Raw genomic sequence first — 71,310 nt, forward strand, 5'->3', positions numbered from 1 at the left:
ATCACTTTTATACCCATGCTCCAAGTAGCATCCTATTTCTATCCTCCTGCTCCAAGCACCAACCAGCAGTGCTACTTTATCATGGTTCCAACCCAATACTGAATGTTGTGTTCACCATTACATTTGTAACCCAAGAAAGAACAAGCTAGCTACTGTTAAGCACTTACCAAATTCCAGATGTGCCTGGTTGTTTGCCACTGCATGAATTAACCCTATTGTTCCACAGGCATTTCCAATGGTTTGCTTTATGAAGTAGACATCAGGAGAGACGTCCTGTCCCTGGGCCTTAATTTTCTCTTCCTCTTCAAGCTTGAATGCCTCATACTGGACAGAGGTATGAGAAAAAGAGAAAAGTTTGTGCAAAATGGGAATCGGATATATGGGCATGAAACGGTATTACTGAATTATTTATTTTGTGTATTTTTATGACTTTGAAGTTAAAACATGCATATTTTGGAGACATCATTATGATTTGTGGACAGAAATACTTGCTACACCAAGTCTAAAAGGTCCAGCAGTTGTAAGGAGAAATAAAAGTACCTTCTCTGTTAAAGGGAAGAGGAGTAGCACCGCACACACTGGTCTTGGTACCATGCTGAGGAGTTCTGGATCCAATCCATACACATCCCCAAATTGCCAGGTAGGTTTCATACCCAAACAATGGAGGAACTATGCAAAAGCTTAGAGTCAAACCTTATGTATGCAGACACATATAGCTATCTTAACAATAGTTGGCTAACTTGGTGAACTCAAAATGAAGTGACATATTGTGGGTTATCCCAAGTCCCTGATTATCCTAAGAAAAAGGCCAAGAACCCACACCACTGGGCCTTGAAATTTAAAATTAAAAAATTCTCAGAAACTGTGAATGCAATGTCATCAACTTGTAAATCATTTTAACTCTTCTCTCCACACAAAATTCCCCTATTAGCAGCAGAACAATGGGCTACATGGAGTTAGTAGGCAAGTGTGAATGGTGTAGGAAAGCACCATTTGGGCTGAACAGCCAGGTGATGTGTGACCTACTAGACTGCATTAACTGTCATGGAGACAGCAGGCCCGACATTTTACACAATAACAAAAATCACTGGCAGAAACAAGTTCTATTTCTAACTTTTTTCAGCATCTCAGCCTAAAGGAGCACACGGCAGGGTGGCCTACTGGTTAATGAAATCTTTCCCTAACCGGAGGGTCATGGTTTTGATCCCCATACCTATCTTTGAGCAAGATACTTAACTCCTACCAGCACTAGCTGGTATAAGCGACCCTGCACCACTGCCTTGAGGGATGAAAAAAGTAGATCCCAAAAAACACCTTGCCCTCTTTCCTGCAAAGACCATGAATTCTTGTTGTTAAGCACAGGACTATGGTTTCTCCATTCAAAATCAGTGCTGAGAAATTCCTTTTTCACTAAGAAAAATCATTTTCTAATTAGCTAAGTCAGTGTGTTAAGGCAGACTTTTGGCAGCGGTGCTAGCATCTGCTAGTTATCCCACACAGGTAACACATTAAGGCAAGTGTGTCCTCACCAGCGTAGCAGCTTACAAATCTCTACTCTATGTAGCTTGCTGTAATGTCCCAATTTCCCCATAGGCATCATTAAAGTTTCACCTTATCTTTATACCTGCACAATAGCTAATCATAACTTCCATTTAGCTAGCTGTCAACGTCAGCAGTTAATGCAGTTTTTCCCTTTCCTTCTCCAACATGGTCTTTACCTCAAGTGCTAGAAGCAAAAAAGAAAGGAACCAAATGTCCCACCTTCGCCCCACATCTTAAATCTCAGGCAAAGATCCCAATCTCTTTTACATTGTAAACATGGGAATCAAGCATACACAGGCTGCTCTTGGTAACCCTGAATTCTGTGAGAAGGCTGCTCCTGCCTAACCACTCCAGGGCAGCCCCTACATCAAGGCGGCCTACATCTCCAACAAATGTTAACTACGATGTGTGCTGCAGCAAGGCTGGGTATTGAACGAGAGTTAAATCAAGTAACCTTAAGCTTTCTTTAACACCTTAAGTTTCCTTTGTCTATGCGAATGGTTTGACACTTTCTGCAGCCTTCACTGCAGGGAATAAGCCACAGTGTCAGGCAAATGGACAAGAAATAAAGCAATGGACATCTGCATGAAATGCTACTGACTGGTGTGCTTACAAAAAACTATGCAGCTCATATGGGTGTGGGTTAGAAGAATAAGGCAAGAGAACGTACAAAAACATATTCTACTAAAAACACTGGTTCATAATGATATTAAATTATAATAATAAAGAAATAATAACTTATTAGGTCATAGTGCTTATTGCCTATTTCTGGTTTGCCATCTTTAGGGGAGTTTATCAATTTTACATCACATTGTTTCATGAAATGAATTCCTTGATGTTGCAATCGATGCAAACATTATCTCTGTGATGCTAGGTAGGCCTTATGCCTCTGGACGTCGCTTGGCCACAGAACAGTTCAGCAGAGTTCAACAAACTGGCCCGTCTGGTGTTAAGTGCAATAAGAGGGAAATACTCACTTTTGACATGACCTGAAAAGGAAAAACAAACAAATAAGAACGTTAATCAACTTCCTTTTAGGTTAGCAAACTAACGTAGCCACACCGGCTTCAGCTTTTGTTCTCTTTTGCTAGCTACCAGTTAGCTCTCACGCTTGTGGGTGAATGATTTGGATAAAAGAATATACCTTGATAAAATAATAACTATACATACTTCTGGATTCGCCTCCAGAGGCAACCAGCGTGGGCCTTCCATTTTCAGCTAACGTAAACAGTTATTTTCCTTTCAACCAAGTGCTGAAACTGATTTTTGCAAATCTGTTTGACAGCTGGCACGCGCTTCCGGGTCTGTAAGTGAACTTGACGTTCAAGTAATACAAGGGGGTTAGTGCTTGTTTATAAACATAAATACACCACTTCCAGTTATTCACTCCATGAACAGACATTAACTGGCGTATATTTAATTTAAAGATATATTATTATTATACTCTAAATTGTTGTTCTTTGGCTATTTGTCCGAAAAATGATTGATTTGTGAATGTACTGCACACACCACCAGCCCTACAATGGACCATTCCAGGGCATGGGCGTGTTTCAGACGTAGACAGCCAGCAGTTGCCCCTTACCTTTAACTTTGCACCAGCTGTAAATAAGCAAACTCAATTTTGCTTTGACATTCATATGGCATCCGTTTCTAGTAATTATTTTAAAACCAGTTAATAAAATCTGCCTCAAACTGAAGGTAATTGTGTTGTTATGCCCTGACGTGTGGAAGCCGGAGGGGGGCGCTGTTGTCCTTCATTTCAGCTTTTGGTGGAGGGAGGGCGGCTGTTCAGTTCACCATAGCACTTGATGAGCAAGAAGATGCCAGCAGTAGAGGAATCATATGGTGGGTTTTAACTTAAATCACAGCATCACAGGACAGTGTTTTCAACAGGTTGTAGTTAGAAGAGGAAACGTCTGCTAAAGACATGCTTGGCTGTTGACAACAACATTGTACATTCAGGCTGTTTTGCGGTAACTTACTTGTTAGCGTCAGCTAACACAGAGCTTCCCTAGTTAGCCAGCCAGCTCTCATCTCATAGACCTTTGCTAGGGTTAGCTGGCTATGTTTAGCTAACGCCGTTAACTGACCAAGCACACCTAGGTTTTTAGGTAGCAGGTCTTGGTGACTGTGGTCATTAGTAATGTCAGACGTAACATTACTAGTCATTACCCCCACACCTGCCCCGACTAGAAGAGACTAGGAGTTGGTAAACGTTAATTAAAATAACTAACCTTAGCTATACTTTTGCATTTCAGGCGTTAACAAAATTGTGGACAACATCGGAAGGCTTTCTCCTGATCTGTTCACCGAAACAGTGAGAATATTTATCTTATCCCTAAATTGATTTTTATCCCCATCGAAGCCAAACACAGAAATTGTATTTCTACTGCAGTGTGCCTACAGAAGCCCTAAGTCTAGTTTACCCTTTGAAGAAAGACGAATATATTTTAATACAGCCAACACTAGCCTTATAGCGTTAGTCAAACATACTTGCAGGTTTAAGGATTGCATAAATTTCAGAATTTTAGAGAAGTTTTAGTTTTATTGCCTTTGCACATTAGTGTAAATTCCTTCACAAGGAAAGGAAACCAGAACCACTTATTTGGCCAGGTTTGGACAATGTTTCGACCCTTTCTGAAGAACTAGTTAAGAAGTAGTGGCTGCAAAATGTGAAAAATGCCCCTGACACCACAGTGAGGTACCAAACTTTTAAAAAGTTGGCTGGCATAGAATCAATAGTTGCCTAGCAACTGTCTTGGAGCAAGATTATTGCGCTCACACAACATGCCCATGAAAACTGTAATTACCAAACTCTTTCCATTTATGTCTCTTGTGAAAACCTTAACAATAATGCTCCTGAGCTGTCTGCTTAAAATATTGGCAATACAGCCATTGCACCTGCATCTTTGAAGATTTGCTGCTTGATCAAGCGGTTGTGGGGCAAACCCCTAACAAAGGAACAACAATGGGATGTTGAATACAATGTAAAGGTTGTTATTCTAGGGCTATAAGTAGCCATGCCCTGCATAAATTGCACTGGGTGGTGTGTTGTTGCCCTAGAGGTTATAGTTATGATAACTAATCTTATAATCTCCACAGTGTCAGCACATTCTGACTTATCTTCAAGGGCAGACCAGGGGAGTAGATTCAGCTGATTTGTCTGATGTGAGTCAATATTTCCTTACAATTTTTCACTCTCAGCAACCCATCTTCACAAGTTCCTCTTTCACAACTTGTTTTCTTGTTCTGGGCAGAGGTTTCAGAGAGATGGAGTCAGACTTGACGACGAAGCTCTGCAAAACATTATCAGATTTCTCTTGTTAACATTCAGGTATCTTCCCTCTTATTTTTGTCTCTGAATGTGGGTTGTTACAATTCTGTATTGGGTGGGTGTCCCTTCTCCCTGTTAGCCCCCGTTCCCTCTTTCTGATATTGATCAAGGCCCAATGTGTTAATAAGTTTGCCCAGTTTGATGCAATTGCATGTTCATCCAAAATGCACTATATACTAGATAGGACCACATAAAGCTGAGGAACTTGGCTTAGCCTGACTATGGCATGGGCTCCAATGGCTCAGTGTAATAGAGCATGGCTTTTATCCAGCTGTCATGGGCCTAGTAAAAGGCTAAATCACACATGAATAAGCACATAGTCATACTGTAGGGTGTGATACTGAAAATTTGTATCGCCATGTGTCAGGTCAGCTACGAAGAGCAACCTCTCTGGAGATGACCTGGTGTCGAGGCTGGAAGAGGGCAGCGGCAAGTGGCCCAAAGCCTCCCTGCAGGTGGTGCAGAGGCTGTGGACTGAACAGGGCGCACTAGTCCATGCCCAGCAAGAGGCTCAAGACATGCTCAGCATTGGCCAGGTATGTTATTTTTGAGAACCCAAGTCAGATGCAGTAAGGCAGTCTCATCCATTGTCAAATGAGAATGTTTCTGACAACATGATCACAGAATTTGTGCATCTCCTTAATGAGATGAGAAGAGTGACAAGTGATCTGTGTTGATGAGACTTAACCCTTGTTGCTGTATCTCTCTAGTTGGTGGACATGCAGTGGAAACTTGGCATGGCAGTGAGCTCTGACACCTGCCGGTCTCTCAACTCTCCCTATGTGTCTCTGCTGCTGAAGATCGCTGAGCCGTCTGGACAGATCCGTCAGAGGTCTTTCGAGATGACTGTTCCACAGTTCCAGGTTTGTATGTGAAAGGGCATGTCATGTGAGTGCAGTGCTTAGTATGCACTTATAATACATTGGCTTTATTACCACATTAGGGCTGCAACTAATGATTATTTTCATTGTCGATTAATCTGTCGATTATTTTCTCGATTAATAGATTAGCTGTTTGGTCTATAAAATTTCAGAAAATAGTGAAAAATGTCGATCAGTGTTTCCCAAAGCCCAAGATGACGTCCTCAAATGTCTTGTTTTGTCCACAACCCAAAGATATTCAGTTTACTGTCATAGAGGAGTAAAGAAACCAGAAAATATTCACATTTAAGAAGCTGGAATCAGAGAATTTTGACTTATTTTTCTTAAAAAATTACTCAAACCGGTTAATCTATTATCAAAATAGTTGGCGATTAATTTAATAGTTGACAACTAATCGATTAATCGTTGCAGCTCTATACCACATCACAGTAAGCTATCAATTATGAATAAGCATCATTTTGAGATGATTTTTTTTGTTTTCTGCAGAACTTTCACAAGCAGTTCAAGGAGATGGCAGCTGTTTTGGAGACTGTATGATGGCACAGATCTGCATGTCCCGCTGTGTTGTCATAAGAAAGCATCCCAGTTTACATGGAACCAATGGAAGAATAGCTTGACACAGGTGTTTGCCACATCAGATGCCACATGTTGTGTCCAACGCCGTGGATGGAGATTACTGTAAATGTCAATTGCTTCTCAGTGACAAGGCTCTACAGTGCCATTTTTTTCCATGGAGCGCATGAGCTCCTAAAGTATTAAATTTAGGAGTTTGAACTGTGAAAATAGTTCAAAGTGCCCATCCCTGCTTTGAATGTAAAGATGTAAATGTGCCTCTTCTTCCTTTTCAATTATCCAGGTAGGATGAGTTTAATTTTAGGGTTATATGCAACTACACTGGTAGCACTGTAGAACCCTGATTCACTGTAGAGGAGGGCTGTCTGACGTTGATATGGTTTATATTGATTGTGACATAGTTGGCATTGAAACGTCCATTTGCATCTGACCTGGTACCTTTTGACTATATAAAATGAAAATACATTACCAAGCTTAATAAAACTGTTGCTTATGTTACGTCGGAACACAAGATTTTTGTCGTGGTTAGGGGTTTGTGACTAGCTTTGTGACAACATACTGTATACTACATGTTATATTGTCAGTCGCTGGCTAAAAAAGCTTTTCTGCTTTGCAGTAGTTTAATTTATTTATAGTTTGAATAGCTTATGAAGTATTATCCAAATCAACTGTTTACATTAACTGCTTTGTTTTAATATTTGTTTTAGTCTTGACAATGCAGGCTGTTACTGTTGCTGTGTGTGTTTTTCCAAGTCACACTGGTATGCCTATAATCCTAAACTGGCCTTTACTTTTTTCAACTTTTGTCCATCCTTACTTGGATATCACTTAACAATAATGTAATAAATATTTAACAAGAAATTAATTCAAACTTCACTGTGTGGTTATTTCATTCCACTTCACAGCTCAGGGAACAAATTAGAATAAAGCAATTATACATTCAATTGAATGAAACTTATTAAGTAGTGTAATTGTTTTTCCATCTACCAACTCTGAAAAGTGAGAATCTGGAGATAAATTATTCTGACTTATGCATGTCTAATTGTATAGTGTAGCACAGTTTTTCCCCCAGTGGGGTCCAGGGACCTCCAGGGGTCCTTGAGGGGGGCCCAGGGGGAGTCCTGCAAGATGAGAAATAGTTTAATTTCACTATAATTCACTTGGAATTATCCCAGTTAGAGGTTGTATAAGAATGATTATTCTAATCATAGGATTCACTCACTATTTTATCCCCATGTACAGTGTAGACAGTTAAAAAAAATCCAAAATCAACACCCCAAAAAAAAATCCATATGGGTTCCTTGGGACAAAATCTTATCAAAAGAGGGTCTGTGGCCTATTGTGTATCTATTTGGGGATCTATGCCATGAAAACATTTGATAACCCCTGGTCTACTCATTTATAGTATATACTGTATGTACATATTTGTATAATTATTTTTATTATTATAGTATACTATTATAGTCTGCACCAGTGGGGTTGGTGTTGGCAGGCTGCTGCTCCAAGGCCACTGCCTCCATGATGAGGGTACATCTAGTGCTGCTACTATTTATAGGACAGAGGGAGTGCTTGAAACCATGGCATTTGGTTGGTAGTAAGGGAACTCCTCTAGTGCATAATGTATATCTGTGATTACATCTGTCCAAGGGTTTCATGTCATCCAGCAACTATTTGCTTGAGTACACGCACGCAGACAAGGATTTAAAACACATTCCTCAGTTTGTGAAGCGTAACTCTTATTATGCATCTCAATATTGCATCTTTTTCCACTGTGATTCCAACATTTTTGTACCTGGCCAAGTGTCTGCCTCACCTTTGGGTCCATCATAGAGCCGACACACACTTTCCATACTGACTTGCCAACAATTGTGCACCGTGGGAGGGGCGGAGCCTCGCCCCTGTCACGTTTAAGCAAGCGGCCCGACCCGTCCCACTCCTCCTGCACATGCGATGGGTGGATGGGCGGGTTGCCGACGCGCACGGCCGCTCCGCCTCCAAGGCGTTGTGGATGGAAGGATCACAGACGGGAGCCTGCACCAAAGCGATAAACAAGCATCAATTTATGCCTTTTAGAGGCAGTTGACAAAGAAAAATGCGAGGGAGCGAGGGTTACATGCAACAGGACTTTTAGGGCTACAACTAATTAATGCGTGGCCCAGTTTTGCGCTCAGGAGAAAAGCAAAACGCGTCCAAGAAGTCTGATTTCTGGGCGACTACTGTTTACACTGGAGGCTTCCAACGCCACGTTTTAGCAAGCAAGGTTGGAAACTACAGCACAGGGTTGTTTAGCGTTTGGCCCACTGCTCATGCAATTAGTGAATGAGCAGAGCAGGGGGAAAGCTACAATTGCATGACTATATAAGTCAATTTAGTTGACATCCTTGCAGGAAAAATATCTATCCGACAGGCTTTGGGTGGTTTCTGGACAACAAGGACTCGTTGCATTGGTGGACACGAGGAGCACATGTTGGTGTGTGCATACTAATAATCGCCTTCGTTGTGTCAACTTTTACTGGGAACATGGACATGCAAACTGTTGCAAACTAGCCTCAACTTGGAAGCAGAAACAGCCTTTAGATTTGCGCTCGCCTTTCGCTTAAGAGAATGATAAATCGGTGTCATTTCTGAAAGAAGTCTTCAGCTCACTGGAAAGCCAGTCTGAGTCTCACGTTGCTGTCATCGAGCTTCAGGACAGCGAGCTTCAGCGGGTCGACATGGAGGGCCAGGATGAGAAGGAGAGCAGCCCCCCGAAGTCGGACAAAAGATTCAGCCTGTGGTACATCGGGTGGTCGTCGCTGGACAGGCGGACCACCCTGCCCATGCTGCCGTGGCTGGTGGCCGAGATCCGGAGGAAGAGCGAGAAGAGCGACTGCGGTCCCGGGGCGCAGGCGAGAGAAGTTCAGCTGGTCCTGATCCCCCCAGTCGTCCGATGCGTCCCGTCCAACAACAGCAGCTCGTCGGTCTTCATATTCGAGCACAAAGCGCAGCTCATCTCTCGGTTCATTCACAACAGCAATGACCTCACCTATTTTGCCTATCTGCTGCGGGGTCAGCCTGACAACCCCGAGTCTGAGATGTCTTGTCATGTCTTCAAGGCCTGCGACCCCAACCAGGTAGGTCTACCCAAGACTGACAAAAAAAAACTAAAAAACTTTTGCACAACAATAACACCAGGAACAGGACAAGAACAGATCACATACCATTGAAAATGTGCAGAACATTTGACTGAGAAAATGCAACCAACATGCATCTGAATTATTTTCATGAGGGTATCAATAGTCAGTTTGATCTTACCCTAATGAAAAATCAATATAATATTGTATAATATTGCTATAGAGACTTCCAGTGCAGTGAGATTGTAATACCCTTATCATACTGAATGTTATTTTGAAATCATTGTAATACTGTAACATTCCCTTTATATTCCTACAGGGGCTTATCCTTTTGCTGTGATATTTGTTTAGTATCCTTCTGAAATGTATTATCGACTCATAGCTCTTTTTAAAGGCAAATATAGGCCAAAGTAAATGTCCTGCAAAGCCTGGACTGAATGTTCCTTGAGATAACTACTGTGTCATTTCATTTCAAATGCACACTGTAGATTAGGGAATGGGCAAAACATGTTTGCTTTTGGTATTAAGTATTTAGGCCACCGGTTGGTGTGGATAATGCAGCGGGCAACCTGGATTTTTGGCAAAGTTAATCCATCTCAGTGCTTTCCTTGTAGGGGATCAAACGTCTCTGTCCGTCTGTGTTGTGACAGGAACTCAATGGGCACAATATTGAATCAGCACATTTACATGCTCTGATCAGCACACCGCTCTTGAGTAACAAACCGAAAATCTGGTAAACAGTTGAAATTCAGGAAGGTGGGAGTAAGTGTCAGAAAATCAGTTTGCAATCATTCTTTTTTTTTTGCAGAAATGTTCCTGATGACAGATATCTAGGGCACGGTACTCAAGAGCTCACCCCAGTGGCATTGGTGTGTGTTTGTGTCTGTGTGTGAGTGAGGATTTAAGGGAGTAAATGAGAATGTGTGCTTAATCCATGTTTGGGGTTAGGCCTTTGTGCAGTTTTTTTGTTTATACATGAATCACGTGGTCTGGGGTTGTGCCAAGATCATTGCTCAGACAGCATAAGGCAAATCGAAGTAAAGGCCTTAATAACAAGCTGAAGTCTGACACTTGTCCCTTTTACTCTTGTCTCCCTAGTGAACCAGGAACCCTGCACAAATATTGCTCACAAGCAGACATACAGTCATGCTCACGTTTTTCAAGGATCTTAAGTGTGCCTGTATCGGCTGTATCACGTTTCCTGTGGTATGTGCAAGACCAGAGCAGGCTGTTTGTCTGCTGGTGAAAGCTGAGAGTGGCAGAGGCAGCAAGTCGGAGGCAGATGCACTTTCGAGGCGTTTGGCCCCTCTAGTACTGGGGCATGAATGCATACAGCAGTTGGAGAGGCAGCTTGCCTTGCATAGTACCTCGCTCTGGATCGTTACGCAAGAAAAACTGGTTTGGTAGCCAGCAGCTAGCAACATGTGCAAGGTGGACCATGTGGAATGCACTCTTCGTCCAATCAGAACTGCGTTGCCTTGCGGGCCACCCTGTCACTGTAACTGATCTGATTATTAACCAACTTGTTTCCTGTTTATAGCGTGGGCATTCTGTCTTTTTTTTTTATTGTGCGACTGTGGCTGTCTTTTTTCCCAGCTGAGTTTGAACACATGATGAGTTATTGCTTTATTTTTAGGCAGAGGGACAGTAGGAGAGAGACATGTTCTCACATCTATTCTTAGCTTTTAGGAGTGACAGCGGTACATTGTGAAAGCCTGAAGACAGACTTCTTGCATCTGTCAGTAAGATGTGAAAGGTTAAGATGAGTTGGCTGTCATGGTGTCTTGTAGAAGAGAGGGGCTTAGTTGACACAAGGTCGATTCATGGAAAGCTATTAAATTATGTAACCATGGGAATCAGTCAAGTCCAACATGAATAATGGCTGACAAAGAATAGCATATGCATGAAAGAGGCATGCCTCACGGCGCATTTTCTTTTGTTTGATAGGTTGGCTAGTAAAAACATAGTTTTACTTCCTCAACTTGAAATGCAAGTTCAGTCCTAATGAACTGTTTCATCTAGAAACTTGTTGATCTAGCTCAAATTAGTAATGCACCTGGTGCAGCCATTCGCACATTTAAGGCCCGCTAAATCAACTCTGATAGAACCATAGAACTCTAGATTGATGATTGATTGGTGCATCCATGAAAACAAGCTAAGGCTATAGTGGCATAACTGCAAAACAAACCATGAATTAAACCGACATGTCATCCAAGCACGCTGAACAAACAGACTGCCATTTGGAGTTTAGTTGTAACCTTTTGCCTGGCTCAGAGTCTGGGATACTCATTTACCTCCTCAGTGAGACTGGCATAGCAGCGGGCGCAAATAGAGCAGTGACTCAACCCTGTTGTGCCATCATCGAATCAGCGATAGACGGTCTGAGGCTGCACGGTGTAAACAGTAGGCTCATGTTGTGCTCTGACTTGGAACAAGGCCACTGTGGAATCTCTCACTCCCCTAAGACCACTGGGTGACCCTTCGCTGTCCAATGGGTCCTCTTGTAGGACCCGGTGACAACGGTACGCGAGCCAAGTCAGGTCAAGGCAAGAGTGACCGGACCCCTGGAGATAACAGTGCTATTTCAGAATGCCAGATATGGGAAGGGGGGGGGGGTCTCTACAGCAGGTTTCCTTTACAAAAGCCCAAGTGACCCATGACCTATTAAAGGGGAATACCACGCAGTTTAAATCTGCGCTAGGCAACTTTGCATGTTGGCGGGTTGCAAGAGGTAACCATTTGGAAACGGTTTGAATTTCAGTACCCAGAAAGCATAATGTGACGTCGGTAAACTGCACACAGTATGCTCTTGTTTACCAATCCAGCTAGTCTGTGATCACTTTATTCCAAAGGATATCAAAAGGATGAGAGAGGCAAAAGATCTAACGTTGGTGAGTTCAGCTTTCTCTGGACGGAGCACTTGTCACAGCTGCTTAGGAAACAGATTTGTGCTTGAGTTTCAAATCATCACTTCTGTGGGTGGAAGTGTTTTCCTGCCAGTGACCATAACCAACACCAGAATTTCACTGGGCTGAAAGGGTGAATCCATGGCGTCTCAGTTAGGGGGGGAGGGAAGCTCTTCTCTGTTGCAGCCCTACTTTGTGCTGATAGGAAGGCTGTATTCATAAAAATCTTAACTAGTACAGCTTTAAGATTTCACCTGAGACAGCCCAATCACTTTTTGTTAACATGATCAAGTTTCTTGCAAAGCGAGAAACCAGAGAACCAAGATTCTGTTCTGTGATGTCATGTGACATTTTGATGAAATGCGCGCCCTGGAGCTGCTCCACTGACAGTGATTGGGCGACTGACTTTGTGGGCTCATGCACTAATCTAACTGTTAACTTTTACATCCAAACAAGGTTCAGCATTTGTTATAGTATACAACGATATATAGTATCGCCACATATTCAAAAATATACCTTTATCTCCAGAAATCATTGTGTGCACTGTCACAGTCACCTGTTTCCATCTTTTGCATTTCGTTCTCTGTCCTTGGCTATATAATACAATTTTTAAGTGGAAATTCAGTGGTCTTCCTCTGACATTGTATTTTCATAACAAATAATAGAGACACGTAGCCTGTTGAGTAGGTGGAGAATCGTGGGAGGGGAAGGAAGATGTGGGTGTTGGGTGAATTGTTTGATGTCAGAAGTACAAAAGGTGTACAATAGGCAACAGTAAAAAAAAATAAAAACAACAGAGGGAGAAACGCTTCACCAAACAGGCAGTTCAGTTTACTCACCTTCCTGGCACATGGAGATTTTTCAGTGCGATATGAGCGCCCTCCCCCTGTCAAGGTGACATGGGAGCCTGTGTCTTGCTTTGTTTTGAGTTGGAACATGACTTTTGTCAGCTGGCTGTGGCTGGTGTGTCCTCGGGCAGATGGAAAAGCACTGGGAGGACGTCATCGCTGTATTGAGGCGCAGGTGGAAGCACACGAGAACAACAAGGTGCCTTTTTTATACAATCTTTGGGTCTCTGTGCCTCCACAGAGCACTTGGGCCTGGCTGTTCCTAATTAGGCGACATGGAGGTCAGGCAAAAATAGACATCAGGTCTACCAAAGCCGCAGTGTTTTTCCTAGTGATGTCCTACCACAGTAGAGCCTCATTATCATCATTATTCTGATTGGGTATTCTGATTCAACTGTAACTGGCTTTGTATTCTTTGCTTTACTGTGAGTAGCTTAGTCACAATATCTACATTTAGTCCCTTTAACATAATAATTAGGGAATCTTGGATGGCATTCTGTTCTCTGACACAAATAATTTCCTATGCCTCAGCCAATGTTTCCATCCTTATCTTGTATTGAAGCAGTGATAACATCTGTCTCTCAAAGGGAGTCTAATTGGGTCTAATCACAGATGCTATGGGCAAACCTAGTGTGTTGAACTTCCGTTGTTTCCCTGTGGTTTGGCATTATGGTGCTGATAAGGGTAAAAGAACTATGTGTGCCAACCGCTATGTTTAATCAGATATTAAGCCTATTGTAGGGGAGGTTGGCATGGCATGAGACATGAGCTGACTCACTGAAAGTGCTCAGGACTCTACCAGCTCAGAGGGGACAATCCTCATGTTTGTTTTCTCCTAAGCTCTAAAGCTGCGCTTGGCTGTTAGTGTTTATTCAGACAGGCTCAGTATCACAGCCAGAGTTGCTGATATTGTCTGAGAGAGGCAGACAATGATGGGTGAAGGTTAGGAATAAAAACAGCTTGAGGAACAATCGGTGTGGGAGGATTAATTTGAATAGTTTTCTACTGAAACCGCATGTCTGTCATCTCAGCTCCCTCGCTACAGACCACTGTGCCTGTCTCATCCAAGGAAGGAGCGACTTCACTGGCTCTGTATTGGGTTGACTACAAATAATTAATCAGATCAAACGGTGCTGTGGCGTCATCTTACTCATGTATAATCCAGCAGGTCTTTTAAATGTTAAGACGACACTATGTGTCATGTTTTCATCAATGAGTCAAGTGGTGCAAGACATAACAGCCAGCTCAAGGCCGGACAGCACTGCTGTGATTCCCAGACAGGATCCTCTCTCACCTGTCAGGCCCTCTGAGTTACCTTGACATCACTAGTGTCCGTGGTGCCTGTGTTTAGAAGCACAACGTTTTGTTTGTGTAATGTTAAACGAGTAAAATGTATTGATATATTTGATTGCCATTGGGACCGTTACATTGTGGGATGGGCCAGGGACATAGAATGATGTCTTTACCGGAAGCCAGTATATTTAGGCACCTGCTCCGTTAGCCCATGTTTGTAATGCATTTATGTCACTAAGGGAACCCTAAAATGTAGTCTTTGGCCGTTTTGTATATTTTTTTTAACCCATGGTAACACGTTTTGCCTTTTTGATGATACTATTTCATATGTGCCTTTGCAGAGTTTAGTTTTGGCAGCTTACAGTTTGCTGTCATCTCAAAAGATTTAGCCTAGTGGAAATCTTCAAGGATTCTTGGGAAATAAGCCTGTTGACGGTTAGAAACTCAGCCACACCCGTGCTCTTACTTCTACAAGTCAGAGTTTTGTTTGAGTGAAGAGATGGCCGTGTATGTATGACCCCCACCCCCCAATATCTCAAAGGAGCCCTCTGTCTCCAGCCATGCTCGGTTCAACCCTGGAGGAGGCAGGCGCTTGGAAAGTGTGACCTTAAAATGGCTCATGTAGCCACAGCAACAACATGGCAGGGTCAGGCAAAATATTTGATTCTGTGTCTCATAGATGAATTGGCCTCTGTGAGTAGCAGGGATATGATTTTTCAGGATAGCAGTTTTTCCTCCTTGCACATCTCCCATTCATTCCTAATGAATTACCCTGCTTGCCTACCTTTCCCCTTCTGTTTTCTTTTTGCTGTTGCCCTGATCACATCACTGGACTAGGACTGATGTATTTTGTTACATAACATCCCCTCTAAACTAAAAGCATATTTGCTCAACAGGCCATACGTAAATCTTATCAGATATGATAGGAGATGTGTGTGTGCAGAATGTGGAGCCACTGTTTGTTTTGGCATTTATTGTTGCCTTAAACAAGGTGTTTGCCTGACCTTGGCTCTGACCCTGGTTCTAGGCACTCTTGCTTTTTAGGGAGCTAGTATTCAGTGGCCATCAGTCTTGTTGTGTCTACCAAACTAATGTTGGCATGCTATATTGATTCTGTGGCCTCAGACATCAGACTTTTCTCCTTTCACCACAGTTGGATAGTCCAATGTTGATACTCAACTATCAGGTGTCAAAAAATAGATGTTCATGAGTATCAACATTAGGGCTGGGTATCGGTACTCGATACCTTTAAGGTATCGACCGAAATAACCCAGTACCAAGCAGTATCGAAACTTCTCCAGTCAAACGATACCTACATTCGATACTTTTTGTACACAGATCTAGACTATAAAACTAAAAAATGACTATTTGGATGGTTTTGCGCGCAGCCAATCACCGCAAGCGTTCTTCAACTTAATGTGACGTGTGATTGGCCGACTACCGCAGCAGCTACAGCCCATACAGTCTGTGGTGATGAAGTCGAGCGGTGTGTGTGTGTGTGTGACGGAGTCGGCAGTTCAGCGTGCCGAGATGCCACCAAAACGTAAAAAAAAAGGTATCGAATGAAGTACTCTATTGGTATCGGTATCACTTTAAGGGTCCTGGTATTGGTACTGGTATCGTAATTTTTTAAACGATACCCAGCCCTAATCAACATTGGAGTATGCAAATGACATGTGACCAAAATGTCTTAAGAGGATTCACATTCCCCAGTATTGCTAAAGAATATACTTGGGAAGACTTGTATTCTCTGTCTTGACTTGTGCAGCTTAGTTTCCTCCGTTGACGTGAGTTATACAACACTTTTCCCCATGTTTTCTGGCATGGATGGCACTGGCTGCTCCGCCAGCAAGTGTGCGTAACACAGTGGAGCAGAAACAGGCTAGTTGACCTTCAAGTCTCTCATTTCTTCCAGCCTTCTGTTTTGTCTTCGGTCTTATAGAGCCTGGGCGTTTCCTGGCTCCTCGCCTAGTTCTGTCACCATTGTGGTGTTTTGTCTGTCTGTTGTTGACTGGTCTTTGTTAGTGTAAATCTTGGGTTGTTTTGTTCGCCTTGAACTATTTAAAGTTACGACGTGCAGTCAGCCCATCTTAAGTGTTAAGCAAAAGAAGTTCTCAGGGTTTGATGATGTAGTGCTTTTTAAGCTTTCTATCTACAGTACATTTAAATCCAGACCATCTGGCTTGGATTGATGCCACTTTTTTATAGGTAAGGGGTCAACCACTGCAAGTTGTGATGGTTATTTTATTTAGGCTATTTATTTAATTTACTTTCAGAGTTGTCCTCCGTTTTGGATTCCTATTAGTGTTCTCAGATTATTATTGTTATTTTCAAGGTCTCATTTTCAAGGGTGACCTGCAGTCAGGTTTCCGAAACTGAAAACAACTGATATAAAACTATCATTCCGGGTAATGCAGAAGCTCTGTTACTGTGTTATTTCATAATCTTTCCTTACAAATGTATTGATATTGATGTTGTACTGTTCTCATTTATGCCTCACCTCGCATTGTACGATAGAGAAAACCTCCTCCTGCACATGCTTCCAGTTTGTTTCCATTTCTCTTTGTTATAGTCTTCCTTGTTAATGTGTCTTCCTCTTAATCATTTCTGTTTCTCCCTCCTCTGCTCCTGTCAGGTTCCTGAGGTGATCAGCGGTATTCGCCAAGTGTCCAAGTCGGCCCTGAAGGAAGACGCCAAGCCCAAGCAGGAGACCGACGAGGCCTTCTACAACTCTCAGAAGTTTGAAGTGCTTTACTGTGGCAAGGTAGAAATGAATGTGCATGTCTTACATGTGGAATGTTTGCATGTGACACGGCCATTGAATCATTGTCATTGAATCAAAAAAAAATCCAGGTGACAGTTGCGCACAAGAAGGCACCGTCTACCCTCATCGACGATTGCATCGATAAGTTTCGCCAGCATGAGGTGGAGCGCAAACGCCTGCGATTGCTCAACGGCCAACGCGGCTCCACAGAGAGCGCCCCCGTGGAGTTCATCGTGGGGGGAGAAGGAGACCCCCTCTCCTCTATCCTGAATGAGAGCCTGGAGGATCCCGACAGCCCTGGACTGGAGGATATGATCAATGGTGGAGGTAAGAGCCTCATGCAGGAAGAGGTTTAAGCTAACTTGTTTTATTGATTTGACTTTAAAGGAAAAATCCAACCTTAGACACTTTAACACTGTTAAAAAAGCAGCTATTGGTGATGTACCTTGCATTTCTTGGCCCATCACTGAAGTAGAAGGTAGAAGTAGACAAGGCAGGTTGAGGTTTTTGGTGGAAGAGCATACAAGGGTGGATTTTCCCCTTTTTTAAGAAGCATCCTCTTGATAGATATAGAGGCTCTGCAGTTACAGCAGAAACTCTTCCTACCAACCATGGCTGGTGCTGTCTTGGACCTTATTGGAGATCAGATGTATTAACAAGAAGATTTTAAAAGTTAGCTGACCAGATGCTATGGTTAGCTTGCTAACAAGCTGACATTATCTAAACAGAAAATGGGTCATATGTATCACTGCAAACATTATCAGTATCCAGGCAAAAACAACACATAAATTTACCATGTCTATTTGATACTGTTGAGGTGGCCAAGTGGTAAATTCAGAAATGCAATCCGCTCTTCTCAGCTGTTGTTGCCCAAGAGCTGCGGACTTCCAATATGGCTGCTGGAGGGCATGTTTCATTATCTGAGAGCCCCGCTTCCCTCTCTGGAACAGAGCTTAGAGACAAGATCCTCAGAAATAGATTGCCTCTTTTAGTGCATTTTTGTCCCCCATGATGAATTCGGGGGGAAGACTATAGATGAGTCTCTTTCATTTGTTTGTTCATACATTGCATGCAATATCTTAGACACCACTGATTGGATTTTGATGAAACTTTGGGGAATGATGCATCTCACCACTGCATTGTATCATTTTCAGAATTACACTAATTGGCCCAAAGGGGGGTGCTACATTGGTCATTTTTTTGGCCATGTGTCCCACACAATATCTCAGACACCACTGATTAGAGTGATGCATATCATCGCTGCACTCATTGTTGCATTTTCAAAATTTCACTGATTTGGCCCAAGGAGGGCGCCACAATTACAGGTCATATTTGTTACTGATTGGCTACACGGAGGACTGCGTCTGACCGTCATTCTTGGGACGACTCGTTTACTGTTGCCTTGTCTTTGTTCTATAACAACTTAGTGTATCCCTGCTGTATCTGGTCCAGGTATGGGCCTGTCCAGCAGTTCCAGTCAGGGCAGCCTTAGGGGAGCGTTCCCTGAGTGCATCCTGGAGGACTCTGGTTTCGAGGAACAGCAGGAGTTTCGTACGCGCTGCAACAGCCTGGCGGGGAGTCTGCAGAGGAAGCCCAGGGAGGGCGTCATGATGGGCTCCATGCGCCGCAGACACTCCAGCGCACCCAACCACGTCCAGCCTTCTGACGCAGACAAGAACCGCACCATGCTCTTCCAGGTACAGAAAATGAGTGCGGCGCTCAGCTGATAACACACCTCACACCGTTCATGATGCCAATAAGTACAGTTCAGTAGTGTCCAGGTACCTTATGAAATGTCACGAGATGTAATCATGGGCTTTACTTTTGTTGATGTCTTGGTTTCAGACTTAGCCTAGCTCCTCAGAGGTTTCTCCTCTTGCAGTCAAGAAACAAAACCCAGCAGTGTGGAGAGAGTTCCCATACAGCCGTGGAGCTTTAGCATAACAGCATGCCCTCTCACTGGAACATGTGGCTGAACATGCACTCACATGCTTAGCCAGCACCAAGGGATCCATTATATTTGAGTTTCAGTAATTTGCAGTCAACTGTTGGGAGTAAATATTGTATGCGATCATGGTATTGATGGAAAAAAATCTAATGTGTAGGTGTTAAATTGCACTCTTACTTTATAACCTTTGGATTTCATCCAAATTGTAGTAGAGGCTTGGTTTATGAGCAGAACTGTTAATCCCCCTTGTCAATGAGATGGATTGACCAAATTTTTTCACTTACCGGTAGCAAGTAATAATGAGGCTAAGTACTCAAAGCCTTCTGTTACACAAGAAAAACCAAATGCTTGCTTGTTTCAGCACTGTTTGTCATTCAATCCCTCTCTGCATTTAGCCTAGCCTCCGAGGTGCTTACTAGTGCAAATCATTTTAATGGGCAAGCGGCTGGCAGTTACAAACTACAAGCTAGCGAGGCCCCGTGTTACTGCCTCGAATAAAGAGGCTGTAACTCTCCCGAGCAGAATTTGTGACTGCAGCACTACTCCTGTGAAGATGTAAGGCCGCTTTGTTATGATTAGCATGCAGGCGGTGGAGTTAGCCAGCTGCCATTCCTCACACACCGTGCCCATTTCCTCATGAAGCTAATTTAGGAAACTAGAGCACAGCGCTCAATATGATACCCTCCATAGCAGTCAATTATGGGAAAAATCATTTGTGCAGACTATTGACCTTGGTATTGTGTGTGTGCATGTGTGTGTGTGTCTTTCATTGAGTGGGTCTCTGAGAACAGCCATAATCCTTGTCATGAGATACTACATCATAAGACATTGTGAACCTCTTTACCTGTAAAGTTACAATATTATCTATGTATAATTATCTATTACCTGTGTATAAAAGTTAGATTCCTTATTATCCTGTGTGTGTGTGTGTGTGTGTGTGTGTGTGTGTGCGCATCTGTACGTGTTTGTGTTTCACAGGTGGGACGTTTTGAGGTAAATCTCATAAGTCCGGACAGTAAAACAGTGGTGCTGGAGAAGAACTTCAAAGATATCTCATCCTGCTCTCAGGTTAGTTTGTTTTTACCTGGCTGTGGTTACACTAACACCCCCCCCCCTCTCCCCTCCCCTCCCTCCCCTAGTCAGAGGACAAGCTCTACCACCAAATACTTTTTCTTTGCATATATTCTTCGCTTGATCGCTAATGCATTACTGCTCTTCCTTACTATAAAGCCGGCCTCTAATCTTGTATCCTTGATTTGATGGCAAATTACATCTTTGTCAGTGACATTGAAATGTATTATCCTTGCCAGATGCAATCCCATTCCTTTGAGCAGCCATCCCCCCATAAATATAATGCACTAGTGTGAGCGCAGCGGCCATTTCACAAATTAAATGACATATTTTTGGCATCAGGGAAAATGTCAAGAGCTATTATGGCATCAGTGACATATGTTATCCTTCAGCAGTTGCAATTTCATCATCGCTATTGTGGGACTGAACTCAAAGACCTGAAAGTGTCCTTCCCCTCTGCGGTTTATGCTAGTTGCTTATTTGTGGGGGGTTTTTGTCTGGACTTTGATGCAGGGTATAAAGCAGACAGACCATTTTGGATTCATCTGTCGAGAACCTGCGGAGTCTGGTCCCAGTCAGTATGTCTGCTATGTCTTCCAGTGTGCCAGTGAGTCCCTGGTGAGTCACACAGAGCATCCGAAACAAAACCACTTCAGGCACTTTCAGCCTCAATCCCTTGATTTTAGTTACTAGAAACTTCTCCCCGCTGTCTGTCTATGTCTGTGTTGGTGTGTGTGTGCCAGGTGGATGAGGTGATGCTGACCCTGAAGCAGGCCTTCAGCACCGCAGCAGCCTTGCAGAGCAACAAAACCCAGATCCAGCTCTGCGAAGCCTGCCCCATGCATGACCTGCACAAGCTGTGTGAGCGGATTGAGGGTATGCATCGCAAACTCAGCCACACATCCAGTGCTTTCTCTGGCTTGACTCATGAATATATTGATGCAGGCTATATTTCTCTCTGGGAGTCAAAGCAAGATTCTTGTTTCCTCGTGTGTTTCCAGGTCTCTATCCACCCAGAGCGAAGCTAGCCATCCAAAAATATCTCTCCCGGCTGACTGACAATGAGCAGGCTGAGATTTTCGAGCGGGTTCAGGTGAGGATCGACGCTGCTTGGAGAAAAGCCGCTTTCTTCACTGGCAAAATGAGTGACGCATTAACATTTATTGGTGATGGTTTACCAGAAACAGTTGATTTGGGCAGATACCACAGCTGCTGTAGGGTCATGATTTTCCTGGAGCTCTGAAGTATGTCTGTGTGTGTGTGTGTGTGTGTCTGTGTCTGTGTCTGTGTCTGCAGAGGATGAAGCCTGGATCAGACCAAGAGGAGAATGAGCTGGTGATTCTCCATCTGAGACAGCTGTGTGGAACCAAACAGAAGTCCCACCTCCACATTGGAGAAGGCCCTCAGGTAATTACACTGTAGGCCTGGAAGAACTTCCTATAACTCTTCTATGTCACAAGGGCTGAGATGAACCTCTTACACGTCCAGAGCTGCAGAGTCGCTGTAGAGTTTTAGCACTGCTCTCCCCAGAGATCACTTCACAGTCAAACAGTGTGGCCCGTATGTCTTCAGGGTTCCCACGGGCCATGATGATCCTTGGAAGATTTGTGTAATATAAAATAAGGCTTTAAAAGTTTTTGACAATGAATGGATAGCTTTGAAAGTACTTGATTTTTTTTATTAAATGATGTGTAAATGATGAGTTGATGTCTAATGTTGACCAGTGTCATGTCGTACCCCAAAAGTGCCGATTTTGAGTCCTCGAATTTCACCAAACAAGACTCATTGAAAAGTGAAATATGGAAATGTAAAATGCGTCAGAGGATTTTTCCCAGGAAAGACCTACCAGACACCGGGTGTGATGTAAAAGCTTTGATGAACTGGCTATAGGCTGAATCACTATTTTGTTATATCAGTATCCATAGAGAGTAGCATAATAGACATTTATTTATATGAATGTGTTGTGCATTGGTACCTTTTTAATAAGAATAAATAATGAATAAATAACAATTTGTTCTTAAATGATCTGCCTGGTAAATTAATGGTTAAATTAAAAAGACTTTAACATAATCTAGAGCGAGGGATTGTGTGTTGAATATTTTAATTTGAATGGCTCACCCCCGAGTTCAATTTCAGTATTTTAATGCAACAGCCAGCTGTAGACTTCCTCGCAGTCTTGTTTTCAAAAAACACTCTCATGCATTCTTACTCCTTGACTGTAACTCCAAAACTCTTCACCACTCAACTCTTGGTTTGCTATGGGAAACTAACGTACTCTTTACACATCTACATAAATAATCCAGAGTCTGTTTACTGAAGCTATTTGGGCATACAATAAAAGCCACTGCAGTCACATTTTAATATCCGTTTCTTTACCTGGCCTCTGACAGCTTGTTTCTGTCTGTTGTTCGGTGACAGAATGCGCCAAACTCAGCAGCGGGAGACGGCACAGCCACCGGCGGCCGCTTCAAACTCGATATCCTGAAGAATAAAGCTCGCACCTCCCTCACCAGCTCTCTGGAGAACATCTTTTCAAGGGTAGGAACTGAGCTGAGAGGTTTTTTTTTTTTTTTTACACTTTTTCTCTTCTGCCTCTGTCTCTTCTATTTAAATTTAATTCCCTACCCTGTTGTTTTATCTTCGCCATCTCTCTCTTGCTGGCCGTCTCTTTTTCTCTCTCTTTCTAAGTTTATCCCTCTCTCTGTCTCTCATCTTCCCAACTCCCGACAGAACTGAGCCATCCTGCTGTGTCCCGCTGTGTGTGTCTCTCTCTCTGCCCTACCTTTCTATCTGTTGCCATCTCCGTGTCATTGTCATCCAGGGGATTTGGATTGACCCATATCTGCCAGTGAGACGGCAGAATAATTCCTTAGTTGATGGATCCAGGCAGTCTGAGACCTCTGCTGCCATCTGTTATTGTCTCAGAGAGTTTGCTAAACAATGACATTGTCGGTCAGGAAATATTTGTGCTTTTACTTAATTTCCTGATTTATTTCTATTTGATGTTTTTTTACTGTGCTCCTGACACTACCCAGCGCCTATGAGCGAAGACACATTTTTTCTTTATATATCAGGGACGGTTGTTACATTTTTAGAAAGTGTTTTATAAGGATGCTTGACCAATATCCTGTTTTTAATTGTGTATTGTATTTTTTTTTTCTTAACCCATTTGTGTTTTGAGAAGTCTGATGTTATGTAATCCCCTCTGTCTCCAGGGTGCCAGTCGGATGCGAGGCCGCTTAGGAAGCATGGGAAGCTTGGGCAGTTTTGATAGAGTAAGTGTCCTTGAGCGGGAATGTGACTCTTCCCAGAGCCGGGCCTCTGGGAATTCTCACTTTTCAGCCAGTGTCTATTAGAAGGATGTTATATTCCTGCACGTGTTCCCAGAACGGGACCCGTTTGAGAAGCGGGCGACCGCTTTGAGATGCAAACCTCAGGGTCTCACGTGGGGACGGAGGATGCTGGGCTGTTCCACGGTTTATCTGTAGCCCCCAAAGACAAACAGTACAGCGGGGAGTGTGTTTGTCAAGCTGTCAGTTAACCATTTGGGGTTGTTGGATGGCAGAACTATGTCACTGCTGTGCAGAATGTGGGGAGAGTGTGTGATGGAGTTCCTCTGACCCCCCATCAGTCATCAGAGGTATATAGGGGGGATCTGTGACTTATTATACTAAATACGCAGACTAGAAATGGGCCGTGCTTGTGACCCGACATGCTCCATTTGTCATATGACTTCTACTTTGCCTTTTATGTTGCGTTCATGTCATGTCAGACTTACCGAAAGTACAAGCTGCTGACTGGGAAAAAACAACACAAAATAAGTAGGATATGTGGGAATTATTTTTTGGGCTCCAATATCTCCCACTTGGCGTCACCAGTTGTGGAAGTGTGTCAACACAGCTGGCAAACACAGCAGCGAATCCACTTGTCCATGTCCAAGATAATAAAAATCAAAATTATCAGTTATTTTCACTGTAATACAATCAACCCGGTTTATGAAGAGTACTGTCTGCTGTAGTTAGTTTATGGTAAATTAGTAAATAAAATGATTTTGGAAGTGGGCATTCCAACGAGTTAAACATGTGAAGGCTTCCAAGTTGTAGCAACCAGATGGCATCCCGTTCTTCTGCTTCTTCCGATAAGACTTGAATGCGGCATTAAGCGTCACAACTAGATGTACAAATACACTTTCTTGTTTGTTTCACTTCTATTCCTTCTTCTTTTAATGCTGTTATTCTGTTTGACTTGCCTGCGCCCCCCCTCTGTTTAATCCCTGACACTACGAGTCGAATCCATAGAAGCAGTGTTTACAACCAAGACTGTTGTTTTGCCCTGCGGTTCAGCTGAGTGAGTCGTAGTCTGGGGATTGTGTCAGGATGCAGATCCCCTGGCAAGCAGGAAATAAAGTCAGGATGTCCAGTTCTGTGTCTGCTGAGCCGTGCCTCTCCTGGCTTCCTCTTCTTAGCCCTGTAAACAGGACTCAGCACTACAGTAAGTGTAGCTAGGCTCCTCATGTGATGTTGGCCCCGTCCCAATCTGAACCGCTTCATCTTACCCATATATCTTACATTGTACAAGTGACAATTAAGCCGTTAAGCTGACAGTCACGTCTAATGCGATTTACATAAATGCACCAGATATTACAGCGTGCTTTGTGATCAGCAGTGTCAGATATGAGTCAGCTTAATAATTGTGTGAGATAGTGATTCTATCAAACCCTGCAGTGACTGTTTTTTTTGAGTGGCTGCTTTTTGCACATTGTAAGAAATGTCTGAGTTATTGTCTCGTATCATGTCAGATCTTAGAGAGGGAGGTCTCTCGGAGCACGAAGAGAGGAGATTGGAGGGTTTGGTCAGGAGCTGAGCCATCGAGGGCCTCCCCACCAATAGTGTGTGATGCTGTGAGTCACAGGACGTTGGCCATTAGAATACAATAGATGTGGGAGTTGTACGGCCAGGCATGAGGTAGCACAGAATCCAAGAGTGTTGCGGGGAGTTGAACCTGGAGTGAGTCTTGTTGTGGGGGGCACGGGCTAGGTGAGTGCAGACCTGTTGTAACTTGGCTAGTTGAGCTAGTGTGCTTTATCTGGCGTTTGGCTTTACATAACCTCTGGAGTAGAATTATATGCTGTATGTGGTTTGAGTTCCAAAACAATTTACCATACATGCCCTTTGAATTTTGCCTGACTTAGACCCAGGTTACTCCACACCCCAGTATAGCCATACTCTGCATTTCAGATCATTGTTGTTTGATTATATATTCAGCTTGCAATTCATTATTCATCATTCTTCTCACTCAAAATTACTATCAGATAGATCAGAAAATTGAGCATGCTAATAAACTACATAAAAAACACATACAAATATATATATCTTCAAACTTAATAAATCTGCATCAGGCTGTCACTTTAAATGTGTGCAACATGTGCAATAACATCTTACCCCCTTTGACGTCTCTTTCATCTCTGTCACCCTCAGCAGGACGAGGAATCTCCCGGTCACTCCCCTCCAGGTTCCCCTCCTAGCTTCCCTGATGACGATCCGGAGGCCGGCCTGCAGTTCCGTCGGCGCGCTCACACCTTCAGCCATCCCCCTGTGAAGAAACGCATCTCCTTCGAGGGCCAGCCGGCCACCCAGAGCAAGCAGGCCCCGCTCCGCAGACAGCAGTCTGTGAACCCTGAACTACTGCAGGGCAGGTAACTCAACCAGCATCACTTCCATGTCACTATTGTTCTAGTTTGAGTAAGGAATGATCTATTTCACGCAACCTTTGGTAAACTTGCTGGAGTGGATGTGGTTTCCCTAGAATAAATTGTACTGAAATGTTTGGGATATATTGGAGGGAGTTTTGGGGTTCTGTTTGAAGACACTTATGGCTAAAGCTAACATTGTTATGGAAATTCTTAACCTGTTGCTCTCCTTTAATCAGTTTGACACTAACTGGGAAATACTAAATATTTAGTTGACCTTTGACATACACACACAATGTAATCTATTTGCAGCGCTTTGATCAATCCTAAACTCTGAGAAATCTCCCCAGCTCCAGCCCCACTGTCCTTGAACAATAGCATCACAAGTTTCCTGTCACTGTTTGATGCCTCATGAGTCTGCAGGGTTTTTCTGAGCTCCGAGCTGCAGCCCTTTCTTTGTATAATGTGTTTGTTTTTATTTGTGGCCGTTTCATGTGTGTTCGGCTCACCCAGTCCCGTGGCCGTCTCGAGAACGCGCAGCGTCTCGGAGAGTGAGTCCTCCTTCAGCCTCCCCTCCTCCTTCTCCGCTCCCACTTTCCTGAAAAGCTTTTACCAGGGCTCCCTGGGGTCCCTGGGCTCCCTGGCTGACAGTGGGAGCCTCAAGAGGTGAGAGGGGGTGCACAGCCGACCCCCTGCTTAGACCCGAAAGCATCGGCCAGGGACAGAGGGGATGGGAGGGAGGTGCTGTTCATGGCTGGGAAGGCGGTAGCCATATTCGTGTTCGTCTGTCCAAACCTTTTAACATCTAGCTTTCTACCTTTTTCTATCGACAGCCCCTGTTTTTTTAACAGAAAAGATTACTGTCTAGCTGGACTCTTCCTATTTTCCTCAGAAGTAGAAGGGGATGCTGATGTGCTCCACTCTTGTTTTATTTGCATGCAGATATGAAGCTTTTTTGCATGGCAAGGCTATGTTTAACCTGCAACTACAGCCTTTATTAACTGCATTACACACTTTTGCCATCAACTTTATTGACCAATGCAGTTCATGATGCTTAAAAGAAACTTTGAGCATCATAATGTCATGTCAAATTCAGACTCAGTTTAGTGATGTATTTATTCTGAAAGGTTGCTATTAGTTGATGTTCAACTGTAGTAATTAATCAGTTACTATATTCTCAAGGAAACAAGACATAAGATGCCCCGAGAGTCTCCTGATTGTCTTTGCACCATCCTGGCAGGGTCTAACATGGCAGAACGTCTGGGTGGGGGAAAGTAAAGGTTAACATTTCCATTATGAATGAGATTCAGTTGTGCAGACCGCTGTCGACTGTCAATTCCAGGGGATGTTTTCCCCCTCTGACAGCAGTGCAGCCCTCGGAGCGCTTGCATTGTTAATGTCACCAGCAAGAGCAACAAGAATGGCGCTTTCAGCACACCTAGCCCCCCAGTGATGCATAAGATCAGGTTTAGATTACAACTATTGAAAAGCCTGTAGACCTACTGGGTATTTTCATCTGTATATGTCACCAAAGTCTGCATTATCTGTATTGTGCCTTTCTGCGACTTCCTTATGACTTTATCTGTACTGGCAGGAAATCATGGTGCGATAATATGACAAGTGAAGAGTTTCAGATCGGTTCATTTGAATGATGGAAGTCAAAGAGAAGAAGCGATGTTAAAGTTGACAGGACAGCTGTAAGAACACAATCATCATCCCAGCGGCCCTGGCCTCAAGCGGAGGTCACTTCCTGTTATTCGTTGTCCACATGATCAGACGGGCACTGTGTGCTGACCGGGCTCAGCACAAGCTCTCAACTGATCCCTCGCCTAATGACATAATAGGCTCATCTCCTCCATGGTGAAAAGTGAATTGAAATGTGGTAATTTGAAGTTATCAGGCCTAATCAACTCGTGTCACAAAACCTCTTACTTGTGCACTTGACATTTCAGTTTGACACTCAGCAGCTCCTGTGTGTGCGACTTGATGTGTTAAATGTGAAATTCAAGTGACACGAGTTGGTGAGCAGTGAGGTTTTTGACTCTCTAACAGTGTTTTCTTCTCTCCCCACAAGAGCAACCTCTTTTCCAGGAAATGAGCAAACACCCGTGCACCGCAACTTTGGCTGTTTGTGTGTCTGATGTTTGTTGTCGTTTTACATACTAATTTTGAGCTGCAACACTACCGGCTGCTTTATTAATACGGGTATTGGGTATCAGTCAATGTATTGGCCTTGTGTATGTTTGTCATCCGTGTTCTTAAGGTTCATCCTGACTGTTTTGCAGCAACTCAGAGAGATTGTGTTGATGAGGTGCCTGTATAAGGTTTCCTTTGTCCTGCCTGAGTGGAGAGATTAGATGTGTGTGTTTGTGTGTGTGTATGCGTACTAGAGGATGTGTGCTGGTGTGTCTGTGCATTTGTAGGTGTGCATATGCCTTCTAAAAGGGTGCTGAAAGACTGTTAGTGTAAGATGACACCTGACTCTTTTATCGGGTGTCATGACTGTGCCGTCTGCTCCTGCAGTAATGGGGAAGGCAGGAAGAGGACTCTGTCTAGCTGCAGCAGCGACTCAGTGAGCGGAGGGGGTCTCCCACCCACCCCACGCAGGGTCTCCTGGAGGCAGAAGATCTTCCTGAGGGTGGCCTCGCCCATGAACAAGCCTTCTGCATCCATGCAGCACCCAGGTCTGACACTAGATACAGCTGTAACACAATCACTTTTGACATTCAAGCAAGGCACGGCGTGATGCACAATGAATAAGCTCTGAATAATCTACAAGCACATAGAAAATAGTACAAAACACCAAGGCTGGAGGGGAAATTAATTCTCCTTACAATTACAAAGCTCCTGATTTTCAAATTGCATGTGTACATGGAAATTGCAGACATTCAGTAAAGCTTCAGTGGAAACAGGAGGCTGCATGCATGAACACTACTGGTAGAGGAGCTCTTCAAAGTGATCCTCCAGCCTATTCCCACAGCTTTTTTTTGCCTCTTCTTGCCTAAAGCGCATAGTCTTTCTTAGCTTACTTTGACCTCAAGGGATCTCATAGCTTAAGAATTTTAACTTGGAGATGATTCTCAGGTTATTAAAAAGAACATCTTGGGCAGTTTTTTGGGGAGGCTCAATGTTTTTGAACATGATTTTGCAAAGAAAAAATTTATGAGCAGTTACCAAAAAATGGTCATCAATAACATTTTATGTTTTTTTACTGCAGTCAAGTGGTGCAGTGAATCAAAGCGAATCAAATTGAAAATCATAATGCGTTGAGACGTGATGGCATGGAATCACAACCTCAAGAACTGAAATAAATTTAAATTGTGAGATGCTTTCCCATTCCCATATTCATAAATGCAAATCTTGATGCACCAAACCAAAATAGAAAAATGCACCATTTTTGGATGCTTTATCCAACCATAGACCACAACCACAGAACCATGAGTGCATTTTTATTTTTTATGTTGTTTTTTTTAAATAATGGGTTGCCCCATTAGGGATTGAACCTCTAATCCTGGCAGTGTTCATCCCATGCTCTACCCACTGGGCCATACAGGACATGCATTTTAAACATAGTCCATATACTTTGAACATTTGCTTTGTATGTTAAAGCTATTTACTAATAAAAACGACTTTACGTTAGACCACTGTGATGCCAGGGAGCTGTTGCCCCTCTCTCCCCGTTCCTTGGACTCGGGTCAGGACCCCTTTGGGCGCCTGCTGCCCCCCTCAGATGACCCCCTGAGTGGGGAGAGGCCGAAGAGGACGGGGGCCAACTACCGGTCCCTCTGGAAAACCGCCATCCACCAGCAGATCCTGCTGCTGCGTATGGAGAAGGAGAACCAGAGGCTGGAGGGTGAGTTGCAGTCGGTACTGGCCACATGACGTATTGCTATCTGCTCTAGACTTAATCCTTTCTTTGGTCATATGAATCCCAAACATAAAGAACCCTATGTTCTTAATCGTGTTGCAATTAGATCATTCAGTGTTCTTTTGGTGGTCACTGTATTTGGTTTTCTACAGGCACTGGAGTATTTATAATTTGTGTCACGAGGCCGTTTTAGTTGAAAAATGCTCACACTGGGTGTCATTGTTGAGTTTTTTTCAGCGATTCCTCTTCTTCCATTGAGGATAGCTGTTGTAATGGAAACTGCCCTTCCTACTCTCTTCCCTGCTTATCATGATAACCCCAAAGTTACACCATCAGTCCTGACCACATGCCGTAACACTAGAAGTCTTGTTGTTCCTTGCTGAGTGGATAGGGTTAGAGAGCCCAGGATTAGCCACGCGTTAGGCTGGTGTTTCTGACTGCTGTTTATTTTGGGAAGTCGAGCGTTGCCGTCGCTCGGTTTGGGGTTCTGGAGCACAGCTATATTTAGAGAGAAATGTTTTGATGGAATACACATCTATGCAAACGCACACACACAAACACACACAAACACACACTATGTAGGATAAAGGGCATGGAACTAATTCTCTTTCATTTTGAACCAACAGTAATAGCACTGTTTTGTTCAGTAAAAAACAGCATACATTTTGGAAAATACTGCCCTCTAATGGCCGAGGTCATGCAGGGTGCATCCCAAAGCTTTTTCACTGCTCCTCCTTTCCTCCCTCTTCACTACCACTCCTCATCTACTGGGAAGTAACTTACAGGAATGGAGTGGAGTAGAGGAAGGAGCGAGAGGAAAGTGGAGGCCATTTGGGACAGTTTATTTGCTATGGCATCATTAAAAATGGACTTCTGCTTTTGATGAAGTGGCCCTATCATGACTGACGTATCCCAAGCCCACAGTATGATTAATAACCAATCAAAGTTTTTGTGCACACCCAGTGCAAAATATGAATGTCATATTCATATTTTGCCTGCGCTGTCATCCTGCCACTGTTCACTGTTATCCCCATAAAGCTGGTAATTCCCCTGCCATGTTTTTTCAAGTTGTGTCAATGATGTCATATTCTGGCCGTGAGACCCCCCTCCCACCTTAAAAAAAAAAAAAATGAATAGCTTCCTGAGACTTCTCTCGTCTCCTCCACTATTGGGACAACAAGCAACATGACGGCACCAACATCAGTTTCTGGGTCACGGAGGAAAGGTGGAGGTAGCAGAGGAAAGGAGGAGGTAGCAGAGGAAAGGAGGAGGTAGCAGAGGAAAGGAGGAGGTAGCAGAGGAAAGGAGGAGGTAGTGGAGGAAAGTTGGAGGAAAGGAGGAGGTAGTGGAGGAAAGGAGGAGGTATTAGAGGAAAGGAGGAGGTAGTAGAGGAAAGCTGGAGGAAAGGAGGAGGTAGTGGAGGAAAGGAGGGGGTAACGGAGGAATGGAGGGGGTAGCGGAGGAAAGGAGGAGGTAGTGGAGGAAAGGAGGAGGTAGCGGAGGAAAGGAGGAGTGATTTTCAGAGCTTTGGGATGCACCCACTGTGTCTGCTGCCCAGCAGCCTTTGTCTTCTGAACACCAACACATGTTTCCCTCTGTTTTACTATGGTACCAATGCTGGTCTGAGGACCTAACTGTGAATAACCATTTTGAATAGAAGGTAAGAGATATCAAAGCTGCCCCCTGGGTCAAGGCAGATGTTTGCATGTTTTTTGGTGTTGGTTATTATATGGGCTTTGCTCATTCAAATCAACCTCCTCTGTTTGCATGTTCAGGGTCAACCACATCTTATGGTCTTTGTGTTGCTTTTGTCCTGTGTACCTCTCTCTACTATCTTGATTTGGCCTCTCCAACCTGAAAGCTTTGAATAAGGATGTATTATTGGTGTTATGCGGTTATTGTGGCTTGCGTCCATGTGTTAGGGTTACCATGGGAACTGTTCATGCAAGGTGAGGGGGACTGTATTCACCGTGACCCCTTTGCTCTCAAGTCTGACCTCTTTCATTCAGCTACATTGTGCTTTACAAAGGCGCAAAACAAAAGTGCATTTCTACTCTTCACACCCGTCTCCTCTCATCCTCCTGTCTTGATTCTCTGGCCTGCCGTAAACTGGGGCTGTAGTCTGAACAAATAACTGACATGTAGGGCTGATGCCATGTTATATGTGTGTACTGAGACTCCATCAGCTGGTACCACCTTTAAAGAAAACCTTGCTGAACTGACATAGAATATGTTCGCTCATCCCTTTCTTCTTCTTGGTGATCATGCTCCAGCAAGCCGAGATGAGCTGCACATCCGCAAGATGAAGCTGGACTACCAGGAAGTGGGCCAGTGCTCCAAAGAGGTGCAGGCATTATGGGAGAGGAAACTGACAGCCCCAGGCAGAACCACGGTCCCACAAGACAAGGAGGAGATGTACAATGCACTCTGCCAAGGTGAGAGCTGTGTGTGTGTGTGTGTGTGTGTGTGTACATGTGTGTGTAAGCGAGCAAGGGAAAGAGGTAGAGTGCATGCGTATATACATGAAGTATACATGTGTGTAGTGTGTTGGATGAGCTGATGATGCGTCTCTGTGTGTGTCCAGGTGTTCCTAAGAGCAGGCGAGGGGAGGTGTGGCTGCTCCTTTCCCATCAGCACCGGCTGCGCCACAGACTGCCGCTGCGCCAACAGGCCCCCGACACCGCCTACCACGACCTGCTGAAGCAGCTCACTGCACAGCAACATGCCATTCTGGTGGATCTAGGTACACACACACCACACACATTCAAATCCACAGGGCTCCTACAGTCATGGAAAACCAAGACAGCCGTGGAATTAGACTGTTTTGTTTTCCAGGCCTGGGCAAGTTATTGAGAGTGACGCAAGTCCAAGACGTTTTGGAAAGTTTTTCTTTTTTTCTTTTTTTTGGCAGTCAAGTGTCTTTAATTTATTGCTTAAATTTTCAGCTTGTAAAACTGTTTGTAACTCTGATTTGATAGGTTCTCTATAAGTTAAGGTGTTTATTATTATTAGTAGTAGTAGTAGTATTGTTGTTTTTCTTATTTTGTTTATTTACTCACCTACTTACTTCCGTGTTAGGAGGAACAAAAGGCAAATAAATTTCCTGATTACGTAAGTCCCAAGTGACTTGTGGCTGGCCGAAAAGAGAACTGGGGCATCCAAATCAATTATTCAGCAAAAAAATGCAACATTTGACTGTTGACGCTAACAATCATTTTATATAAATACAATTATGTCAAAAAATTGTCACAGAAAAATGGTAGATTTTGAGTGGTGATAATGTGTAGGACCACAGCGAGTGATGAACCCAGTATCGGTCTCTCTCTCTCCCTCTCCAGGCCGGACCTTCCCCACTCACCAGTACTTCTCAGCCCAGCTGGGAGCAGGCCAGCTGTCCCTCTACAACCTACTGAAAGCCTACTCTCTGCTGGACACAGAGGTACTCGCTGTAATCCTCTGTTTGTGTTTATGGACACATCTCCAAAGATAGCCTCTCCCCATGATGCACGACTGTAAGGCTGTAGTGTGTTGAATGTCATTAACTGTGCAGCTCACAGTGTTATTCTCTTGTTTTGTGCGGCACAGGTGGGCTACTGCCAGGGTATCAGCTTCGTGGCTGGAGTGCTGCTGCTCCACATGAGTGAGGACCAGGCCTTTGACATGCTCAAGTTCCTGATGTACGACCTGGGCTTCAGACGCCAGTACAGACCAGACATGGTCTCTCTACAGGTGATCACTACTCGACAACACGTGTTACTGTTATAAGATGAGAAACACCATTACTATGTATTATAACTTCTATCCCAGGGACTGCTGATGAATGCTGATGAATGCTGACACATTTATTCAGTCTGGAATAAAGTTTGGCACAAACAATTTTTTAAATGTAGCAACATTTAGCTACAGAATCCTCTACATTTTATTTTTGCTGTTGAGAATTTGGAGTTAAACATCAAATATGTTCACTTTTCTTGGTGAGTTTAGATTCAGATTCAGGTCACACTGCAGCTAAATCATGCAAAATATCCTGCAGTGTATCTGCAGCTTACACCAAATCATGTTAAATAAAGGGTAGCTCAGTTTACATATGCTACCACAGAAAAAGAAACATTTTATTCAAATTTCATGGTATTACTAGACACAGTCATTTTTTAGCTATCATCTGCATGCTGTGGGAGTCCCAACATGCCTCTCACCTGTGTGGGTTAGCTATCAACAGCAAACAGTAGCCAAGCCCCTTATACAAACCACCCAGGCGGCTTCCTCTGTTAGCTGCAGCTATATATCAGCTGACCTGACCGGGGTAAAAGCATCAGCAGGCGTGGTAATGTTTAATCTACATCAGGTAAGCATTCAGCCAACCAGTGGCCTCCTGGGTCTCTCTATGCTCCTATTGTGCTCCTTTAAGACCAACCCAAAGTTCACAAAGACAGGAAGAATTTGTGCTATTGTCACTCTGCTGTTATTCTGTGCGAGCGGGTGAAGGTAAAGCATATTCCGTTTAACCGTCAGGAAATTGTAAGGCTGATATCGGTCTAATTTTAGCTTGATGTAACTTCTGCTTCTCTTTTCTGTCTGCTGTGCATTTTGATTCTACACTTCACTGTCAGGATCACTTTGATATACTGTTAGAGAATTTTTTCTTGTCAAATGCTTGGCCTTGGTATGTGTCTGAGCAAGTCTTTGAACCAGCTTTCCTAATACTAAAGGAGCTCCCTGGTCATGTAAAGGTTAATCTACTGTAATACTTAGATTTTCCTGTGATATCGTGTCCCCTTCTGATCCAGATATACCAGTTTTCTATTGCCTGTTCTGACCTGTGTCTGTTTGTATCCGTGTGTGTGTGCATATTTTGTATCCCAGATTCAGATGTACCAGCTGTCGCGGCTGCTGCACGACTACCACCGCGAGTTGTACAATCACCTGGAGGAGCACGAGATCTGCCCCAGCCTCTACGCTGCGCCGTGGTTCCTCACGCTCTTCGCCTCCCAGTTCCCCCTCAACTTTGTTTCCCGTGTCTTTGGTACATCTTCAGAATACATACACACACTTACTTATCAGCACAATGCTACTTACAGCACAGGAGGGAAGCCATAAATCTGATATGCCTCCTAGTTATTACAGCTTTACTGCTTTGTTTAAAGTGTGTAGAGGATTGCTGTATTTATTGCCGTGTTGCTTCTGTTTTTTTTCCCCAGATTTTTTATTTGTCCAGGGAACTGAGGTGATCTTTAAAGTGGCCCTGTGTCTCCTGAGCAGCCATGAAAGGGAGATAGTGGAGTGTGACAGCTTTGAGAGCATTGTGGATTATCTAAAAACTACAATTCCCACTCTTACCCAGACACAGATGGAGCAGACCATCACTAAGGTACAGAATGGGGAGTTATAGGGACTGCAGTTCCAGGTTTCCAAATTATTAAACACAATGATGCATTTATACCCTGTGCCTTTGAGAACACAGCGGCAAGGTTTATCAATGCATGTGATGGTTAAGGATGTGTTTGCCATCCATAAACATTGAAAAACGGTTAAGAGATTTCCCCTTTTCAAAGGTCCCATATTATGCGGTTTTCATGATTTTGTTTTAAAATTTACTATTGTTCAGGATAGGAAGATGTTCTGTTGATATTTTGCAAATAAACATAGCTTAGTTACATTGAATGAATATGAAGACTAAAATGCAATAACTTTACATGTAACCGTTCAAACAAAATCAAATTTTAACAATGTCCCCATGTAACATATTTGATCATATATATATATATATATATAGTATGGGGCCATCATGAAGAACATCTTTGATCATGGGTCAGTCCATATGAACATAGTTTCTATATATATTTCCTACAGTATGGGACCTTAAAGATAATACCTAGCACATGCATATTCTTTATTACAGTGCCTCCAGGCAAAAGTACTACTGCGTGATGTATTCAGCTATGGCCATAAAAAACAGACTTCCACCAGGACCACTGCCATTTTATGGCAGTAGTCTATTTTAAAAGAAATCACATGATGCAGTTGGGAGTGATTTGTTGATTTGTCCTCATGTTAATAATTGAATTGAAAGTGGAGGATTATTGGGCTATCCAGTAAATGAACATAAAAATCTCCATACACGCTACCTAGGCTGGAATTTATATAGCTGTTGTAACATTATTGAACTATTATGTCTTGTTGGTCGATGGCATATGAAGTCTCACTGTGTGACCTGTGGGTTGCAGGTGTTGGAGATGGACATCTCCAAGCAGTTGCATGCATATGAGGTGGAGTACCACGTCCTGCAGGATGAGATGTTGGATGCCGGGCCGCTGCCTGATGATTCTGAGCGGCTAGACAAACTAGAAAAGACCAATGTCCAGCTGAAGAAACAGAACATGGACCTGCTGGAAAAACTCCAGGTAAGGAAGAGGAGGATCACACTTTGGTCTGAAACCTTTCTCCACACCTACTACCTTTCATCTGCATCAGTGTGGATGAACTGGGAAAATAACAACAAATGTTCAGCATATATTATTTGTATGAATATTTATTATATCATTAGTATGTAATGTGTGTAGAATCAAGAAGAGGGTTCCTAATGAAGAGGCTGGTGTATTGTCACAAACCAACCAGCATGTATAATTTTGGGAAGGATTCAGGTTACGGGGAACATGGTATCATATTTCCTTCTTTTGATTGGTTGGTAAAGGTTTCTGTCATATTGTTTACACCTGCCCACTCTATCCATAAAATTCACCCTCGGTAACATCTCAGATCACCCATAGATGGCACTAAAACATAAGTGAAAGACTCAGTGGGAAAGATAGAAAGACAAAGAGATGAAATGCTATATATATATATATATTTTTCTAAATACTCCTACCATTTGGCTCAGGACTATGTGAATCTGCACTGTAGAGCAGGTGAAGTCACAACTGAGGGTCTGCACATGAATAAAGGTCAAAGAAGTCATCATGTTGGCTCAGGAGACAGCAGAAAACCCTGAGCTGCTGTCCTCTCCGACCTGACTGAGAAATGTTAGTAGAGTCTTAGACTGATATAGTTGTAGCTGTTGTTAGTACAACATTTAACAAGTGGCTCACCACAAAGCCATATTCTCTGCATTGACTCATGCTATGCTACATTACACCTCATTGCTGCGTTTTTCAAAGCAAGTGAGATGAATAAGGTGCTAGTGCCGACCCCTACTAGCGTCCTCACAGTTTGACGATCCCTTGCTGTTTGTTTGACCCTCGCCCAAACAGCTTGCTTTGTAACATGGCCTGTATTTAGAGGTAAAATGTCCTTGTCCTCCAGGCTGCACGGCAGAAGATCCAGACGCTGGAGACAAATGTGGAGAACTTCCTGTCTCGGGAGAGCAAGATGAAGCACATGATTCGCTCTCTGGAGCAGGAGAGGGCGGCTTACCAGAAGACCATCGAACGCATGCGCTCGTGCCTTCCCCCCGACGCCCTGGCAGATGTGGAGATGACCCAGATCAAAACAGGACCCAACGGGAAAGCCAAACCCGCGGCCAAGAAGCCCTGATGGCTACCAGGGGGCTGGCTGCTCTGGGTAGACGCACGGGCAGATAGACACGCAGGCAGAGACTGCGGTGAACAAACGGAGACTGGTTGAACACTGAGAAATACTTCTCAGTGGAAGGCTGGTGAGCTCAAAGAATGTTTTTGTACTGCTACACAAAGAGTGGCAGGGTTTTGTTAATGTGTGATGTCTGTCTGAAGGTCCAGACAGGCAAACTGTATAGGAAGTATCTGAGTGATATATACTCTGATTGCGGTGGGTGGACGGTTTCAATTATATTAGCTCCAGACTGTTCCATCAGTGCATCAAAGCTGCCGTTCTCTCTCATCTGTTTCAGTGCCAGTTTGAAGGTGAGATCACGATGCACAGCATCCCTATTCATTTTTTTTAGTAATCACAGGGGCAGTTTCCAGCTTGCTACAAGTGAGAAATGAGTCTGCCTCTGCGATCCTTCTTGAGCACTGCCTTGATGTATTCACAACCAATCTGACCTTCTCAGTAGCGCTGAAGAGGTGGACAGAAGGCGGCCGTTAGCACACACTCCTTTGGGCCTCAAGGTCAACTTATAGCCATTACTAGTGAGGATGATGCTGGAGTGGATACCCCAATGATTTTGAACTCCCCGTGTCTGATGACTGTTTGTGACAGAAACCCAGGCTACAGGTTAATCACATTGCTTTCTGATTTCCTTTTTGTTTTATTGTTATACTTGAAAACTTTGTGAATGTAATTTCCCTCCAAAGAGCCTTCTGATAGGCTTGTGTTGTTAGGAACTGTGTCATCTGGGTGCTCTCTACTCCTCAGCAGACATGTGTAGTACCTTGCGGCGCCTCTCTTCGGCAACACACCACAAAGGGATGTCTTTCGCTGCGTTCGCGTGAGAGAACCACATATCTAGTACTTGCACTGCTGCTTTTTTGGGGGAGGGAGTGCTTCGTCCAAAGCGCGGGCAGGATGTGAGGTCGTCTGCCTTCTCCTGTTTCCCGTGTGACTGACCGAGGTGTCGCTGCAGTCAGACGCAGAGGCAGAGCTCGAGCGCGGAGGACCAGGAGGAAGGGTCTGAATGAACACTGTGGATCACATGCTTATGTCCTAAAGGTCTATATGGCATTTTTGTGTTTTTCAAGCTAATCTGTGATGCAGAGATTTGATGCAATCAGCACTACCACTATCACCATCACCTCCTATGGTTCTTGAATGTGGGCCTATGAGCAGCCAGTGTTTCTCTCCATGAGGCTGATGGTGATGTTGTCTCGCTCAAGAGTTAGAGACAACAGATGCCTGTGGTTACATTGCTGTTGGTCACATGGGCTGTTTTTTTGTGTACAGTGAAACGTGTGAGTGTTTGAGTGCGTAGAGAGAGAGAGAGAGAGAGGCCACACAGGAAATGAGAAGAACATAAAGATGGCTTACAGGCCTTTTTTTGAGTGGAGAAAAGTCTGTAGGCCTACTGGGTAACACACACACACACACACACACATACACACACACACACACACACACAGACAGACATAGACATTGAACCGGCTGACCCAGTGGACAGACGGTTCAAATGTGTTCAATGAGTGTCCCTGGCTCTCTCTCCAGTTTTGATTTATCCCACCTCCGTGTCTGACTCATCTCCAATGGTTCTGATTGAAAGAAAAACACTCCTGGGCTTAACTCCACTTTTATACAACACTTTTATATGGCAACCAAGGTGATGTCTGTATGAAAAAGGCAGAATATTCAGTAGTTGCTCACAGTGTCTATCAGTCTTCCTGCCCTTGGCATCACTTGTGACACGCTTGTGTCTATTTCACTGTAAAGTTAGTTTTTAGTCCAAGTGGATATATTCTTTGGCACACAATGCAACATGTTCTGTTTAGCCGTGCTGTATGTTTGCATATACCCAGAGCACTTGCCTACTTGTACATTTGCTGAAATACAGCAGCTAATCCAAACAAGCTAGAGGTTGATAAATCCAACCTGACATTCTCTCTCATGGGGAAATGTTCCTGTGATAATTGAGGTGACATTGTAAAGGTTTGCACCAACCTTCTCTGAAATAATAGACAAATGGTCACCGCTGAACAGTAGTGATTCAACTGAAACATATCAGGAAACTCCATTTTTCAATCATGTCGCAGGATGTGTAGGATACAGTTCCACACTGCTTTCTTGGCTCGTTTCGCTTGTATTTTGCGCTTTTACAGTATTTGTGCAGCATCGACATCAACTATTGAACCAAAGATGTGATTGTTTCTCAATGAATTAGTTCATCAAAAATGCTGTGATGTATTACTGTGTTTAATGTGATAACCTTTTTTTATCACTACATGTACTGTTCAGCAGAGTGAGAGGAGCTCTTCTTTGGGTTCAAAGACAACAGTTATACCAAACAATATACCAAATACAGGCAGTAAATACTTGACATGAAAACAATAACAAAACAATAATCACTGCCTATCAACAGGTTTGTTTACCCTTTCTTACCCAATGTTTATTTCTTCTCTCAGCTTATTGATAAGTGCCAAAAGCTTAAAACGGCCTTTATCAACCGTTGCCCAGAGATACCAGAACATTTTGGCAATGATAATTTTGTCTATATTTAATGTAAAGCACGTCCTCATGGTCAGCTAAGGGTTTTCACTTGTCTTCATTTTACTTCTGGTGCTTTCAATCCCGACTCTTAAATAGTGTTTGTATCACTGTGTTTGATCATTGAGGGAAGACACACTTGATAAAAAAAATAGCTTGTTTTTCTGTTAACGTGAGGGCTACACAAAGCAAAGAAACTGTCATAAGTTCTTCAATAAACCTCACCATGCCTTGTTTCCTATCTACTCATGTCTGAGTGTCTTTCATGCCCAGTAAGCTCTCATAAAGAAATCATGTTTCTTTACCGTTCTACAAGGTAGCACTCCAAGTGTAGGATGTAGCCTGGAGCTGAAACGGGCTCTGTGTGTGGAAACATTATTGCGTAAAAGGCCATGGTAGGCTTCGACAGTTTTAGAGACTCTATTTAAAGACCTTTCAAGAGTTTTACTTTGGTTAACGCCTTGGGCAAAGAGAACTACAGGTACCACAGTGAAAAAAAACAAACACAAATTCCCCTGCAAAGTTGTATTCTTTGCAAAGTATCTGGTCAAACATCCTATATAGTGTGCATTTCTGAATTAGGCATAATCTAGTGAATGAAATAAAATGTCAAGCTTCAAATGCTTGGCTTCTGAGTTAGATCTGGAAATGAAAGTAAAATGCAGTGTGTGTTGGTTGGTTCATTGCATGAAACATTGCATACTGCTAATGATATCCTGAAGGGTTTGATGAAAACACTTTCATGTAGATTCTTTCTTAGCCCTTTGTTTAATCTGTAGTCTATGGATATGAATCACTGCTGGAAACCCAGGGAGGGCTCAATCAGCCAATGAGGGAGCTTGAAAGATAGCAGCCATATGCCCAGTCATTGTTTTCCTAGGAGGGTCTTGCCCAGAAAGGACTGTGGAGCGTTGCCTGGAGCTTGTCACACATAAACACACACACACACACGCACAAATGACCGCCAACCAGGAGCCTATCGCACACAAAACAAAAGGGGCCACATTCCTGGTGTATTCCCACACGCGGACACATCCTGCAGCAGGGGAACAGTGGGATACTGGGACTCCGCTGGGGATTGGCCAAGAACGACACTTCCTCCGCCGAGGGTCTTATCAGTACTGTTTGTGTTTTTTTTTTCTCTGTCCTCTCTATCTTCATCCTTCAATCCATCGCTCCCTCCCTGTAACCCGCCCTCCCTCCCTGCTCCCCTCTCTCCTGCACCCTCCCTTTGGAGTTGTGAGGTTCAATCTGAAGCCTTTGTTAGAAATGAGGTACTGTAATATTCACAGCATCTGCGTCCAATAGAAAAATAGAATGAGTCGAATAGAATGTAGCAATACAGTTTTCCAGACAGGTATTTCAGGGCATGATGACAGGTGGAAACTTAAAAACAGTGATAAAAGCATATCAGTACTCTATGAACTGAATGAACCGTTGATCTTCAACGCTGGGCTGCTCTTGTCAGTCAGCTCTCTACTGAGGTTGGCCATATTCGTGTGTGTGTGTATATGTCTGTGTGTCTGAAGAGCACTGGACTAGGGTCACAGCAGAAAGGGAAGAGGGGAGCTGACAGTGTAGAGCTCCTAGTAGGTTGGAACAGAGGAGTGAAAGGGTAGAAGAGAGAGGGGTGGGGGAGGAGGAGGAGGAGGGAGGAGGTTAGCAAGGGTCCTCCAGCCTTATATGGGAATTCATACTGCTCCGCTTGTGGTGCAGTCTGGAGGCTGGAGTGGACTCAGTAGGAAAACACTGGGATACAGTCGTCAATACACAAGTATTACAGGTCATGGAATATCTACGCACCAGCGCAACTTTTAACTTCGCTATCCACAATTCAAATCAATAATGTGATTCTCGGGGCAAAAAAACCCCCCAAAAAACACACACATTACACAACCGCAAAGCAAATGAGCTCATCTGAGCAGCAGCAAGCTTGTAGTGGCAGACTGAGATTGGGAGTTACTGGCGAGGTGGAGGAGGATGGAGATTGGGGTGACAGAGAGGGGGAGGTTTGGAGACGTTGAGGGAAACAGCTGGAGGGGTGGGGGAGAGACTCAGGTGGGCTCAGTCTAGTCCAGAGAGAGAGGAGCTGGCTCCCCCGAGGCCACACACACACATATATCTCCCCGTTTCATAGTTTAGCCTTGCCTTGATTTCTCTCTCTAACCAACCCCCCCCCCCAAAAAAAAAAAAAAAACCTCTACTATGCAGTTATACCGCCGCTCCAGCTCTTTCAAAGCTCTTCCCCTTTCTCTTCCTACTCTGTGAAATGAACTCTTCAGTATTGCAGTCTTGGATTCCAATCAACAATCTACACCGCACAAGCATGCGCGCGCGTGCACGTGCACACACAGCACTTCCGATGACATGTTTTAGTTAGCATGGTGACAGATTTGCTTCCTGCAGAGTGCTTTGCTCTCTCTGTACCTGTCAGGGATGTGTCTGCCGGAGGGGCTGATGGTACACGGCCAGAGCCAGGGACGACACAAGGAATAGGGAATAGGACAATAATGAAGCCACAGAAGAAACACAGAACTATACACACACACTCTCTCACACACACACACACACACACACACACTTCCTATTCCCATGACTAGTCCAGCTTTCCATTCGCTTTGGTTTCCAGTGAGTGCAGGTAGATCCACTAACACTGCCTGGAGAATCTTGTGATTAATGACACGCCTGTCATGTCTAATCCCTCTTCATCTTTTTCCTGACGAGCGCCACTCTTCCTCTTCTCACCTCATCCCCCCCTCCCTGACGGCCTGGCAGACACACTACCCATAATCCCCCGGGGGCCGGCTGCTGCACATTCTGGGGAGTATCGGCCGGGCTTACCTGATCCAACGCTGCATTCATCTGCGGAGCCTCTGGAGGTCTGCAAAACACACACACGTACGCGCACACATGGGGATCGCAAATCTCTGCATGTGTACACACACATGCACAGACAAACACGCAGGCACAGCCCACAGACGTGCTCCCCCAACCCCCCCACCCCTCGCCCCCCCCCCCCCCCCACCTCGCCCCCCCCCACCCCCGTTCCCTCTGGCCTCCAGGCTCTGCGGCTGTGGTGGGCTGCTCGCAGACATCTGGGGCAGAGCTGGTGCACACACACACACTGACACATGTACAAAAACAAGGTTAAAAAGAGGAGAGGCTCGCAAGACCGTAAGTAACGAGACACAAGATCTTATTGAGGCCACTTTTCCAGCTGAGGATTCCTGACAAATGTGACTGCAATCCCAGGTGACTGGAGCGATCAGAGCGGGGACATTGCGCCTGAGCCCCTTCTAATCACATTATCCACTGGCCCTGCCCAGCCCACATCACCTCAGCAATGATTAAGACAAACACAGGCAGGAGGAGAGGAGGAGACAAGAGAAAGAGACAGGGAGAGAGAGAGAGAGTGTCGGCGAGCTAGAAGGAGGGGGTGGTCAGACAGACAAGGAGTGAGTCAGACAGGCAGATATCCTCCTACATCTAGGCCCATCAAATCAAAGTGCAAATAATATGTAAGGATCAGGTCCCACAGAGACGCAGCGGACATGTTCGCTTCTCCCTGTCTGTGTTGACATTATCTGTGGGCAATGTTTGTGCGTCCAGGGTTAAGCCTTTAAGGCCCGGGTGTATGATATCAGTGATAAGGGACTCCGAGGCGTGAGAGGAGGTGAGTGAGGTACTTCTGACATCATGTGTCGTGCGTACGTACATCCTTTTCACAAGGCCACTAAGGGCACAAGTACAAAGCTGGAGCGGTGGGCAGAGCTTGCTTGTGTGTGACTCAGTGCGCTCCGGACACAGTCTGACGTCAGCCAGAGGGAAACTCGATGAAAACGCGGTGATCTGCGTGAGCAGAGGCTGCCAGAGGTGTAAACGTCCACCGCTGGCCTCTTGCACCCCACAGCCTCCTCGAGTGTCACTGGGGTTTTGTTCAAGCAACTCAACAAGCTTGAGGCAGAGTGTGTAAGGATTTTGGCGATGCACGATTCTCTTTTCTTTCGTTCGCTTTTTTTTTTTTTTTCTTCCTTCACCGAGCCACCCAGCTGTTCCTGTGAGCACAGACTAACAGACAGGGTTTTATTATGCTGATCTGCCATTGCTGAAGTTGGGAGGGGAGACAGCTGTACTTCTGTGGCCCGGGGCGCACCCTTTATTAGTGCCAGCCTAACTCCACTCTTCCTCCATCTCTCTCATTCCAGCTCTCTATCCCTCTCTCTCCCTCTCTGTCTCTCTCCACATTGCTTCACAAACAACACCACACCCTTTTGTAATGTCTGGCTGACTTCATTTCTGCCCGTCTTTCGACCTAGCCAGCCACTTCAGCAGACACAAAACCCTTACACCGCTCCATCTCCCTTCTGTCTGCCACCAAGGTAAAAAAAAACAAAACAAGCCGACATCTGACCGCAGACTATGTATTACTGGGTTTGTGTGTGTTTGTAAAAGATGAGTTGCTGTGCGCGTGGCAGTGAAGATTTACTTGAATAGATGCTCCCAAACTGAGTCAAGCTCACCGTCTGAAGGTCTGTGTGGGCCATTATGTGAACATGAGGAAATCATCCCCCCCCACCACCGCCTTTCAAAGCTCTTCAATGTGCACTGTGAGAAGGTCTCTGTTTGTCAGTCACTTACACTGTTTGCACCAATGTCTCTCTCTCTCTCTCTCCCTTATTCTCTTGTTGCCCTGCAACACTTTTCTCCAAGGATCCGGTAATCTGTTTCTCGTCTCATTCCCTGTTTCTATCCGTTCTCTTCTATACCTCTCTCTGCCCCCTTGCCTGTAACAAGGTCTTTCTCCTTTCTATCTGTCGCCATGTGATGCTTAGAGAGGTTGATTTCCCACTGTGCGTCATTAACCTTTTCTCTCTCCTCTTGGTTAAACCCAGTGAGTAGAATCTTCTGCCTGAGACCGGAGAGACTGGGGGAGTGCATCACGCTCACTCAAGTGGGATGGGGGTTTCGCCAGAGATCATAACTACATCCTTGTTAGGCACACTGAATTGAGACTGCAACTGTAGTTATCTCTCCTCCCATCATATACCAACATTCACTTATGCTGCACTATGTGCAACCTTATTTCTCTCAAACCTTTATCTTTATGCCTGTGCAAAGGGTGTGTGTGCATGTGTGTGTGTGTGTTACCAATCTCACTTCCCTGCAATTGCCATGTGAGATCACACCAGTGATGGACAAGCACATACATGCCATGTTGTCACTCTAGATGTATCCCTGATACTCAGATGACATGACCCAGTGCGGCGCTTCCTTGTCGATTACATGCTCCATGCCTATAGGGAGAGTGAGATAATCTTTGTGTGTGAAATAAAGTGTCTGCCAGCTTTCTCTTAATGTGTGTCTAATAATAATGAGTGAGGTGTAATTATTATTTCATTGCGTGCGCTGTGTATGTAAAGGACCGTGGGTGAGAGGATGTAGTGTGTGGTCTCTCTAACAAGCTCCCACTCACCCCAGTGGAGGCAGGCAGGGAAGGCTGGAGCGACTGGGAGGCTGTTAGAGCAAGTGGGTTGTGTTGGACGTGTCCGTGTCTGTGTGTGAGAGTGTGTGTGTGCGCATCTATGAGTGTGTGCGTGTTTGTCAGTGAGTGTGTGCGGGCGCGTGAGAGTGCGCATGTGTGTCCATTTGTGTGTGCTGTACTGGGATGTGGAAATTGAATGGAGCCTTTCAGTTCTACTGCTCGTCTCCCCGGGGGTGAGAGACTGGTTGCCATGGTTATCCTGGAATCCTGCCGCTAATGGGTGGGAGTTTGTGTAGCTCTGGCAACCTGGCCTGTCTAGGGCGGAATACTTACTGTGTGTGTGTGTGTGTGTGTGTGTGTGTGTGTTTGTGTGAGTGTGTGTGTGTGTGTGTGTGTGTACCAGGGGGTGTGGTTGGGTGGAGGCGGCATTCTAGGACACAGGAGGTCACATATGTGAGAACACAAGCTTCCATTCCTGCAGGCTCCTGCAAGCGCACTTTCAAATGTACATTCAAACACAGACCCACCTAATGTATACATTTATTATACACTATACACATTCTGCACACACAACCATCAAATACGGTCCAAAACCCCCTGAAACCCCCCTCCCCGTATCTCAGTGCCATTATAGTGCCATTTGATGTCTTTGTTTCAGTCAATTTACCGCATTTTCCAATAACTATCTACAGTCTGTACCATTACAAAGTGATTTCACCTCTGATTTACTAACCCAACAAAGTAACATTACAAGTGTGGTGGATATCATAATCATGCAGTGATGAAATAATGTTCTACTTTTGCAGCGATATTGCGAGTGTAAAATATAATGCAGTGAAATAGTTAAGCCCTGCTCTCCCATCATCCCCATCACCATCATTTTACCCTCAGGCTAGTGGGACTCTAACTGGCCACAGAGACCCCACTGAACATGAACACAGTGGATAGTGGATAGTGGCTGGTGAAAACCTCTACACAGTGTAGATTACTGTGGGGAATGATACATTTTCCCTGTGTGTCTCCTTTGCTCCACTACTTCACCCACTTTCACATGAGATTATAAATGCTTGTCCGCAAAAGAGTTCCACCTCACAAATATGTGTACTGTATCTAGCAATGCATGCTAATGGGGATGTATTATTCAAATTGCATAATGAATTTAGTACAAAGCACTTTATGGATGGCAATGAGGCAGGGCACGCACTATTGTACGCGGAATATATGCCCGTGATATGCAATGTGACCAGATAATCCTGGTTTTCCTATTCCCAGTGTTCTGGTAGAGGGGATCAGTCCCTGCTAGTCACACAGATGTCTTGGCTCCTGTTCCTCTTGGAAGACTGATCCATACGCTGCACGAACCCCCATGGATTTAAAGGAACTTGGCATAGGAATCCACTATCCTCCATTCCAGTCACTATGCACGGCCAATCCACTGTAGCCTGGAAAAATGAGGGAAAATGTTTCTCTTGTACAACATCCAACATGCATAAAAATAGAAAATAACGTGCGCTAAAAAAGCAAAGGCAATATTGTGATTACGACCGTGCATTATAGTTTCAGCGTGTGCTCTGGAAGTGAGACTGGGGGCAAAGGGATGAAATCATTTGTCAGGAAATTCGCTGCTGACGAGTAAGATGTGGCGTTATTCATGTTGGATTGAGCCCCTTTTCAGACTACAGCTCTTGAAAAGCACACAGATCTCCTCAAAAAGGAATGAGCAGAGGCTTAAGAATGTGGGCAGGACTTGTGGTCAAACCCGGCAAATCATGGGGGGTAACGGGACGGTGTAGATCCACCCCTTGCTCCTTAGCCCAGATTTCTGCCAAACAGTTATGTAATTCAATAAACACTTCCAACTCTGTTGCTGAATTGCAGCCACAGGCCATCTAACTCTCAGACCACATGATCATCGTTTTCAAATGCATTACGACCGACCAATTATAGAACAATTGGGAAAAATTAAGCAATTGAATCAACTCTGTTACATCTTTTGGCTCATATCTGATGGTTTCATCCTTTTTGCTCACACCCAATGATGCCATGCTGTTTCTGTACAGCAGATAAGGAATCTGCATTAATGGAAGTATTTATTTTTTAGAAAATAGTAACCAATCCCCTAAATCTCACTTCAGAGCTGGGCATTACAAAGGTCTAACCACTTTCAGTCTTTTGAACCCTTTCCATCCTGTCCAACTTCAAGCTTGCTACATAATGCCAGGGCAAACACTGCCTCTGTATATATGTCCTGTTCAGTGTATATCTTATCATCTTATGTAATGCTGTGCATTCCTTCCCACTGTGCTGCTATACCAGCAAGGCTGAGGAGCAGTGACAGTAAGCTAACAGAGTAGCAGCACTGTACACCCACATCCATTTCCTAGCTTCTTTCCCCACCAAAAAAAATCCCTGAAACTCTGTAACCAGGTCACTATAAGAGTTTCCCCTAATTCTTTATTTTGCATGTTCCCCTCTCCCCCCCCCCCCCTCCCCTCCCTAACCCTTAGCCTTTTTTGAGTTTTCCACTCACTAGCCCAGACAGCCTTAGCCTTGACTCCAGGCCACCCCATGCTCTCACTGTCCAACTATTTAACTAACCGCAGTGAAACAGCTTTAATTTCAGCCTACTGCTCAGCCTGGCTGAGCGCAGCATCGCTTGGGGGTCTTTCTGGAGACCCCGGGTATGGGGCCCAACAAGGCCAGGGAGGCAGACCGGGGAGAACAACAGTCCTGTGCAGTTAAAGCTCAGAGACCCCAGGGACAGTTACGTCAGTCAGACTAGACTCCCTCAGGAGCGATTCGGTTAGTTATGGCTCTTTAAAAAGCTACTCTCCACCTCTGCTCACTATGTGGAGGTGAGAGTTATTGGATAGCCAATAGTCAACGGTTGGATAGAAAAGCCATTAAACAAACCACATCTTTTGGTTTCAGGGGTTTGGCTGCTCGCTGAAAAAAAAAATATATTGCCTGCTCTAATTGTATGCATGTCATATTTTAGGTTGCCATTTTCTTAGATATTGCAGCAATAATTTCAAGTGGGTAACTGACTTTTCACTTGTTATATCGCAAGTTGTGAACGAAGTGGTGTGGTAAAACAAAAAGTGAAGGGTCCATGTTCCAGCGACAGTGGTTGTGTGCGCGCGTGCGTGTGTGTGTGTGTTTTTGCTGACGCAGTAGACTCTGGATTTGTCTGGATGAAGGGGAATACATTTATGGTTTTTGAGGAGTGAGGGCCCACACCAGCCACCCTAGGGTCTTGTTATCCTCTCCTATGCCTGTGCTCTCGGGGCGACTTTAATGAATACTCCTGTTCCAGCCCTCTTCTGGCTCCAGTCAGGCTATCTACAGGGCTGCCCCCTCCTCCCTGACTGCGCCTGTCTGCACAGCAGGTCCTTCTACAGCAGGAGAGCAGGCTAAGATGGAGACAGTGAGGAGGCTAGGTGATGGAATTGAATAATTGATGCGTAGAGTTCACTTACCAACTTCTACACCTTCAGAGTTTGTCTAAGCTCATACTGGCCACTGTGTGTGCACTCGCTCCAGAAGAGATTTGAGGGAGAAAGTGGTAAGATGGTATGCAGTTTAGAGATCTCACTCTGTCTGAACCACACACTGTATCCCCATAAGGGTCTGATGAGTGCCGGCCTTAAATGAAAAAAAGACACCCAAAAAAACTTAACCTGGTTGTCACAGTAAAGAATGCTTCTGATTATAGCAATTCAATGCTTGCATAAGATGAAAATCTAAAAGAAAGAACACAGGATGGTAAGGGGGTGAAGTCAAACTCACTGGATTGATAAGAGACACCCAGCGTCCCATGGGTGAACTGTGGAGCGGGTCAAACAAGTGCCGGAGCAACTCCCGTTACCTCATGGGCGGTACCACCGTAAGAGAGCCAAGAAACATGAGGCAGTAACATTGAGCAAAGAAATCTTTCGACACTGTAACTCCCCATCGTGACGGATAGTCAGCTCACATAAATGTCCTGCACACCTCAGTCAGCCTGAGTCAAGGAAACATGCTCCATACAGCAAGATGAGTGAGACAATACGGTAAATACAATATCATACTGTACTTTATGGCTTGGTTTCTTCAATTATGGTTTGAGGGCCAAAACGGATCATGGGCACATTGCTAGTGGGTCCCCACATGACAGGGGAAGTAATATATTTTAATGAGCATGTGTCCTAGAGCAAGAGACTAAATTGCTTGGGTCTCTAGCTGAAATAGTTTAAGAACCCAAATTTTAGGTTGTATTGGCATGAAAATCCTGCAGGATATCACACAGTAGGCTACGGTATGTAATGAACCAGATTTGGGGAATAATAGGGTATTATTTTCTTGTTGAATGGTCAGTCGTTGTCTTAAACATGCACTGTATGTACAGTGAGAAATATATATTTTTTTGTTCTTTTTAGGGCAAGGGTAATAGCACAGCGTGTGTGTGTGTGTGTGTATGTGTGCATGTATGTGTCTGTGTGTTTGAATGTGGAGGAGGGCTCGGAAAGCTAACACTTCTGGAATGCCCCCTGCAGAGCGAGGACTTGAGGGTTGGACGTGTGTTTATTGGAGCGTTTTGGCAGGAAGAGGCAGGGACCTGGTCCAGAATAACGGAACAACACTGGAATGTGGTACAGCGGGGAATATCCTGAGTCAAAGAGAAGGCAGTTTTGGGGGGCTGAGGAGGAAAAGCTTTGCGGCAAGACTTTTAAAAACTGCATTCGCAATCAGCCAGATGACACTTTATAAGCCCAACATCCTTTTGTGTGGACGACAACGCGATACGAGTGCCTGCAATCAGTTTTCGTTCGACTCTTTTCATTTCATCACACCACAACCAAATTAGAAGACCATGTCCCATGGAATGTCTTTCAAACCTGTGACTCATTCACTGAAAATCTCTGTCCAAATGCGAGAGCCTCAACTGTGGCGGTGGTTGAAGTCACAGTGAATATGAAGTGTTAGTATTTCTCTCCAGGCTGTGCATTAGGCCGGATGCCACGCACCTTCGCCCACTCGCCTCCCACGACCCAGCGCCCGTATACAGAGGGCAGAATCTGAGCCCAAGCTGCAAGCAGGCAGATAAAGGCAATCTCATTGATGTAGGAGCAGCTCACTGGTAAAAAGAGACATCTCTGACACAACCCTGCCTGCGTTAGCCTTGCTTTAGAATTAGATTAACTAGCGCAAATATACCACGGATGAGCTTGAAGGCACCGCCGTAGAGTGAGCTTTTACATACATCCTAGCATATCTAGTTATGATGCGTCTGTATGTGTGTTTTATATGTGTGTGTGTGTGTGTGTGTTTGTGTCTGTCTGTGTGTGTGCGTGTTTTGACCATAAACCTGTTGGCTGTAGGGAAATACCTTTAACTGAGACATTGACAAGCAGCTAAAACCATCAGCTCCCCCAGGAGCCATGTCTTTGCTTGTAATGACATAAATATGCACTATGTATACATGAATGACATATTCCACCCACACCGCCAGTCTCCCAACTAGACATGGGATCATTATGCAGTATTTTTTATACCTGTTATGTGAAAACAGAATCAGGCTTTGAAGTTACAATGTAAACCTGAACATCTCTTCTGAGAATTCAAGAGATGTTTTACTCCCCCAGATAAACCCAGTCACTGTTTTTTATTGAATAGCGTCCTTGTGATCCACAATGAACTTATCAACCCCACAGCGCTGCCCATTACTTTACACCACAGGACATTAGACAAATGCCATCAACATTCCTGTGCAGTATCTCTTACACTATACCTGCCATCAGGAACATTCCACCTGCTTTGTCTGTGTTTTTTTTTTTTTTTTGTCATTATGAACAAGCTGTTGAACAGTGCGGTGTGTGTATTATCTGGATCAAGTGGCTTTGTAATGAGCAAGGGCTGGGCTGGCTTTTCCTTCTCAGTCTCTCTTTTTTTCTTTAGCTCATATGCTTTCACTCTCTCTCCCTCTCTTACTGTCTCGATCTCTGTCTCGCTTTTCTTGGTATCTTGACTTTTTCATTTTCCCTTGCTCTGTCTCTGTCTCTCTCTGTCTCCGCCAGCTTTTTTACTTTACACTCTCCCTCCCTCCCTTGCCTCCTCCCTGAAACCAACTCCTTGGCAACCAGTTGCAGCGTCTCCCAGAAAGGTAGACAACCTCTCTCTGGTGCCACAGCAACCCTACACAACATCAGACAGTGAGACATGCTACATTATTAACCAGAAGCAGCCAAGAGGGGCTGTGGAGGACAGGATCGAGGACAGGGGAAAGAGAGAGGGAAGGAGAGAGAGAGAGAGAGAGAGAGAGAGACAGAGAGAGAGAGAGAGAGAGAGAGAGAAGCTTACAGTTTGGCACTCTCAAACTGCTGGCTGGTACTGTAAACTTCATAGGGGAAACGGCACTTCCAGTTTTGATTGGACACGCATGCACACACAAGCAGACACAGTAACACGTATGCACACAGTAAGAAATGGCTCCCTTTTGTTTTTGAGAATATGAGAGAGAGAGAGAGAGAGAGATAGAGAGAGGGAGAGAGAGAGAGAGAGAGAGAGAGAGAGAGGGAGAGAGAGTTTGGAGCGGTTACATTCAGCCAAATCCACAGGGGGATCAATAAGGAACATCTGGGTCTGGGGTGGACAGGGCGGCTTTTGTTTGCAGGCAGTACATTGGCCTGACACATCACCCAGATTCTCTCTGGGTTTCCACGGTGAGGGAGGGAGGAGAAAGGCCTAGGGGGTGGGGGTGGGGGGTGGAGAGGGAAAGGTGTTTGCTTTTCTGCAGGCAAAATTTGTCTGTTTCAAGGCCAAGGATCCATGACCAAGAGCGCTCAAACCATAATGTTAGTACATGATGTGAGAAAAGGGATTCTTTGGGTAGAACTTCTGGAAATAATTCACATTTTCATATAAAAATGTCTGTTTTGCTACTCTCTATTGTCTATTGATATAACACAACAGTGATACAACCAATATCCAGTTCATGAAAGCTTTGCATTTGCTTTTTTCTAAACACTCGGTGTCTGGTAGGTCTTTCCTGGATAAAACTCATTCCCACAAGTGATGCAATTTCTGTTTCTGAGAGCAGCAACAGCTTGTTTGTTTGGAATAAACAGAGGAAGAACTGGGTAGTTAGCATGAGCAGCGATAGCCACCATGGCTGAACAGACAAAGAAAAGAGCGCCACCTACAGAAACTCAAACTTCACCAACAGAAAATCCAAGGAAAAAGACGTCACAGTACTGGACACACTGTTTGATTGACAGGTGATCTTTGGGAAGTGCAGTGCAGAAACACCACTGCAACGAGCGCTTAGCAACAAAGATGGATTTGGCAAATTATCACTTTAACTGACACAGACTTGTATAAACCAACTACTACTTAATTTTCCTCAGTCTTCATTATCCGGCTGAGTAATACTGGATCAACAGATTGAAAGCCAGAGGGATATAAAGGCTGCATCTAAAGGACAGAGACAACCAGTGCAATACTAGGAACTATATTAAACTATTTACATTACAAGGTGCATATACACGCACAACATGTTCCAATGTTTGAACACAGTTAATGTAAGGTAATGTGAATAGTTCGGTAAAGTCCCTGGCATTGCACTTGCTGCCTCTGCCCTTTTTCTGGTAATGCTAGCTAAAATGATTTCTCCACTGAACTTGCGTATTGCTGGAGTCGAGCAGTAGCCTTAACTGAACTGAACTCCACAGCTCCACAGAGAGTCTGATTGAGTAAGAAAAAAGAGAATCATCATTTATTCTCCATCAGGTAGTTGGGTTTCTGGCAGCCCAGCCCACTCCATGGTCCTGGAGATGAATGCACTCTCCTCAATCAGCTCCTTGCTTTAACCAGGGAAAATATACAAATGGAAAGATGGAGATAGAGAGAGGGAAAGAGAGAGGGAAAGTGAGACCGCACAAAAGAAAGGGTGGGGAGGACGGAGATGGAGAAAGTGAGAGGAGAGCAGCAGAAGTGGAGAGAGGGGGAGTCTATGAAACAGAGAGAGAGAGAGAGTTGGAGGGTAGTGAACAGAGAGAGAGAGAGAGAGGAGGAGAGAGGAGAGGTAATGAGGCCAGTGACTGGCTTTACACCTCGTCTCTGTGGAAACTAATTGGGAGAGAGCTGGAGGGCACTAATTTGAGCACTCTGCTGGGTAAATGTAGTGCAACGAACTATGAAGGGTAAATCAATGTACTACCTCTCCCTACACCTCGCTTTCTCTCTTTCTCCACCTCTTGCTCCCCCCCCCCCATTATTGTTTCCTAATAAAAATTCCATTGACTTCAACTATGCTTGTGGGCATAAAGGTATTGACCTGGGTAGATATCATGTGTCCTGATGAGGCACAGCTCACCGGAGAGGAATTCAGCTAGTTAGTTAAGAAAAATGAAATACTGAATCATCAGGACTTGGGATCTCTGTTCAATCAAAGTGGCACCATGAAGTGTAGGCATGTGGCATTGTTCCTGAGCTCAATTATACATCGTGGGAACAGGTTTGTACAGTAGCATACTATAATCAGCCAATATACTTTCCCTTGGTTTCATGATACATTTTCTTCCCACACTGGCTGAGCATCAGTGGGAATCAAAATAATGATTGAAACACAAATTTTTGATTTTTTTTTGTTGTTTGTTTAAATAAGTACTGCGGCACCACCGTTATTATCCCCACCTTTATTTTTCTGGCATCAGTGGGTGTGTGTGTCCTCTCTCAGGGTGGCATTCTCTCTGATGGGAGAAAAGGAAACAGAATGTATAGTTACCCCCCGTAGTGAGCCCATGGGTGGCTGAACAAGGAGCCAGAGGAAGGGGTCTTAAGGGGAATTATCCTCACCCTCAGGCCCGGGGATACAGCAGGCTTTTCAGCCTCACATAAGAGAGGAGTCCTGCTCTGATCTGCACACAGAGAAATTCAACAGTGCTGAAAGACTAAGGGAAGAGGAAACAAAGACTGGGCTGTGTGCTTTTACAGAAGGGAGTTTCAGTGCTTGGCAATTCAGAAGATAGCTGGGAATTGTATTGTATGTGTGTGATTTATGTATAGCCGATCAGCTAGTGTATGTGTCAATTACATGGGTGTATTGTTGTAAATATGAGTTTAAAAAGACAAAAAAAGTTTAATTACACCTCTCTTTGAGTGGGAACATACTACACTGTACGATCACGTGTGTTTGTCTAACTAACACCTTTCATTGTGGCACTTGGAGGATGCTGATCTGCTCTGCTCAGCGCCATCTGCCCCCCTCTCTGGGCGACCGTGCCTTGCAGCTTGGCCCCCTGGGAAATAGCTGTGGATAAGTTATTCAATTAGAGGGGCATTATTGGCCCGCTCTCTCAGAGGACAGAGCTGATGATGCTGTGATTATCCTGCTCTGCATTCCTTTATGGCTCGGCATCCTGCGTGCGTGCGTGTGTGTGTATGCGCACGCATGCTGTATATTTGCCCCACACACATATACACTTTGTGTTAGAGTCTGTGTGTGTGTGTGTGTGTGTGCAACTACAAATCAACAAATAATGTTTGTTGGGTGAAAGAGATGTGGGGGGGTTAAAAATGGGGGTCTATCAGAGATGCTTCAGTGATTTTAAATGAGCCCTCTAAGCTTGAATTCACATACACACACACACACACACACACACATACACACTGGCTGACCACGCAGGCCGTCTCAGAGAGGTGGGAGACGTGCCCCTTATGACTGACTAATCAGTGTGAGATGGAGAGTCTCAACAACTCCCACTGGCTTTCAATTATCTGTTCATTTTTTTGTCTTCCTTCACTGCAGAATTGATGGAGGACTCAGTTACAGTAGATGAGTTATTAAGCGGTGAAGTGTTGGTATGATTTCACGATAATAGTGAGTCACCGTTCTCTATTGACCGTGAGCTTTTCGGATCCATACCGAGGTCAGGCGACTGCTTTTTTCGCTAAATTCCGGTCAGAAAAAAAGACAACCCCACTTGAAACAAAGAGCCGGAGCAGGAGCCATCTCAACGGGCCGGCATGTAGGCCTGTACACACCCACACGAAATCCAAGCACATCCCCTCTCTGCGGACCAGTGAGGTGGTCTTTAAAGTGCTGCCATGATGGGTCTGCCCTATCTGTCCAGTGCAGCCCCACAGATGCCCTCCCGAGGGGACGGGCTAGAGGGGAGCAGGGCAGCGGGCCTGGAGCCTCATCTGCTCTGCCCAGAATACAAATAGGTCAGTGTGGGAGAGGAGGGGCAAAGGGAGGGACACACACTCACACACACACATACACACACATGCACACACACACTGACCATGAACGGGAAGGGGTCCTGCCAGCTGAATTCCTCCATCGGCCATGATGGGAAGGGCCATCTGGTATCAATGTGGTGAAGTGAAGCAAGCTCATACACACACACACACACACACGCACACACAGACTACATCATTCTCTTTTTTCTCTGGGAGGTTCGGGGCAGCACCTGAACATCCTGTCAATGACCTGTCACGCGGTCTTGGAATACAATACCTGTCTCCCCATAGTGTGACACCCTGGGGACGTCACCTTTCAGCTGATGTGAATGCTCGGACAATTACGCCAAGCATGCAGTGTTGGACCAAAGCAAACGTCATGTCCATTGGCTGAAAACATCCTTGTAATCATGTAATGCTTTTAATTATGCATGTTTGATTGTCCTTGAAACTGCAAAATAAATAAAAACACAGAAAAGCAAATAAACTGTTAAATAATGGAGACTGCATTCACTGAAGGGCTTTCTTACAGCTTTACATACTGTAAATGACTGAGCACTGTAAGTCAAGTCAACTCAGTGTGATTGTATTTTAGTTATTTTGTTGTTGGTGGAATATCACTATTGTGTATATACATGTACTAGTTTTCAATGAGAAAACCCCTTTCTAAGACAGAAACCAGCAGCATTTTCCCTTTACTAGCATTCCATTAGACTGCCATAGATTGTATTTCCAAACACCCTGGGACCATGTTTAATCTCTGTTTAGTTCCTGCTTTTATGGCTGCAGTTTAATTCTATTTTTTTTTCTTCATCACTGCGCTTAATCTTTCAGATTTCTCCTGTTTTGGAAATTCCTGGAAGTAAGAAAAACTTTATCCGTGGTAAAAATAGACATTGTTTGGCTGTGATGTAATCCCATGGCTGTATTCTCAAGTTTTCTTTTTGCTGCCGGTGCAGGCTCAACATATCTCTCAAAAGAGAAACTGATTTATTTTGGCCTAATATCAAAACCCTGGTCTGACGAGGGACGGCTTGCACAGAGTAAATCAAGTAGAAAATAAGCGGGGTTGAATTATTTTCAAAAGCCAGCATGCTATTAAGCCAGAGCAGGCCCGTGGCAGCAGCTCATGAAAAGAAAACATTTCAGCGTTTTCCATCATACTATTTCTTGTTCTTAATATCAGCACCTCTTGGAAGATACATAAACTGTCAGAAGCACAGGAAGCGCTATAGATCAGGCCGCTACAGAAGTGTGTGGAAGCATGGGCTCCATAAAAAGTGTGCAAGACCCCTGCTGCACAGTATATCTGCCAGTGACAATATATGAGCACTTTCAAATGAGAATGTGAGTTGAGGTATAAGAGGTCTAAATAAGTGCTACTGTTTATGCACTGCGTAGACGCCTCGGAAACTAAACTAAAAGTTACAGAGATGGATCTGCAAATGAACCTGCGAAATCACATAAACTGCTAGTTGCGAACAAGGGATTGATTTGTTTCCCAGACGTTCATATCCTCTCGCTGAGACAATGCGTTTAAAATGATTGCAACCTGAGCCTTCCCTCCTGCACTTGCGTTTGTGAGATAAGTTCTGCACAAGGCTCGCAAATATTTCAAGCATCCTCGTCTCCACCCACCACAGTCTTATGTGTGGAAAAAAAAAAAAAGAATCATTTGTTGTGCAGCAATCTGCGTCTTTTGATTAACACCCCCATTCTACTTCCGCGGCGTGCCCCCGCCTCACCTCTCTTTCTCCCTCCCTCTCTCGCTACATACATCCGTCTCTATGATTATTTAAACGGGTGCCAGAAAATGACTGTGACCCGTTTAATTTGGGCTGCGAGATAGAGGAGAGAGGGGCCCTGCAATTCTCCACACTCCCTTTTACCGAGCGGGGAAGTGGCGGGTGAGAGAGAAGCTGTTGCCATGGCTACCTGCTGGCAGCTTCTCTCCTTGTGTTCGGAGAGCACTGGCTGTTCCCTCTCTACCCAACGCCTGGGAGGGAGGGAGGGATGGAGGGAGGTGAGGGAGAAGGAGGTGAGAGGGGGAGGCTGGGAGGGAGGGAGAGGGAGCGGGAGGTGAGAGAGGGAGGCTGGGAGGGGCGGAGCTGCCAAGGGGAACAACGCGAGGTCTCTCCTCCACAAAACCAAAGGGCTGCTGGCTGGGAAAAGAGCAAACAAAAGAGCAACATTGGGGGCTCCGGTGTCAGATCGGCCCCTGCTCCACACACACCAGTGTCCCTGACAGGCTTGACAGCCGTGGGGGGATGTGGGGGAGTGGCAGTGGATAATTGCTTCAATGCTGCCATACAATTCAGGTGTCTCCATTGCCATCTGGGGAGGCTAATCTCTCAGCCGGCGCTCACGGTCGTTTTATCTGCCGTATCTGGTTAAAATTCAGTGCAAATCGGGAATTGAGAGTTAGATCAAATAAGAAGTCGAATATTCTAATAAACACAACTTAATAGGTTTGGGTCAAGTTACTGTAATTCTCGCATGCTGCAGCGAACGCGTCGAGAGTAAGGTGTCAAGGTGTTTCAATTTCACTTGGTGGCTCTATTTCATGCCTGATATTTCAGTAACAACCTTGATTTCACGGTGGGCCTTGCAGTGCTACCAGTGTGTACATAAGTGAGTCAGGTATTTCAGGATGGCTTGGGTGTCGTAGGCTCCACCCTGGCTCTAGCCACCCAGTAAGACGATCTAGGTAATGGATAGCTATGGAATGGACATAATACGGAGCTAGCAGTTTTAGGACACACAGGTCTCCTTGTTACTTTCATAGCCACCCTCTCATTCTCTTAAGAACAGGGGCTATAGTTACTTTGTCTTACTAATCCAAACTATTTCTGTCTCATTGTATGCTTTCTTTTGTCTTGCCTTATGTGCAGAACAATGTGACTGCCTTGTTACATGCGTCTCTTTCTTCGTGTGCATCTCTATCTATGTCTATCAGTGCTTGCTTGCTTGTTTGAGTGTCGTGTGTGTCGTGTGTGTGTGTGTGTGCGTCTGTGTATATCGGTGTAAAAGTTCATTCTAGGAACCCCTCTGTGAGTGTGTGTATGAAAAAGAGAGAGAGAGAGGGAGAGTGAAAGCGTTGCCTCTCCTAGATGCAGTTGCTATTAGACACAGCATGCTGAGGCCCTGGTGGTCATGTTGAGGCGTCCCCCCCCCCCACACACACACACACGCACATACACACACACACACACACACACACCCCCCACCCCCACTCCCCCCCCCCTCTGGCATGAGGCTGACCTTGGCAGGGCCTGACAGAGAGCTGGCCTGGAGGGGGACCCACGGAGCTCCACGCCAGCCCACTGAGCCAACCCACTCAGTCTGTGCAGGTGTACTGACGCCTGGACAAACACACACACACACACACACACACACACACGCATACATTATCCGTGCACACACATACACGTGTGTATAAGCACGTGTTTACATACGCATGCACACACATGCACACACACACACACACACAGCCACTGGGCCAGAGGAGGCCCCCTGAGCAAGCAGATGTCCTAACTCTCCATTTCTGTTTTTCCTTTCTTCTGGATTTCTCATGGTCATTCTCTTTCTCTCTCTCTCCATTTTATTCTCCATTTTCATTTTCTCTTGTCTTCCCTCCCACCCCTCCACCCCATTTCTCCTCCCTTATTTCAACATTTGTTTCTTGCTTGTTTTATGTCTTCTCGTTCCCCTTTATCCCTCTCTCTCTCTCTCTCTCTCTCTCTCCTCACTGCTCTCATCTTCACTTTCTTAATTCTCTCTTGGCTTCCACTGGCAGCCCCCTCCTCCCTCACTGCATTGGTAAATAGTGAGAAATAAAAGGCTGCGGAGTAGTGGGTGAATATCACTCGTTCAGCGTGGCATTCCAATAATATCTTTTATTCTTAAGGTAAGGACATTTCAAGTACGTCTGCCAGTGCTTTCTGTTAGTTTGGAGAACTAACCAGTGTCAGAGACTGTATAGCGCAGCATGCGTGGAATCTTGTTTGGCTAACGACAGATGCACATGAATAAATAGGAATGTAGAAATATATGTATGAATCAATAATTTACTCCTTGTAGCTCTTCACCAGCGTTCATTAGTACATTATCTGCGAAGCAGAGCTGAGAATACTGGATGACTTCTGTGAGACTTATACTTCTGGGAGTTTGCATACATCCGATGCGCAGATCCCAACGGAGGTGTGAACCTAAGCTGTTCAGCCACAATTCGGTACTGATATGGCACACACACACTCTCGAGACAGATGCACTACATCCACTCCCATGTCCCCCCCCCCCCCCCCTCCCCCCCCCACACACACACACACACACACACACCCCACACCCCCGCTTGGTGTCATCCACTGTGGTGATTGCACAAACTGTTCAAACGAATCATCCAAATTAGGTCGAATTAGTTCAAAGTCACAAAGGTATTGCATCATATGAGGAGTGGCCCCTCTGAATCAGCTGCAGCACCAGAGAAAATACAACATATGTAATATACAAGACCTAAGTGCATAAAGTGCCGAGCATCCCTGCCGTAGCCTTTGTCTGTTTCTATATTGAATGACATGCAATAATGTCGTTATAGAAAAAAAAAACCCTGTCTTGTGAAGTTGACAGCATGCTCTCCTCATTTTGTCTGTGTACTGGCCCTATTGTGAGGGGCAGCTACAATGGGAACAGAGTGGGAGTGCAGGGGATGGAGAGTGGCTCTGGAGGTGAGCTATTTATTGCCTAGAAACCAGGGCTCTCTGGCAGTGCGAATATATTGGTGTCCATCCTGCTTTCAAGGTTTCAAGTTCACTCTTCACTCTCAATTTTCTCTCAGCCACTTCATTGTTTATTCGGATCCTGTCAATTTTAATATTCCTCTCCAAGTCTATGTGAAACATTTCAAAATATGTTCAAAATTCTCTTTCACACAATTTTCTTCATATAGCACTCCTCTTCCGAAAGGGAAGGAAAGGAAAACCTTGTTGTGATCCAAGTAGTAAATAGCCTGCATGTGTCTCATGATCCATCTCATCCTTCAAACAATTCTCTTATGTGTATTTTAATTATTTTTTTATTTATGTGTAGATATATATGCACTATAGTGCACTACGTTTTTCTCCCCCATTCCTGAGTCATTCCTCCAAATGGGTGTCTTTTGGACGAAGTGTTGTCTATGTTTTCAAGTATCCATTTTCTGTCTTTTTAACACTATCAGAAAGAGAACACATTTGACCTGCAGAAAAGCATTCTGGTCCAACTCAGACACCTAAATCTTGTGCAAATCTTTGACACACAAACCATAATACATGTCAAACCTCACACAATTGTTTGAAAGTGATTTCAGTGCATGTTTAGAACGCTTTTTTTTATTTATTTATTTTTTTTTTTTACAAATTAATTGTTCCTTATTCTACCATAATAATAGTTGTTTAATAAAATACTTTTCAACTTCAATAAAGTCATTACATTTCTGTTGAGCACTTTTTAAAGTGTTGGTTGCCTTTTAAAAGAAAAGCTATTATTGAAAGAATTTCACTGTCATTTTAGAATATATAATTGGTCTCCTATTCCCCTACACATACAAATTAATATTTGCATCCCATTTGCTGAGGTTATGACATTATTATCAAAATATAGCTAAGTAACAGGGTTGACATTTGGGTAACAGGGTTGGTGACGTAGATGAAGACAGAAGCAGATCATTTATAATAATTAATCTGCTATATTACTCATTTTTATACAATATTTGTATAAAGGCAGGGACCCAATAGACGCTATAAAAAGGGTGTTTTTTGAGCTGTAAACATGGTTATATAGTGTCTACATACATAGTGAATAGCACTAATCCTGTATTATAATTTCAACATGTTTCGAATGAAGTCTCTCATCTACTTCCAGGGGCAGAAAATGTTGCTGTCCTGCTCTCTCCGTACTGCACTTCTGGCCGCGCCTCAGTCAGTGATGTCAAGGCAGGTATTTCACCTTTGGCAGCGCCAAATGTTTTGCAATCAGAAAAGCATTTGAGAGATGGATGATCCGTTCTCACAGACATGCCCCCCTATTTGCTCCCCACCCCACTTTTTTTGCATCTTTCAAAATTGTGTACGAGGTGGAGACCTGGGCTGAAAAAAGTGTGTTTATGCACTATTGAGAACAGTCATCTAAAAACGAACAGGAACAATAAAAACGGATAAATCATACAATCCATTAGGGGGAGCAGCATTTTAAAACAATGTTCTGCTACAGTAAAACTTTGGTTATAGTTCTTCAAGGAATTAGTATTCCTTTGTGAAATAGGAAAAAAAGTGTGACCTAATATAAACAATACAACAAATCAGTCAGAAATGGAGCACATTGATATATAAGAATAGCCTATGTATATTACATATTGACAAATTGTCAACCTTGTTACAGGGTTGACATTTCAAGCTTATATCGGCCATTACTCCCCATGTGGTGAAGAACATGGGAACACATGGGATGCATGTAGTGAGGGGCTACATGCATTTATTAAATAAGTTAAAGTTTCATTGGCCCTCATTTATGAAACAAATGTACGAGAGAAAACTGAGCGTACGGTCATTTCCACGCAAAGCTCGGCATTTATCAATTTGGACGTGAGCGGAGGCTACGATCAAATCTCACGTCAAGTCTCAACTCGTGTAGCAAGTTTTCGAGTCAGCGTGGACTTGCGGTGCAGCATAGTAAATCTGGCTGAGTCGGAGAATTGTTATTAGACCATATATTCTGACTGGCATCTAAGCATATGCAGCCACATATTCATCACTTAAAAATATGTAGCCTATGGCAAATTATTCTACTTTGTGAAGGCCTACATTGACTATGTGTCATGTAGCCCATCCCTAACATAAATAGGTATTTTCATATTGTTTGCAATTAACGGGGTTAACAGTTTTCTGGTGTAAGATTAATTTCTCTTTCATTTTGAGATAGCCTACTTGTTTGAGGTCTGACCATTTTTTCTTCACCTAAATGTAAAGAATTGCGATACAAGCTTTATATTAGGCTACTATTATATATATATGCTATACATATCACAGATGTATAAATTAAATATTCAAACCTCAGCTGGAGTTCGATTGTCGACAACAACGCTGTTGACCGCAGCATTTTTCCGATTTCCTTTGATGCCACTTTTCAGGCTGCCAAATAGAACTAATTGGTTCAATTGGACTTGGGACGTTAGAGTTTCTATTTCGAGGTCGGAGAAGTTTCTCTTCTTGGACATATTACGCATCTCCATGTCGTAAACTCTGGGGGCGAGGCCTCTAAACCGAGAATATTTAGGGGCGTGATATTTAAATGACGATTGTTTTCAGCCTCCACATTTATCAACGCCCGATCATTCTTACGCTGTGATTGGCGAGATACGAACGTTTCATGAATCACACGTGAACCCTGTCGTAAGATGATTTCTGCGCTCGGATCTGCGCTGGTTTCTACGTTAGATTGATAAATGAGGGCCATTGTGTTTCCTTTAAAATACAGGATAAAAGTGTTGACATATTATGATCATTACCATCAGTTAAACATTCAAAACAAACAAAACAGAGCTGGGAGACATACTTACCTTGTCACTGTTGTTTTGCCTCCATGAAATTGATGCCACTTCCTGAAAATCAAATGATGATTATTTTATAGGGGAGTTTCTTTAGAGGAACAGGGTTGACAGTGGATTTAGGGACACAAAACTATTTAATTTTTTAAACTGTATTAATTACTATAAATGAGATTAGGAGAGAAGAAAGACAACTAATGCATTACAATGCTTATTCAAGTGTTATATTATTTGTAGATTTTATTAGTTGCATTTCTTTCAGAAGTTAAATAAATGTAGGAACATTGCAAAGTGGCTTGGTTTCAATAAAAAAAAAAGTGATTACAATAAACAAAATACCCTCTCACATAATACAAATTGTGCTTTATTAAAGGAAATAAGTAGTCATTTAGAACCTGTATCTTGAATGCAGTGTTGATAAACATTTTACACAAATGATGTCAGAGGGACTTAATAAAATGCACCGTTTTGGAGGAATGACTCTCCTGCCCTCCCCCCTGACGGGTCTGTGTGCTCAACAGGCTGTTTAGCCTCTCTGCTCCCTACTTCCTCGTCTGGCATGTCTGTTCTTTCACTCCTGAGTCTAAAGTTCAGCCAGAGACAACAGGAGGGGAGCATCACATCACACACTCTCAGCATTTCGCAGCACACACTTTTTTTTTTTTTTCTTTTCGCTGAGTCAAATACAGGCTTCCTTTGCTCGCTAAGAATGCTCGGTGTGGACATAAAATGTACTTGTACAATGTTCTGAGAGTGTGTGATTTCTATCTAAATGATGAATGAGGTTAATTTGATGAGTGCGATTTGATCAGACATTTGATGTGAACATCTCCGTGAATAATGATTATGCTCTTCTTATGATGTCTTACAGCTTATTATCCCACTCTATGAACAATCTCCCAACTCCCAACCTCCCCTTTGAACTGCTGTCTCCCCAAGGGCAATGTGTGGGGAACCTGTCCGGAGTTGGCGTGGCCTTGGGAGAGGCCCTCGTATAACTGGGGTGTTTAATAAGCTCTTTTGGGGAGCCAGGAAGGAGTTGGAGACCTGGTTTGAGCCCCCCACCCCCACCACCACCCCCCCCCCCTTCCCTTTAGAGACCTCCCTCCCTCTGCCTCCTGGTACGCCTTATCCATCCCTCCTGTGACCCCCCCAACCCCCCTCCATCCCTCAGACCATCTCCCATCATCCTCTCTCACGCTTCCTCCTCTTCACGCTCTCTTCAACACATCCGACCGGCTCCCTCCCCCCCTCCCCACCACCACTACCACCACCACCACCACCACCACCACCGCCTCTCTCCCTCCCTCCTCCCTCGTTCCTCACTCCTCCCACTTCCACCTCCCTCGAAGCTCCTGTTTGCGCTCCTCTCTGCCTGCCTCCCTTCAACACATGCCAGGACTCCTGGGGCGCCAGTTAGAGAGTGAGGATTTCATCTGAAAGAGCTCCTCAGGACGTCATTATAAGGATCATCACCAGGCCTTACAGCTGATGTTACATTACTGTTCCATCACACACACACGCCGCCTTCAAAGCGCCTATTAACTAGCCAGTCCTCTCATCACACAAAATCAAAACGAATGTGATTCAAAGTTGCGAGTGATGAGGTGAAACTGATTTTCTCGTTTGTCTCTTAGTTTGGTAATGCCGTATTCATCTGTAATTGATATTTCATGATCATTCTGACGCAACGACGCACATGAGGCCTTGAGATGAGTAACCATGTACGTTTATTTTAATAATTTGGAGTGTGAATGTTATGTATCTTCCAAAGGCACCGTCTCTAGCTATGCTTTTACAAATTATTCAGACACATATACGATGCTGAGATTTGAAAATGTCACTCATCTGAAAATACATGTATAAGGTTCTTTGTCCAAAAGCTTGAAAAAAGCCTCTTTAAAGCTACATTTAACCCATCCCACCACAGCTGAACGTGCCTGTATCCAGTCTGCAATTATATGCCATTACAATTAACACCACTACCAGATCCTCAAGAGAAGATCCTCCCTTTCTTTCAACCCGTTCATCCATCTATCCATCCATCCATCCACCCACCCCCCTCTTCCTCCATCGGACACCTCCTTCCATCCACCCCTATCCAGCCAGCCATATAATACACTTCCTTAATTCACCCCTATACATCCACTCAGCCATCCCTCTATCCAGCCAACCCTATCAATCTATTCTTCCTTTCCCCTCTGTCCCTCTCGTTCCATCCTCTCCTCTCCATTCGACCATTTCATCCTCCATTCATGGTGAGATCATTACTCAGAGAATAAAGCGAAAAAGGAGACATATCTGTAGTGAAACAGAATGAATATTAAGTGGGTAGCAGGTGGACCAGGCTCACTGTACTACTGTAAATAGTCATGTCTCTTTCCTCTTTCCCTCTCTCTCTCTCTCTCTCTCTCTCTCTCTCTCTCTCTCTCTCTCTCTCTCTCATCTCTGGCTCTCTGTGTAATCATGGTTCTCCAGCTCCACAGTAAGCCTCTACCATGTAAAGTGGTGTGGGCTCCATCAGCCATGCAGATGAGCCCTGCTTCCTTTACCTTAATTAGAGCTCCCAGGGGACTGGCTGTGGGCGCTGAGCAGCATCAGCATCAGCCGCTCATACCGCGGAGCTACCTTTCATCAAGCCTGAAAACACCAGGGGGAGAACTGACATGGGTATGTGGCAGAGGCATTTCTGCAGAGGGGAATTTTAAAACACTCACATTTTGAGGAAATATTCCAGCATGTTATTCAAGGCTGGTCATTTACGCAGCAAGCAGGAAATATCTAGTGAGCTGTGGCATTTCAGGGACGGACAGCCAACAATGAGGGAGAAAGCATTAGAAATGATATTCAAATGCTTTTTACAAATATCTGATGAGAAATTTGAAAAATATGTGTTTGATGGAAAAACCCATTGATTATTATCACCACTATTTTAAAATGATATACATTCAATACATAATTACATTTGAAATAAATGTATATTATTACAAATACAATATGTATAAAATATTTAATCATCAATATTTCATACTTCATGTAATATTTATAATATTACAACATAATTAATCATATTGTATACTTATAAATTTATTACATATTTCACAATTTATATAGGCTACATGTTGAAGAGTAAAGCCATTATTAAATTAATAATTAGCCTATTAAATAATAAACTCATACACTTTAATATATAATATATTTCAAATAATTAAAAATATTAAAGATTAAAGACATATTATTACAACATGTATTATTACCGTGGCCACCACTAAGCATAAAACAACTGTCCCCCCTTCTCCACATGCACACCTTCCTGTCCGTCCCCTTTAAACGGGGAGGTGCTCCGGTGCTCTCACCCCCAGCCCGGGGCTCTCCGCTCCGGGAGGGGGAGAGAGGGAGTGCGGGCTGGCTGAGAGCGGACGCGTCGGAAACCTCCCCGGAGGGGCCCCCGTGTAATTCGATGCATGCTGTTAAAGCTTAGAGTATATTGTCTTCCCTTTGCTTATGAAGCCTCCACCCACCGGCCCACCCTACATTTAGCGGATCATGTGACTGGGGGTAAGTCATTTGCAAGTACAACAGTTCTCTGTGCGCTCCCATTCATTTCCTGAGAACTGCCTGAGCCGAGCAGCTGAGAGGCAGAAGGGGAGGGAGCTGCTCACTCACACACACTCACACTCACACACTCACTCACACTCACTCACTCACACACACACACACACACACACACATACATACACACAGAGTGAGAGGAGAGGAGAGGAGAGAGAGGAGAGAGAGAGAGAGAGGACTGTAGAAGGGAAAACAGTCTCCACGGCTCTGCAGCTTCTGACAAGGTCTGTGCATTTTCTCGTCCTGTTCCTCTGCTGCTGTGTGCTTCATTTGTCATGTTGCTGGGCTTTGTGCTTGTGTTCAGTGCGTCTCGTTCAGCTGTCATTGCTCTGTCAAAGCAGATGACAACTCAGATCACCTATATGGCACACTGGTTGTCCGTGTGTGGCATTGTGTTTGGTGTCTGTCAGTGGGAACACAGAGACTATCACCGGTGCTGACTGGACTTGTAACACCTATTTCCAATGTGAATGCATAAGCTGTCATGACAAGAGAAAAAAGTGATTATACACAGAATGACTGTCGGCATGGGCAGCATCCTGGCTGTACTGTGCCGGCTCTGCTCAGGATTACTGTCCTCACATCTGCTTTGTTTCACATCTCTTAATTACCACTATTTACACTTGCTATAACTTCAAAATATAGGAGCACAGTGTGGAATTGTTGCATAATAACACTGACTGAATGCCTCTTGGTTTGGAGTATGAGAGTGCGAAGTGAAACAGCGCAGCACCAAACTCTCTCTCAGCACTTCTTACTGGGAAAAAAAAGTTTGCTGCTTGTCAGAGTTTTGTGCATGTCTTAGAGAGTGGTGCGTGTGGGTGTGCATTTGTGTAAAGTGTTAGTGTGTGCGCGTGTGTGTGTGTGTGTGACAGCCTTGTTTGCCTGCCGTACTGTAGCAAGCACAGAGACGGGGAGACGGGGCTGTTAGCAACGGGTTAAACATTAGGAGGCTCGGGTAGCGGAGGAAGGACACTGGTGGGGGGGGGGGGGCGGGGGGGGGGGGGGGTTGTGTGGGAGGTGTGTGTGTGCGTGTGTGTGTGTGTGTGTGTGGGGGAGTGTTGCAGGGGTGGTGTCTTGGATGTCATCGGCAGCGCTCTCACTTCCAGGGTAATAGTCATTGGTATTGATGGGTGGCTGTCAGGGAGGCAGAGAGCCACCAGGCTGGGGAGAGTGGCTGGGGGCTGGCCCTTGGCTGTTATTTTCAATTACAGGGGACCGGGGCAGAGCTGACAGCAAAGGCATTTGTACATCCAGCGAGGGGGGGTGGGGTGGAGTGGAGAGGGTGGGGGGTTGGAGGGGGTGGTGCGAGGGTTCGCCGGGTGAGAGGAGGAGGGGGGCGGGAGGTGGAAGAGAGAGAGAGAGAGAGAGATAGAAAGTGAGAGAGAGAAAGGGGCTGGGGGGTGGGAGGAGGGTGGAAGGTGGGGGAGGGGGAGGTGGGGGGTGGTCGGTTGGGTGATGAGACTCTGGCCCCTGCTCCCGGGTTTGATGTGGAAACTGAGCGCTGACCTCCATGACTTTACCCCCGCGTTGTGGAGAGGCCCTCCCCTGCCTTTAACTATGTGACAGCCGCAGGGTGTGTGTTTGTATGTGTGTGTAAGCGATGGGATGGTGGGATTGCACGTTGGAGCGAGAGACCGGTGGGGGTCGGAGAGGAGAAGGAGGGGTAGGGGTGAGGATGGGGGTGGGGGGGTGGGGTGGGGGGGGTGGGGGGTATGTGTGGATGAGACCCCCTGCAGCTCAAGGGTGTTCAGTGAGCGAGATTAGTGCCCATTTAAACTCTCGCTTAAATCCATTTACCATGGGGCCTTCTCCCCACACATGAATACGCATAAGCATGCTTGATACCACCGTACATGTAAGACTTAGCCTTTTGTGCCGGGCAGTGAACGTACGGCACATGAACAGATCTGCAATATCTTGCGACTGTTCTACATTTGAAGAATCCTACCGCAGCTCTCAAACTGACACGACACCATATACAGATATTTTGGGCCGTTGACGACACAAATCAGTGAAGGCTTTAATCTCTCCCACCGCAACCGCATCAAGGTATTGCTACCACTTCGATTCCTTCGCCGGCTGCACCCCCCCCCCCCTCCGCCGCCCATCCCCAGACACGGTCCAAGGGCTTATGATAGTGATCAGCTCAGGTGGGGGACTCAATTAAAAAGCCAATCACCGACGGATAGACTCTATCTGTCCATCAACACCGCTCTCCCCAGCACATTTAATTGCTCTGCAGGATTCCCCCACTAAAGGCATCATCTGTCTGCCATAGATCAGGACGCACAAATTGGGCGCCTGTTGACAGATTGAATCTTTCAGGAAGAAATGCCATGCTGCAGTAGGTGCATTCAAAGTACATACGCACTCGCTGTCTCATTCCGGGAGATTTGAAATTCCCCGTACTACGCCTAATCAGTTAGGTTAACTGCTGGCATATTGATTGACTGCTGTATCATTGATCCAGCTGCGTGTTATGGACTGTATCGCCATCGATCGCGGACAGACTGCAGTGCCCTATACGGCTGGATTCATTTGCCCAGAGACCCCGACTGTAAGCCAAGGCCAGAGGGGAATGAGGCGAGAGGGGAGAGCAGGGGCGTGCTCAAGATGCATTGTGGGATAGCCCTGTCCTGTCCCCATCTGTATATGTGTGTGTGTGATGATGGCCCCTGGCCACAGAGAGGGCGTTGCGTCTCCAGAGCTGTCAGACCCAGCTATTCACAGGCACAGGAGACTACCGTCACTGCCATACACAAAGTACACAAAGACCCCAGTACACACACACACACACACACACACACACACACCTACACACACACACACACACACACACACACACACACACACACACACACACACACATACACTGGCTCTTACAATAGACCAGCATGTCAAGGGCAGGCATATACAATGTGTGAGACAGACTGCACCCAAACAGAGGGGTGAATTTCTATAGTGATGGATTTACCTGCTTACAAAGAGAAACTGTAACTAAATCTATGGGACAAAAAGGTTATGGATGGAGAAGCTCCGTTCGGGTTAAACATCCACAACATCTGTGATTATTCTGTTGTTGTTTTAGTCTGGATAGCAAGACATGTACTGGTAGCAGTGTGTTGATTTGCCTGTGCGTGAAATAAGACTAATATTTGTAGGTTAAAGCCAGTAACAAGACTCCCTGTCCTCTCATTTCGTCATGTCCAAAGTTGACAAAATGTTCTCTCCCTTCACGTTTTCTCTTGTGTATTCAACCCTTGACCCCGGCGTCCAGCCCACGTTTGTTTACCAAAATTGAGTTTTGGGTGTACATGGAGCGCTAGTACATGTGTGTTTGTGATTGAGTGAGTGTGTGTGTGTATCTGTGTGCGTGCGCGTGTGTGTGTGTGTGTGTGTGTGTGTGAGAGAGAGAGAGAGAGAGAGAGAGAGAGAGAGCACAGGAAAGTATTGTGCAACAGCCAGTGAGTCTAGAGTTAGTCTAAATACTGAACAGAAACAGAAATAACAGTACAATCTAACACATGTCAAACATCAGTGTGAGTACATCTCTATTTTCATTTTGTGATTTTTTTGTCTCATCTTTCTGTTGAACACTTCACTCAGGACTAATACGGAGCCTATTATTTTTAATCCGAGCTCAGATAAGCATATCTTTCCCATGGATAAAAAGATTTTCTCAAACAACAAACAGAGTGAAGGGAGGCAGAATCGGAGAGAGGATGTTGTCTGACCAGCACATTGATCCAAGTTTTTCAAGTATGACACCATCTCTAGGGGAGGACACTCAGTGCTTACTGGAAGTGACTCAGTGAGGGGAGGTTGCCCCCAGACTCTGAGTTAAGGTTGCTTTGACATCTTTCCACAGCCAGGATGAACACGTGTGCTTATGGAAGGTACGTCGATCTTTTACTTCAGCCAAACATGGTTAATTTGTAATCTTCGCAAGAGGAGAAAAAAAGGGAAGGAAGGAGGGAAGGAAGGAAGTGAAGGAGCGAGAAGGGAAGAGTGTTCAAACGCAGTTTTTTGAGACTTTTTGAGCTAGTTACACAGGAAAGCGGTTTCCCTCTCCGCAAGAGGCTTTGGGGAGCTGCGTCTCCAGCCGGAGTGTAGATGGCTTCAGCAGACCCGCTCGAGCCTGCGTAAGGATGCCGAACAGATCACTGTGAACTTTGTTTCCAGTTGTACTGTAGGTCAACCGTTAGGGGAGGAAATTATGCAAACAACATGTGGAATCCATTTGGAGGCCTGTGGCATTCCACAGGCTGTTTGGCTTTAACAGAACCAGAGCCATGTTAACGTAGGTTCATGCTATGGACCATAACTCCTCTCAATTAGCTGCTTCAACCAGGCCCTTCAGCAGCACGGTATTAGCTGAAAATGAGAGCAAATGGAACAACAGTCTAAGTGAAGGCGTGAGTAGATGAGTAATAGAGGTAAACACAGCTGCTGGTTTTATTGAGTGGAGTTAGA

At 44.6% G+C, this 71,310-nt stretch overlaps 3 protein-coding genes across 12 annotated transcripts in view; all 3 read left to right on the forward strand.

Moving 5' to 3' along the window:
* Nucleotides 1-3,323: 3,323 nt before the first annotated feature.
* On the forward strand, nt 3,324-7,195 carry commd6 (COMM domain containing 6). 3 transcript variants are annotated; one of them, XM_071520398.1, is made up of 7 exons: nt 3,324-3,387; nt 3,801-3,859; nt 4,645-4,710; nt 4,800-4,876; nt 5,244-5,412; nt 5,587-5,739; nt 6,244-7,195. In XM_071520398.1, the coding sequence occupies exons 1-7, from the start codon at nt 3,351-3,353 to the stop codon at nt 6,292-6,294; spliced, it is 612 nt and encodes a 203-aa protein (XP_071376499.1). In that variant the 5' UTR covers nt 3,324-3,350; the 3' UTR covers nt 6,295-7,195. The 3 variants fall into 3 exon arrangements, with proteins under 3 accessions (XP_071376499.1, XP_071376500.1, XP_071376501.1); XM_071520399.1 differs by lacking the exon at nt 4,645-4,710 and having other exon boundaries at nt 3,352-3,387; XM_071520400.1 differs by lacking the exons at nt 3,324-3,387; nt 3,801-3,859; nt 4,800-4,876; nt 5,244-5,412 and having other exon boundaries at nt 4,662-4,673.
* A 1,153-nt stretch (nt 7,196-8,348) lies between these two features.
* tbc1d4 (TBC1 domain family, member 4) lies at nt 8,349-40,210 on the forward strand. 7 transcript variants are annotated; one of them, XM_071520392.1, is made up of 24 exons: nt 8,349-9,443; nt 17,126-17,254; nt 17,344-17,581; nt 18,707-18,951; nt 20,181-20,270; nt 20,787-20,891; nt 21,017-21,149; nt 21,275-21,366; nt 21,570-21,680; nt 22,692-22,811; nt 23,489-23,548; nt 25,751-25,968; nt 26,476-26,628; nt 28,486-28,646; nt 29,603-29,815; nt 31,488-31,490; nt 32,104-32,265; nt 32,415-32,573; nt 33,169-33,269; nt 33,416-33,559; nt 34,694-34,853; nt 35,029-35,198; nt 36,055-36,231; nt 37,130-40,210. In XM_071520392.1, the coding sequence occupies exons 1-24, from the start codon at nt 9,045-9,047 to the stop codon at nt 37,358-37,360; spliced, it is 3,774 nt and encodes a 1,257-aa protein (XP_071376493.1). In that variant the 5' UTR covers nt 8,349-9,044; the 3' UTR covers nt 37,361-40,210. The 7 variants fall into 7 exon arrangements, with proteins under 7 accessions (XP_071376493.1, XP_071376495.1, XP_071376491.1 ...); XM_071520394.1 differs by having other exon boundaries at nt 17,344-17,575; XM_071520390.1 differs by lacking the exon at nt 31,488-31,490.
* A 26,631-nt stretch (nt 40,211-66,841) lies between these two features.
* The window catches only part of LOC139644873 (Krueppel-like factor 12), a 24,336-nt gene continuing 19,867 nt past the window's right edge, over nt 66,842-71,310 (forward strand). Inside the window, exon 1 of one of the 2 annotated variants that reach the window (XM_071520402.1) lies at nt 66,842-67,058. Coding sequence is in view for 1 of the 2 variants with exons in the window: in XM_071520401.1 (XP_071376502.1) it covers nt 70,727-70,733 (7 nt within the window). In the remaining variant the exon portion in view is untranslated. Of the gene's footprint in view, nt 67,059-70,656; nt 70,734-71,310 lie in introns of those variants that run through there. The other variant, XM_071520401.1, reaches the window with a different exon arrangement.

The sequence above is a fragment of the Centroberyx affinis genome, unplaced genomic scaffold (assembly GCF_046629955.1).
Source record: "Centroberyx affinis isolate AG114_WGS23_722 - 3 ecotype Tasmania unplaced genomic scaffold, CSIRO-AGI_Caff_v1 ptg000798l_1, whole genome shotgun sequence".
NCBI classification, from domain to species: domain Eukaryota; kingdom Metazoa; phylum Chordata; class Actinopteri; order Beryciformes; family Berycidae; genus Centroberyx; species Centroberyx affinis.

Coding starts and splice junctions, on each gene's coding strand:
- tbc1d4 (XM_071520392.1), top strand. CDS start 9,045: ATGGAGGGCCAGGATGAGAAGGAGAGCAGCCCCCCGAAGTCGGACAAA. Junction 17,255..17,343: donor AAGTGCTTTACTGTGGCAAG/GTAGAAATGAAT, acceptor AAAAAAATCCAG/GTGACAGTTGCGCACAAGAA. Junction 20,271..20,786: donor ATATCTCATCCTGCTCTCAG/GTTAGTTTGTTT, acceptor ACTTTGATGCAG/GGTATAAAGCAGACAGACCA.
- commd6 (XM_071520398.1), top strand. CDS start 3,351: ATGAGCAAGAAGATGCCAGCAGTAGAGGAATCATATG. Junction 4,711..4,799: donor ATTCAGCTGATTTGTCTGAT/GTGAGTCAATAT, acceptor TGTTCTGGGCAG/AGGTTTCAGAGAGATGGAGT. Junction 5,740..6,243: donor TGACTGTTCCACAGTTCCAG/GTTTGTATGTGA, acceptor TGTTTTCTGCAG/AACTTTCACAAGCAGTTCAA.